Source organism: Spinacia oleracea, chromosome 5 (assembly GCF_020520425.1).
Source record: "Spinacia oleracea cultivar Varoflay chromosome 5, BTI_SOV_V1, whole genome shotgun sequence".
Lineage (NCBI taxonomy): Eukaryota > Viridiplantae > Streptophyta > Magnoliopsida > Caryophyllales > Amaranthaceae > Spinacia > Spinacia oleracea.
In genome coordinates, this window is record NC_079491.1 from 120785401 (window position 1) to 120857489 (window position 72089).

The window sequence follows — 72089 nt, forward strand, 5'->3', positions numbered from 1 at the left end:
CATTTGGAGGCTTTCCAAACCATAATTCGTATGGAGTCTTTTCGACAGCTTTAGACGGAGCTCTATTTATAGTGAGTGCAGCTGTATTTAGTGCATGTCCCCAAAATTCTAATGGAAGTTCGGCCTGACCCATCATTGACCTGACCATGTCTAGCAAGGTTCTGTTCCTCCGTTCTGACACACCGTTCCATTGTGGTGTTCCAGGAGGAGTCAATTCTGATAGAATTCCACATTCTTTCAGATGGTCATCAAATTCATAGCTCAGATATTCACCGCCTCTATCAGACCGCAGTGCCTTGATCTTCTTGCCTAATTGATTCTCTACTTCACTCTGAAATTCCTTGAATTTGTCAAAGGATTCAGACTTATGCTTCATTAGGTAGACATAACCATACCTACTGAAGTCATCAGTGAAAGTGATAAAGTAGCTGAAACCACCTCTAGCATTTGTACTCATTGGTCCACATACATCTGTATGGATCAAACCCAATAGTTCATTTGCTCTTTCTCCAACTTTAGAGAAAGGTTGCTTTGTCATTTTGCCAAGTAAACATGATTCGCATTTACCATAATCCTCTAAGTCAAATGGTTCTAGAATTCCTTCCCTTTGAAGTCTTTCTAAGCGTTTCAAGTTTATATGGCCTAATCGACAATGCCACAGATAGGTGAGATCTGAATCATCCTTTTTGGCCTTTTTGGTATTTATGTTATATACTTGTTTGTCGTGATCTAATAAATAAAGTCCATTGACTAATCTAGCAGATCCATAAAACATCTCTTTAAAATAAAACGAACAACTATTGTCTTTTATTATAAAGGAAAATCCCTTAGCATCTAAGCAAGAAACTGAAATGATGTTTTTAGTAAGACTTGGAACATGGAAACATTCTTCCAGTTCCAAAACTAGCCCGGAGGGCAACGACAAATAGTAAGTTCCTACAGCTAATGCAGCAATCCGTGCTCCATTTCCCACTCGTAGGTCGACTTCACCCTTGCTTAACTTTCTACTTCTTCTTAGTCCCTGTGGATTGGAACATAAGTGTGAGCCACAACCTGTATCTAATACCCAAGAAGTTGAATTAGCAAGTATACAGTCTATAACGAAAATACCTGAAGATGGAACGACTGTTCCGTTCTTCTGATCTTCCTTTAGCTTCAAGCAATCTCTCTTCCAATGCCCCTTCTTCTTGCAGTAGAAGCATTCGGATTCAGAAGTGGGTTGACTGACCTTCCTCTTTGCAGATTTGGCGCCAGTTTGCTTAGTTGGGCTGGCTTTGTTGCCACCTTTCTTAGCATTCCTCTTCTTTCCAGATTTCTTGAACTTGCCCCCACGCACCATAAGCACATCCTGCTTATCACTTTTGAGCGTCTTTTCAGCGGTCTTCAGCATACCGTGAAGCTCAGTGAGCGTTTTGTCCAGACTATTCATACTGTAGTTCAGTTTGAACTGATCATACCCGCTATGAAGAGAATGGAGGATGGTGTCTATAGCCATTTCCTGAGAAAATTGCTGATCCAGCCGACTCATATTCTCAATGAGTCCAATCATTTTGAGAACATGTGGACTTACGGGCTCGCCTTTCTTAAGCTTGGTCTCAAGAATTTGCCTATGAGTCTCGAATCTTTCGACTCGAGCCAGATCTTGGAACATGTTCTTCAACTCACTGATGATTGTGAAAGCATCTGAGTTGATGAACGTTTTCTGCAGATCCGCACTCATGGTGGCGAGCATTAGACATTTCACATCCTTGTTGGCATCAATCCAACGATTGAGGGCTGCCTGAGTGACCCCGTCGCCTGGAGCTTCGGGCATCGCCTCATCTAGGACATACTCCTTTTCTTCCTGCATAAGAACTATTTGCAAGTTCCTTTGCCAGTCAAGGAAGTTTTTCCCGTTCAACTTCTCCTTTTCGAGAATTGATCGAATGTTGAATGAATTGTTGTTTGCCATATTAAAAACTACAATTGAAAAGAATAAACAAATAAATAACCATTCACAGTTTCTCTTAATAAACTTAAATTCTAGCATTCATGCATAATTCAATGTTTATTAAGCATTTTATTCAAGTTATGTGTTCCGGCAGGTGTGAATAAAATGATTCCAAGATCCTAAAATCATTGAAGAACTAAGCACAGTTTGTCGACTTAATCCTAGAACATCTTAGGTAAGCAAAAGCCTTTTGCTAATAGTCTAGAAACTATTCTTGGTTGATAGGTACGTCTAAGAACTTATTAGGTAAACCTATCGAATTTGCCACGACATAAAAGGACTCCTTACTTATATCGTTGAGTTTCACCAAAACTAACATGTACTCACAATTATTTGTGTACCTTGCCCCTTTAGGACCAATAAGTAACACCTCGCTGAGCGAAAACTATTACTAGATTGATGTAAAGGATATCCAAGCAAGTGTATATTTTGGCATGGCACCTTTTAACTCAATTTTTAAGTTTGGAACTTAAGGCTCTTACTATGTTGGTTAGATTTTAAGTGAACTAAAATCCTTAATCATGCAACATAATCAAGCTTTTGATCTCATGCATTTTAAGACATATTTAAAACAATAAATAACTTAAAACATGCATAAGATATTTGTGATCTAGTATGGCCCGACTTCATCTTGAAGCTTTGACTTCAAAGTCCGTCTTGAAAATCTCCGTGGGAGGCACCATTTTCTTCAAATAGGATAAGCTATAACTAATTACAACTATTTGATGGTTCGCAGACCATGTTTGAATTGAAAAATAACTTTGGTACTTTAGACCAATTACATTCAAATTAATGGTACGCAGACCATATTTTCTATCCTATTTGGGCCATACTAGTCACTTCATAACCTGCAAAACAGTACATATACAATATATACCATTCACCCATTCATTATCATGAATGGCCCACATAGCTGGTTAGTAAAACACATTATGCATCACGTAAACATTTGCAGCAATTAATCAAGGGCACCAATAATCTACCAATTATTCAGTCCTTATTAATTCTAATCAAGTTGTTTTAACCTTAAGGATTTGTAGACCTAATCAAGAGTTTATGACTAAAAAGCGCTCCCACTTAAACCAATAAATTCATATGCTTTACCAATTTTAAACATAAAAATGTATTTCTAGTCTAACCGGAAACATACAAATTTAATTAAAATTTAAAGCTCATATCAATTTATAATTGAATCCAAAAATTTAATTCAATTTCAGTCGTATTTAAATTAATTCATGATTTTAATCTTAGTAAAATAATTAGAATAAATAACATTTATTATAATTATAATATTCAAAATTAAAATCCAAGAAAATAATTCAAATTATTAATTTTAAAATTAATTAAAATTACGTGAACTGAAATTTTCAAATTAAACATTCAAAACGATCTAATCGTAACGCAAACACCCTACGCGTTGCACGCCCATGGGCCGTACGCACACAGCCATTGCTGGCCATGTGCGCGCAGCCCATGCGCTCGTCGCATAGCTGCTGCTTCCCTATCGCAAGCCTCCGCACGCACTGATGCTCGCTGCGCGCGCCAGCGCTCATCGCACGCGAGCTATCGCTCGCAGTGCGTGCGCGCGACATCGCTCGCTGGGCGCGCGACATCGCTCGCTGGGCGCGCGAGCCATCGCTCGCTGCGCGCGAGCCATCGCTCGCTGCGCGCGCGACATCGCTCGCTGGGCGCGCGACATCGCTCGCTGCGCGCGCGAGCCATCGCTCGCTGGGGCGCGACATCGCTCGCTGGGCGGGCGACATCGCGCGCTGTGCGCGCGAGTAATGCTGGGCGCAGCGCTCGTGGCACGCGAGCTTGCGCTCGCTGCGCGCGAGGCTGCGCGCCCTTGTGCGAGGCAGCGCGCGTTGTGGCGCAGCTCGCTTGCTGCCCACATGCGACTGCCTTGGCTCGCCCTTCGCCCATGCCCATTCGTTCATTGCTTGTGGCACACGACACAAGGCAGGGCTGCTGCCTTGTGCTCGTGCACTACGCCCTTGCTCATTGCATTCGTGCCGCACGGGCGACGAGCTCCCTTGCTCGTCGTCGCATGCCCGCATTATACAACACCCCTTAAGGGTAACACGAAGCGTCCATTGCTTCGTGCGTGCAAGTTTTATGAACGAATCGCATAAAAATTTAAAATTTATATTTAAAATTAATGACAAATTAATAAATAATATTAATTTCATAATTTTAGGGCGAAAAATCGAAAATTTATTATCCAATTGATTTCCGATTGTTATGGATTCAAGTCTAGGTCATAAAAATTTAAAATTTATCGTAAATTTACAATTTTTATGGTGGTTTTTAATCATAGGTTTCTAATTAAATTACAATTAATTATGAAAATCAAATTAATTCTAAATTATTCTAATTTTCAACAAATTAATCATAATTACAAATTAGATTGCATAATTAACAAGACTAGGCATTCAAACTTGTTAAACATATCCAGTAGGTCAATCAAAAATTCAAGATTTATCAACAAGAATCGCAAATATTTAATTTAACATCTTAAATTTACGAAATTTTGCATTCGAAAAACTAAAACCTTCGAAAAGTCATAGTTAGGCTTCGAATTTGAGAATTCTGGGTTCGGCAGAAAAATATTATTTTTGTCAAAATTTTAGAATGCCTTTTACATGCGGAATTGACACAAAAATCACTCAATTCGGATGAGTAACGAAGAAACTGCCGAAAAACTGCGTACGTATAATTAAATAAACGCAATTTGCAATTAATTAACAATTACGAAAATTAATCACCCCTTTTAATTCTTGCAAATTTGTAATATTTAACCATGTTCATGCAATTTAGATTATGAAAATAATAAGGGGCTCGTGATACCACTGTAGGTTATTATTCATATGACAGTTCATAAATCATGCGGAAAAACCATAAAGCCAGGAAACATATTATTTACACATAATCATTTAGCATAGTTTAGATGCATACTCTTTGTTGCGTGCCTTCCCTAGCTGCGCCCGAACCGAACAAGAACAAGTCTTTAGGACTCCAAGTGTCGTCCCTCCGTAGATAGTCCACAGCACGTCCGGATCCGCCTTAAGATTGACCAACTAGAATCGCCCTTAAGGTTCTAATATTTTCGGTTAGGTAGGCAAGAATATTGGCTGATTTTTTTGCTTAAAAATCTTAGTTTTGAATACTTAAAACTTGTTGTATAAATAATGACCCCTAGGCCTTTATTTATAGAGTTATGGAAAAGGAATCGTAATCCTAGTAGGATACGAATTAATTGAAATTAGAATCCTACATGAATTCTATTTAATTAATTTATCCAATAGGAATAGAAATTTAATCATACACTGACTCTTGTAGATTTAGGAATCACGCATGAGCACAAACTCATACACACACGGCAGCCACAAGGGCTGCCCATGCGCGTGCGAGCAGCAGCCCACGCAGCGCGGCCCACGCATCCGTGGCCTTGGCGCGCGCTGGGCCTGCCTTGCGGTAGGCCTGGGCGCTGCCTTGGCTGCGCGCGTGCTTGCTGGGCGATGGCCCGGCTTCGTGCTGGGCCTTCGTCCGGCAGGCCTCGTCCGATGCTAATTCGTACGATACGCTTCCGATTAAATTTCCAGTTCCGGAATTTATTTCCGATACGAACAATATTTAATATTTCCGATTCCGGAATTAATTTCCGTTTCGAACAAATATTTAATATTTCCGTTTCCGGAATTATTTTCCGATTCCGGTAATATTTCCGATTCTGACAATATTTCCGTTTCCGGCAATATTTCCGATTCTGGTAATATTTCCATTTCCAATAATATTTTCCGATACGTACCATGTTTCCGTTTCCGGCAACATCTACGACTTGGATAATATTCATATTTCCGATACGATCCATATTTCCGTTTCCGGCAATATCATCGTTTCCGGAGTATTCATTTCTTGCCTGTGACGATCTTAGCTCCCACTGAAACCAAGATCCGTCGGTTCCGAATATTCATAGATGGAGTATTTAATGCCATTAAATACTTGATCCGTTTACGTACTATTTGTGTGACCCTACGGGTTCAGTCAAGAGTAAGCTGTGGATTAATATCATTAATTCCACTTGAACTGAAGCAGCCTCTAGCTAGGCATTCAGCTCACTTGATCTCACTGAATTATTAACTTGTTAATTAATACTGAACCGCATTTATTAGACTTAACATAGAATGCATACTTGGACCAAGGGCATTATTTCCTTCAAAAACCGTTTTGAAGATGACTTTGTTTACAATTTGATACTTTGCTTACAGTATGGTGTAATTTACATGTTTGAAGGTGTAATTTACATGCATGAAGTACTGTTTTAGCTTCTCAGTGCACTGATCAGTTCTGTTCTGTGCACTGATCTGCACTGCCCAGATCAGAACTGTGCAGATCAGTGGACAAAACTGATCAGAACTGTGCAGTTATGTGCACTGATCTGCACAGCTCAGATCAGAACTGTGCAGATCAGTGCACAGAACTGGTCAGTTCTGATCAGTTCTGTGCACTGATCTGCACAGCTCAGATCAGAACTGTGCAGATCAGTGCACAAAACTGGTCAGTTCTGATCAGTTCTGTGCATTGATCTGCACAGCTCAGATCAGAACTGTGCAGATCAGTGCACAGAACTGGTCAGTTCTGATCAGTTCTGTGCATTGATCTGCACAGTTCTGATCTGAGCTGTGCAGATCAGTGCGTAGAACTGGTGAGTTAAAAAAAACTAAGATTTGGTTTTAAGTCCAAACCTTGGTCTGATGGCTGATTCTTCTATTGCAAAATGAGGAATAGATGGATATAAGGAAGACAGGGTTGAATAGCTTGGTCTGAAGTTCCTCGAGAACTGGCACCAAGAAGCATAAAACAGAACATCTACACAGTCCTGATTGAGGTTGTACACCAAATGCAGCGCTTTTTGCAATGATGCTTCATCTCCCTTGAAAATTAGAAGTAAGCAAATGCTATTAGATTTAGTTGAAAAGTAACAGAAAGGAAAAAGCTCCACATAAAATAACATAGCTATAGAATCTCCTAATTTGGTTATTAAAGTCCTTTCTTAAGTTAAATATCAAACCACAGTTTGTTTCCATGCAACAGGATGGATAACTGAATGAGCCCCTATGCATGCAACTATGCAAGAGTTAAGCTACAAGCACCTGGCACTACTCATACTCAGCCATAGTCAAAAGCCTTGTAAGTAGAACTAGTTAATATGAGACTGGTCCTCGGCAAAGGAAGAGGCACGGAGGTTTGCTGCGGACTGTGCATACATTTTCAAATTTTGACAGGTGCTCGACGACCTGGCTTGATTAAATTTTTAACCAAGAAACAAAAAAAGACTAAAAAAATCTCTAGGGGGGCAGACTAGTTTTTTTCACACCGTGAACATAATACTTGCAATAAAGAAGTGTTTACAATCTGCGTTATTATCAGATACTGTAGCAGGCTATATCAGGTACACCAGCTGGTTGCATCAGGTACACCAGCTGGTTGAGCTGCTGCGAGCCCAAACCACAGACCGATAAATCCAACCTTGACCGAAAATGCCATAACAACTAGTACAGGCAATGCAACCAAGTAGAAGGTGACAAAGTTTATTGTTGCACCTATTTTAGTCCTTGTTGAACCTGTCAAAGCCCCACAGGCAGCTGTCTATGGACAGTTTCCGATCTCACAAAACCCCAGAATAGGAACTCAACAATAGCAAGAGCAATATTGTAGCATAATAAAAATGGAACTAAAAGAACTTGAAAATCAAAGCAGCAGCAACAACAGTCTCCACTGTCATACATCAGAATATTGTAGATAAGCGTGTACAAAAAACATCACAATATACTATAGTGAATACATCAAGCTATGGTAATTTTAGAGCCTATAAAGCTACAATCCAATATCAACGATTAGTTTACATCATTAATAAACTATCAATATTACAATGAACACATGAGTATATTTTATGCAGACATATTTTCAACAGATTCATATCGATTCGCTCCACTTAAAAGTTCAAACACTTCATTTCATCTGCATACTTTGGATCGAGCTACTCACATAGCTTACATAAACCATCACCATAAAAGAGACCTTCATCATTTAGACACAAAACCCATATCACTAACTTCTATTTTGTAACTGAACTAGAAAAATTTAACCTAACATCTATTTTGTAACTGAACTAGAAAAACCACAAATATCAAACCCTAATTTGTAAATTCATCCAATATTGAAACATTAGCCTAAATTCTCTGCATAATCAACTCATTATGCTCAACTAATTGAAGAGAAACTGAATTTTAAGACCAAGCAAAACAAGAATCAATTATAACCTAACCTTGATATATTGCGGCACTGTGTGAAACAGAGTCAACCGAGATAGGGAAGACGACGGTCGGCGGCGACCGTTATGGAAGAGAAGGCGAGGAAGGTGATGGTGGTGGTGGTGGTGGTGGAGCCGCGCGGTGAGGAGCGGCGACTGTTCTTGCTTTGTTCGAATAAATTGCCCAGTGCGTGTTTGGGGTAAGAGAGGTGTATTTTGTGAATATCTATTGAAGCGAACAACAAGAAGCCCGCCTTTTTTGAATACTACCTATTGAGGCGGGCAAACTAAAGCCCCCTTCAACAGGATCTGTAGAAGCGAATCTAACAAAAGCCCGCCCCAACCACATGCTTAAACTTTTGACCCGCGTTGACTAAGGGGTTATTGAGGCTCACTTATATATGCCCCCCTCAACAAGGGGGCTACAACAGGGGTTTTTTCCACTAGTGTTAGGAATAGGATTCTCTCATAATCTCTATCTCATTTAGGATTTATGTTGGAGTGCAACACCTAATTCTGACAGGTTTCTATCTTTTATGACTTTCCACTTTTAACAACTACCCATTACGGCAGTTACTATTTTTAGCAGGTTTCCATAAATAGCAGGTTTCTATAAATAGCAGGTTTCAGGTGAAATAAAAAAAGGTGATCGAGATTCGTTATTTTATAGGAGATGCGTTGTCAAGTGGAGATTTATGCTTTCATCATCGAACCTTCCCTTTCGGGAATGGGGACAAAAGTAGGTGTCTACAGTTAGCCCCCACTTTGACAGAGTCTTGGAGTAAGACGATGGTCAAAGTATTAGACGGAGTGCGTCGCACAAGCCATGGTGACCTGTTTTGGCGAGGGTCTCACGAGCCCCCGAGTGATAACATTTGACTTAAGGGTCATCACTTGAAGTGTCGACATATCCCTCACGTGTCATTGGATTTGTCAACGGATAGTATAGAAACTTCCTCACTTTGTCATTGGAAGTATCTAAAGAGGTGTAGGAACTCCCTCACTTTGTCATTGGGAGTAGCTACAAATGTTTTCGAAATCAAAGCTATAAAGTGTAATTGGGCCTGGCCAAGCCCAATCACGAGGTAAAAAATATTTTTAAAGATTCTCATTTTCAGGGCTAGCTAAACGAGAACACCCCCTTTTTTTTATGGGACGTAAAACGAAGGAAAATCCAGCACATCGCTCTTTTTTGGAAAAAACGGAAAACCAATCTTTGGAAAAAGGGGAAAGCTCACATCGTTCTTTTTTGGAAAAACGGAAAACCAGAAAAAGTTATCGCTGCAGCGACTAAGGACCTGCGCGGTTAGTGACGCAGACCCCGCCGGCTAAAGATGGCGAGCCTGTCAGCTAAGGGTGGACACCCCGTCCGATAGAAGTGGACGAATCTATTTTTGAAATTTGAAAATAAGGACCTACGTGGTTTGTGACGTAGACCCCGCCGGCTAAAGATGGCGAACCTGTCCGCTAAGGGTGGACACCCCGTCCGATAGGAGTGGACGAATCTATTTTGAAATTTGTTTGTGTTGTTTTGAAAATAAGGACCTACGTGGTTTGCGCCGTAGACCCCGCCGGCTGAAGATGGCGAGCCTGTTTCATTTTGTTTTTGAAGATTCTATTTTTCAAAAACTGAGGACCTGCGCGGCTAGTGACGCAGACCCCACCCGCTGAGGGTGGGCGAGCCCTGTCCGCTGAGGGTGGACGTCCCTGAATTCGTTTTTTCGATTTGGGAACTCGCGTGGTTTGTGACGCGATCTTGCCAACTGAAGATGGGCAAGTTCCTATTTCTTTTGTTCTTTGTGATTTCTTATGAGAATTTCTTTTTATTCATTCTTGTAGGAGCGAATTCTTTCGAGGGATGCTCGGATTTAGTTGTAACCTGAATGTGGGTTGGCAACGTGCTTAGACGGACCATTGTATTGTGGTCATCTTCCTTCATGGTTTTGAGCTAGTGCTTACGGCTCAATTTTGCCACTACCTGGGTCCTTGATTGGGGGACCATGTATAAGTATCAGCGGCGACCTTTGTCTTGAGGTCGTAAACCGGTTCTTTTTCTTTTGAGATTATCCAAACACGGGACTTTGTACAGCGTAGTCTGGGAATATTGTTTTAACTAGCATTCTTTTTTTTAAGATATATTTTTTTCTTTCGAGCCACCAAGCATTCGTGCTTGACGGTCATTTCTTGTCAAAGAGGTTCCTACGCATTTTGTAATGTCTTTGATCGTGTTTGGGATCGTGCTCGTAAGTGCGAGCGATTTTTGTAGTGGTGTGCTACTCTTAACAAAGCCGTGAGGTGCGACTTTCAGTAAAGAAATCGGCAATTTTCGAGTCGAGTGGATACGGCAGGGCCCTATAGAAGTCAGAGCTGTCTTTTGGGCCTGGGCTCATTTTCGGCGCCCAGGCCAGGGCGTCAGAAATAATTAACGCCCAGGTGGGGCGTTGAAAATGTTGTTTGGGCCGGTCTTTTGATGACACAGTTGGCCTCTTGTTTTTTCGTTTATTTCACTTGGAAGTTCTATGTATTTTCTTTTCTTTTCTTTTTTCTTTTTTTTAGAACGTGATGATTTTCCTGAGAAGCCGTAGCCGATTGGTGGGCTACGGTGCTTGTCGCTTTGGGGCGATTATTTTAAGGAACTGTTGCTCTTAAGGCGTACAATTATTGCGATAGTTGGGCGAGTCTATATGGCCCGAGGAACATACCTTGAGGCGTAAGGCTTTGACCGCTCTTGTTGTTGTATATTTTTCCTTTTGAACGCGTTCGTGAATGCTCGATACTTAGAATGATGATATCTATGTGCGAACGAGCGTTCATAGAATGGCCGTTGTGTGCGGTCCATTAGTCAGTTTGCTTGAATCATTTTTTTTTGAGCAATGACTGATTTTGAATAGTTTGCTTAGAAGCTTGATAGGGTTCAGGCCCATTCATGAAGTGGGCTCAAACATCGTGCCCTTTCGATTGTTCAAACATTTGCTTCGAGATTTTTTATGTTGCTATGGTTGTTTCGTAGCTTGGAGCCCCCAAGTATGCATGTTGGGATGCTTCCTTTTGGCGTACGATTTTTGTAGGTTCTTTCGAGAAAGATGCCTTGGGGTTCCGCTCGTGTAGGTGCGAGTTATCCCTTCCGTTGTAGGTAATGTTTTGCTACCTTTAATCCTTAATGGCTATAATGTGGCTTGTATTTTGAATCTGAGCGATAAGTAGTTTTTTGCCTCTTTTACACATGCTCTTTGTCGTGCCTACATTAGTGCAATATGCCTTACTCTCCTTTTTTTAGATTTATACCGTGGGATGGTTGAACTTATAGTGCGACGTAGGCTTGTGTGGCCTAACAGCATGTCTTAGAACATTCCTCCAGGCGTTGGGATATCACTATTATTTTTGTATTGGAGTACTTCATCATGCCTCGTTCAGGTGTTCGAACAAGTGTAGCACCTTCTGCGTGGGTTTGCACGGCTTATTACTTCGTTCGATGCGAGGATTCATAGGTGTTTCTTTCTCTTTTTTTTATATCTGGGCAAAACTTGGCTAGCAGAAAGAGTCAGCGCCCAGGCTGGGGCGTTAAAGATATTGGCGCCCAGCTCTGGGCGCTGAAAATTATCTCTAGGTATATTTTGACAGTTCTTATCCTTGATTTTTTCTTTCGCTTTTGCTTTGGAACGAGGTAGACTGTGTAACAGGCGCTTGTAGGGCGAGCGTTATGTGCAGTAGTTTGATCGGAGTTTTGGTGACTCGCGATTTTCAGTTACCCTTGTTAGTGGGGTGACTTTATATATTCTAAGTAGTGCTTTAGAATTTGGGAGGGGTTGTAGCCATCCTAAGGTTCGTGTTACACGATTAAAGCTTAGGATTGTGCCCCTATGACGTATGTATAGCATTAGCGTCGAGAATTTGCGATAAAATCGTCATTTCGAGCAGTTTTAGAGTGTTTTTCTCAAGCCCCCAACTGTAGCTACGGGATTGGCTTGGTGCTATAATGTTTGGCATAAGTTTTTATGCATTCATGGTGACATGGATCATGAATAGTTTGAACCAGACTCGTTTAGTGCGAGGTAAGTTCGAGTAGTGATTTGCTACTTCTCTTGTAAGTGTCGTATTGTGCGATATTGCCATGGTCAAGGTAGTCACATGTTGAAGTGTGCCTTGACCAAAAGTTAGGTGCCTTTCTTTACCCATAATCATATTTAGAAATCCTTTTGACTCACTTGCAAATCGAGATAAACACATACTTAGCTTAAACCAACGACACTTTATTATGTTCGAAGAAGTCTTTTGAAAATTATTTGAAATCCGAGTCCTACTGTGTACAATCCGAGGTGTCCTAAGTAAGTTTGACTTATAGAAGGGTTCGTACAGGATTACATGAGTGAATCAAAATACTGTTACGATTTTTGGAATGCTGTCTAAGGATTTGCTGGAAGCCAAGGTGCAAGCGTCAAGATATTATTTGTGCCCGTGTGGCACATGCTTTGGGCTTTTAGGGCCATCTTTTCCAGAATTGCGGGAATATAAACCGTTTTCAAATTGACTTAGATTTACTTGGTGTATGTCTGCACAAAAGGTCAAGGTATACTCAGTTCTTTCCCTAGCTCTTTCATTTCAATCTTTAGCCCCCAGTTGCTATTATGTCTTCCCATTCAGATTTCGATTTTAGATGCCCGTGTCATATGTCTGAGTAGGGTGAGCATTTTTAGAGTGTTTTAGGGTGAGCATTTTTAGAGCATTTTTAGGGTGAGCATTTTTTAGAGCATTTTAACCAAGGTTAAGTGCTAAGTCAATGTCTGATTTTTTTCAAAGGGGATTATCAAGCATTTGAATTACCATGAACGGGTGCCCTGGGTTCGAAGGAACAATGGGGCGATGCCGTAGAACAATCCTCTTTTTTGCAAGCTTACCGCCTTTACTACTTGTTGGCGATTATGACTGTGCCTAGTGGTGAAAGAAGGTCTTTAAGCGAACGACTATATCTAGTGGTGAAAGAAGGTCTTTAAGTGAGTTAGTTCGCTTTAGGGAGGGTCAAGTCGAGTATTTTAGAGGTCACGGACACTTGCGCTAGCCACCATTCAATTGAGGCAAAGCGGTCTTTTGAGTCTTGGCTAAGTGGCTAGGAGTGTGAGTGCTCCTTCTGGCAAGGGTACGTGCCCTTTATTATTTTTCGATGTGTGCTCATTAATTTTGGCATCTTGATGACTTGGATTCTTCCTTTGACTTAAATTTTTTCTTTCGACTTGGGTTGCAAGTAATTAAATTTCGATAAGGGACTTTATTTCTTATTCTTGTTATTCTATAGGCTTTAATATTTTTTCAAATTGGTTGGACCGAATCATGGATTGCCTACGTATCCGCCTTAAATAGATTTAATTTGGAATCAGGTCTTGCGTAGTTCTTAGCCTAGAAAATGGTTTCTTAGAATGCCGAATTCGATAAGTATGTTCTGAGATGGAAACATATTATTTGAAACGGTAGAATAAGTGAAGTTTATTACTATTTAAATCTGCTGCCTTGCCGTAAGCCAAAAATTTGTTTTATATATATTTTTTTTGAGTACATGTATTTTTTTGGTGGTACGTATATCTGAATATTGAGTACATGTATTTTTTTGGTGGTACGTATATCTGAATACGTGCTGTACCTCTCCAAGTGTTCGTTATTTTTCCGTGCATGTGCGGATAAAATGACGGTCACTTTTGGACAAAATTCGGCAGGCAGAGAGATTCAGCGCCCGGGCTGGGGCGCTAAAGATTTCGGCGCCCAGCTCTGGGCCCTGAAAATGATTTCTGGGCGGATCTTTTTTGGTGCGCTAAATGCTTCTTTTTTCTTTTTAGACTAACTTTAGAGGCGCTTTGCAAAGTTTCTTTTTTATCATTCACATTTTTTTTATTTTTACGTTAAGCGTAGAATGTACTCTTCATTTGTCTCTTTTTTATTTGTGACTCAAGACGGTTTGAAAGATGGGTTGAATGAGATAGGGTAAGTTGTATAGGTATTAGTCGAGCATGAGGATTACATCAACCAATAGTATGGGGACGGCTCAAGGGTATATCAACAAGATGTATCCAAACAAGTTATATGGTCATTATGCTAATGGTGGTGTAAGAGCAGGTTTGGGCTTTGGAAATAAGGGGTATGACGCACGTGTCAATGGCCGTGCGTGGTTTGCGGTTGACAACAAGTTCAAGAACAAGAGTCGAGGTAATGGTTTCTTGGGTTATGGCAATGAGAGCATGGATGGGTTAAATGAGCTGAACAGGGGCCCCAGAGCGAAGGTGTCTAAGAACACAAGGATTGGAAAGGGTAGACATCGTAAAATTTTATGATTTGGATTGGTTGACTCAATTCTTTTCCTTCGTTTACTTGGGTAAATTTCATACTTTGGGAGGTACGGGCTAAGTATTTCACGGCTTGCTCTCTTCGCTCTCCCTTTTCTCTTTCTATTTTCTCTTTTTGCTTGGGATTTCTCCCCAACATAAATTTTTTATTTGGGCTAAAAGGTAGATGGTTGTGGTCTTTGAGTCATGAGGCAAGACTGAGTGAGCCTCGTTTGGTAGGCCTATAGTGGAACTTTTAATTGTCTTACTTTGCAAGCGTATTTAGTCGTTTCTTAAAATGTGCAAATAGCGTAGATTCAAAATATTATTTTAACCTTATTGAAATTTAACGAAAGAATTACATCGACAATAATTTTTTGCTTCTTTTCAGATTCCAGTTTCTGGGATTTAATTGGAAGTTGTGATTTAGACTCGAACTTTCATTAATCTTTCTGATTATAACCCGTGTATGAATACAAGGAGGTGGCCTAGACTCAAAATAATGACGTGGCGTAAGCCTATAATACTTGACCAAGCAATTTTCAGACTTAGGCTAATTGGACCATAACTTTCGTTGGTTGACACTTTAGATTTTAACCCTTGGGTGTTCATTTGTCATGCGCCATTTGCTTAATGTTGGCAAGGTAGTTAGTTGGTGAGATCGAATTTTTATTTTTTCAAGACTAGAATCATTAGTGCGGCTTCCCTCTTAGTGTGTATTGTTTTGGAGCCGAACATTGTCGTCATAGGAGGCCTAACAACGACACAAAGAGTTATTTATTTTTTTATTTTTTAGTCGCTTTTAGAATCGAGTGCCTTTTCATACGCCCTTGAAGCAATTTTTACGAAAAGTTTTTTTTGCTACGTTTTTTTTTTTTTTTACGTGGGCACCGAGGCTGCTGCGCCTGACCAAAAGGCCAGGCAGCAACTTCAGCGCCCATCGCAGGCGTGAGAAATTCTGGCGCCCAGCCAGGGGCATTGAAAATGCGTCCCTGGCTGGTTCTCGTTCTCTGTTTGCGTATACTTTTGTTTTTGCGACTTTAATTTTGCGTGCTTACCTAATAACGTCCTTTACGCGTTGTGCAGCGTTTGTGGGATTCGTTACAGGCCATCCCGAGCGTCGCTTATTTTTGTGGCGATCGTTTGGGTTTGCGGAACACGTATTTCGGTATAACTCTTTGGCAAATTGGTTTATGAATGTTTGGGCAATTTTTAAGGTCGTTGGTTTTTCTAGGATAGTTTGTCACACGCAATCATATATTTCCCTACACATAACTAACATTCCATCATGAGGCAATAACAATATGTCATGTAGTTTATGATAGGCTTCTATGGGTAGCTATTTGCGCCTGGCTTGGTACCGCTTCTATCGCAGATCCACTACATGCCCCGGTCGGGGTAGTGCTTTCAACAGACGAATTTCGTCCCAGAAGGCCGACCCGCAAGTGCAAGCCAAGGGGGCATGCAGGCGAGAGGGACCTAGTGGGCGAGCGATTGGGTTCGGGACGGGTGTACTACTAGCGAAAGTGCCGAGTGGACAACATTCGAAGCGTATGCACCCCCCGGTTGGCGATGGGTATCCTTAGTCCCAACTCCCGAGATGAAACATCAAGGGAGCCAAGATTCGTTATGCGGTTCTGCCCGTTCACATTAATATGCTGATTTTCAGGTCGTCCCAACTTGATGGGGAAATAAACGCGGGGTAGGATCGTTTCACCCTTCGGCTATTTTGATTACCTACAAGCACGAGTATTTCCTTCACTTTCCCCAGTGGAGTCGCCACTGTGAGGGGGTCGAAAAAGCACGAGGCTAATGCGTGACCTCGTCCCTCGTGGGTGTGATGCTTCTTTTTGTCAAATCAAGTGTAATTGGATTTCCTGTGAGTTTACACCCAATTGACTAGTAATATAGGAGTCGCCATTCAGTTTTTAACGACAATGAGAAAAACTGACAAAACCCGGTTATCGTGACATAAAGGGAGTGCAATTATGTTTGACCACGACGGCCGTAGGTTCCCTTGTGGTCCCTTGTGGTGGGGATCGCTCAACGTTCACCCGCAGGGTAGAGATTGAGGGTTCAGGGGACTGTAACTACCGAGAGGAGTATTCGCTCTTCGATAACTCCAGAGGAAGGATATCCTTACTAGCTCAGCATAAATAATTGAAGGGACATGCGTTAACTATTAAACTAATCTGAGTTGATTTTAGCAATATGCAACATATAGTACTAGATCGAACGCGATTATCTGATTTAGATTGTTTTAAGGGACCTAGCATGATAATCCAATTTCCCAAAAATATCATATTTATTAGGCGTGATCGAACAATCAGATTTAGTTAGTTTAACAGTTCATAAAAGGGCAAGGAAAGCAATTAAATCATAGAAAAGGGACACATTACGACGCACCCTTGAGAGGTGCGTCACGGTTCTCAGAAAACTAACCACTTTGACTTTGCTATTTCTCCTTTTATTTAACGAATCTCAAATTACGGGACATGATACGTTCTGTTCGATTTATGGATCGATTGCGACAGAACGCGTGATCAGTTTTGCTGCGTGAGGCTTAGGCTTAAGGGTTTAGAGTCAATACTCAGAATAATAATTGTGTGTTGTGTCCTTTTCACGTCGAACTTAAGGCCCTATAGAAAAGAGTTCGTGGAAAGATAGAATTGTAGAACTCTAATCCACGAGGAATTAGGAAAAAACACGTACCATGTATTTTCAGCGCCCAGGCCTGGGCACCGAAGATTTCGGCGCCCAGAGCCAGGCGTTGAAAATAGGATCTGGGCTGTTTTTCTTAGTCAGATTCGGATTCCTAGAATCCGGAGTATTTGAGATTTAATTGAGTCTTTTAGTGCGTATTAACCTTGTGACGGGATGCGTCTGGGCCCGTTACGAACTCTAGGCTCGTTAGGATTTTAATTAATACGTGACTCTTATTTTCGAATCATATTAGGAATAGGATTCTCTCATAATCTCTATCTCATTTAGGATTTATGTTGGAGTGCAACACCTAATTCTGACAGGTTTCTATCTTTTATGACTTGCCACTTTTAACAACTACCCATTACGGCACTTACTATTTTTAGCAGGTTTCCATAAATAGCAGGTTTCTATAAATAGCAGGTTTCGGGTGAAATAAAAAGGGGTGATCGAGATTCGTTATTTTATAGGAGATGCGTTGTCAAGTGGAGATTTATGCTATCATCATCAAACCTTCCCTTTCGGGAATGGGGACAAAAGTAGGTGTCTACACACAGTTGGCCTCTTGTTCGTTCGTTTTCTTTTTTTTTCTTTTGAACGCATTCGTAAATGTTCAATACTTAGAAAAGATGATATGTATGTGCGAACGAGCGTTCATAGAATGGCCGTTGTGTGCGGTCCATTAATCAGTTTGTTTGAATCATTTTTTTTTTGAGCAATGACTGATTTTGAATAGTTTGCTTAGAAGCTTGATAGGGTTCAGGCCCATTCATGAAGTGGGCTCAAGCATCGTGCCCTTTTTTATCGTTCAAACATTTGCTTTAAGACCCCTTTTTTATTTTGCTATGGTCGTTTCGTAGCTTGGAGCCCCCAAGTATGCATGTTGGGATGCTTCCTTTTGGTGTACGATTTTTGTAGGTTCTTTCGAGAAATATGCCTTGGGGTTCCGCTCGTGTATGTGTGAGCTATCGGTAATGTTTTGCTACTTTTAATCCTTAATGTAGAAGTCGCGTGGCTTGCATTTTGAATTTGGGCGATAAGTAGTCTTTGCCTCTTTTACACATGCTCTTTGGTCGTGCCCGCATTAGTGCAATATGCCTTACTCTCTTTTTTTAGACTTGTACCGTTGGATGGTTGAACTTATGGTGCGACGTAGGCTTGTGTGGCCTAACAGCGTGTCTTAGAACAATCCTCTAGGTGTTGGGATATCATTATTATTTTTTTGCATTGGAGTACTTCATCACGCCTCGTTCAGGTGCTCGAACAAGTGTAGCACCTTCTGTGTGGCTGTGCACGGCCTATTACTTCGTTCGATGCGAGGATTCATAGATGTTTCTTTCTTGTTTTTGTATCTGGGCCAAATTTGGCAGCCAAGAGAATCAGCGCCCAGGCTGGGGCGTTAAAGATCTCGGCGCCCAGCTCTGGGCGTTGAAAATGATTTTTGGCAGAATTCGACAGTTTTTATCCTTGATTTTTCTTTCGCTTTTGTTTTGGAACGACGTAGACTGTGTAATGGGCGCTTGTAGGGCGAGCGTTATTTGAAGTAGTTTGATCGGAGTTTTGGTGACTCGTGATTTTCAGTTACCCTTGTTAGTGGGGTGACTTTATATATTCTAAGTAGCGCTTAGAATTTGGGAGGGGTTGTAGCCATTCTAAGGTTCGTTTTACACGATTGAAGCTTAGGATTGTGCCCCTATGACGTGTGTATAGCATTAGCGTCGAGAATTTGCGATAAAATCGTCATTTCGAGCATTTTTAGAGTGTTTTTCTCAAGGCCCCAATTGTAGCTACGGGATTGGCTTGGTGCTATAATGCTTGGCATACGTTTTTATGCATTCATGGTGACATGGATCATGAATAGTTTGAACCAGACTCGTTTAGTGCGAGATACGTTCGAATAGTGATTTGCTACTTCTCTTGTAAACGTCGTATTTGTGCGACATTGCCATGGTCAAGGTAGTCACATGTTGAAGTGTGCCTTGACCAAAAGCTAGGTGTCTTTCTTTACCCATAATCATATTTAGAAATCTTTTTGACTCACTTGCAACATCGAGATAAACGCACACTTAGATTAAACCAACGACACTTTATTATGTTCGAAGAAGTCTTTGAAAATTATTTGAAATCCGAGTCCTACTGTGTACAATCCGAGGTGTCCTAAGTAGGTTGACTTATAGAAGGGTTCGTACAGGATTACATAAGTGAATCAAAATATTGTTACGATTTTTGGAATGCTGTCTAAGGATTCGCTGGAAGCCAGGGTGCAGGTGTCAAGATATTACTTGTGCCCGTTTGGCATATGCTTTAGGCTTTTAGGGCCATCTTTTCCAGAATTGCGGGAATATAAACCGTTTTCAAATTGACTTAGATTTACTTGGTGTATGTCCGTAAAAAAGGTCAAGGTACATTTAGTTTTTTCCCTAGCTCTTTCATTTCAATTTTTACCCCCCAGTTGTTGTTATGTCTTCTGTTAGGGGGAAAAATACCCTCTTGGTGACGTGGGCATACATGGCAAGCATTGCTTACGTGGCTGCCAACAAGGCGCAAGGTGGCATTAATCGAACGGCATTCCCAACTGCTGGGCTCAAAACGGCCGTTACAAACCTTTGATGAAGCCGGCCATCATTACGTATTTATTATCTAATTATGGGCAATTATTCCATAAACGTTACATTCTTGTTATGAATACCTATAAAATGGCTTAGTCTTGTCTATTTTACATACATGATTTCCGAGTAATAAACCAACAATTATCCTATGCTATTACATCTTGCTCTCACCATTTTCAATTATCTAGCTCGATCGATTGTTAGCACCTTCATCAAGGCAAGCTCGTCTCTAAGTCGAATTTGCCCAAAACAATTTGGCGCCCACCGTGGGGCTGACAATCAAAAGCAGCTCGATAATACCATTCCAATCACCATAGCTGGAAATGCTAGCTCATCCGACGATATTACTCGTCGCTTCGAAGCCATGGAGCAGCACATCAACATCCTCCAAAAGGAGAACGAAGCGTTGCACTCTCAAGTGAGGTCCACTGCCTCCATCGCCACCGGATCCAGGTTCCAGTACCGACGAGACACCGCCGGGTTAAACCGCCGTTTGGATCTTGACACCGCTCCAGATCACCCCCTCCATGTACCCTTTGGCAAACCTGGGGGTCCTGTTCTCCAGCAGATCCGCGAGTTCGATCCATTACCGAACCAACCCCGTTCTAACCCGAGTTGGCTTCCCCCGCCTCCAACTCAACCATCTTCTGCAGGTATATCGACAGCAGTTGTCACCTCGACGGCCGCCCGGGTAACCCCACCTCAGGTCGGCATGACGACATCCACCATGGTGACGGCCCCCGCCTCCGCTCCGGTGTCTCGTCCGCTGCCTCCCCCAATGGTGACCGCGTCAATGCCCCTGCCTGTTACGCTTCCGGCGCAAGGACCAACGCCAGCGATTCAAATGCCATGGGATCAACTCTTCTCTTAACAAGTCGTCCAACCTGTCGTCAACCTGGTCACCTCGACACCAGGGGCACCTCCCCAGTTGATGACGGCCCCTTTAGCTAACCAGGCGCCGCAAGCAGCGTTTCCCAATGCCAACGCCCAAATGCGCCCCGACTCTTCTCGAAACTATTCTCCATACACTCCTCTTAACAGGTCAGTTGTTCCGGTCAGTCACGGTTTCGTAACTCCTTTCCCTTATATTGCAGGTACCCACGCTACTCAAGGAACGCCCCCTTACATGCAACAAGTGGTGCCACAGTTCACTCCTCACCAACCTCAAGGCGTATACCCACATAGTACCTACTATCAACATCTCCAAGCCAGCCTTCCCGAAACGTTTAGCCCCCTCGTTCCGGTGCTCAACAACATCTGTGAGAACACCAATCACCAACTCCAACAAATAATGACCATGATAAACAAAATTCCTGGTGTACCAACACCAATCAAAGAAGCCAGCCTAGACAGTTATGCTGACTCCCCATATGCTGATCCCATTGATGCAATAGACATCCCGAAACGATTTAGCCCACCCAACATGCCCATGTACGACGGGACGACCGACCCCAGAGAACATATCTTGACCTACAAGCAGCGGATGATGACCATTCCTGTCCCCAAGCACATGAGAGAAGCCAGCCTTTGCAAAGGTTTCGGTTCAACATTGGTTGGGCCCGCCTTGAAGTGGTTGACTAGCCTGCCGAATGGATGCATTACCTCTTTTGCTCACCTCGACAACATGTTCAACCAGCAGTTCGCCAGCAGCAGATGTCTAGAAAAGCAGACAAGCGACTTATACCGAGTAATCCAACGTCCTGACGAACCCCTGAAGGATTATATAGCCCGGTTCATCAGGGAGAAGGTGACTGTTCCTGAATGTGATGTTCCGACAGCCATCGAGGCGTTCAAACAGGGATTATATGGCAAAACCGACCTCTGGAGGGATTTAATCAAATACCTCTGCAAGACGTTTGAAGATGCTCAAGCCAAAGCAATGGCCCAAGTTAGGTTGGAAGAAACTCTCCATTCTCAGAAAGGGGGCAATGACTATTCAAAGACGGAAAGACGGTTGCCCTACCCCAAGAGGACCAACGATCGCCGTGCTCCTTATTCCCGACCTCAGCATGTAGCAGTGGTGGAGGAAGACGACGACTCCGACTGGAAGAACGGCCCAGATCTACCTCCAAAAATTAACGAATATTCTTTCTGTGTTGACACTGTAGGTCTGATGAACCACCTCTCGAAGATGGGGAAAGCAGTGCAATGGCCGCCGAAGTCTAGCAAACCCGAGTCGAAGAAGGATCCCTCCAAATGGTGTGACTTCCATGCCGACATCGGTCACACAACCAACAACTGCGTCGCGTTGAGGAGAGAAGTAGCCTACCTGCTGAAAAATGGTTACCTCAAGGACGTCATGTCAGATAAAGCTCGTGGCGTCATTAGCAAAGACAACTCTAACTCTCCATCTCGACCTCCTCCACCTCCCCCTCATACTAAAACTGTAAATTTCATTGCTGGAGGTTCTGACATTTGTGGTTTAACTTATTCTGCAGCGAAGAGACATGCCCGAGAAAACGAGATAGATAGACCAGTCCGAGCTGTAGCTGCCAAATACCTAACCCCTATATCTTTTGATGAATCTGATGCAGGGGACATCTCGGACAAACATCACGACGGCTTGGTGATATCTATTCCTGTTGGAAACTGCATGATCAAACGAGTCCTTGTCGACAATGGCAGCTCAACTAACGTGATGATGCTCGACGCCCTCAAAGAAATGGGACTCAACCCAAACACAGACGTCGTCAAAAAGTCCACCGTGCTGATAGGATTCAGTGGCGAAGAAAAACCACCTTCGGAGAAGTTACGCTACCCGTTTACGCACAAGGGATCAACCAACAGGTAAAATTTTGTGTTATTGACTGCCCTTCATCTTACAACATTATTTTGGGCAGGCCCTGGATCCACGACATGAAGGCCATCCCTTCGACATATCACCAAACCATCAAGTTCCCGACTCGGTGGGGGGTTCAAGAAATTAAAGGAGACCAGCAAGAGTCCAAGGAATGCTATAAGGCGGCCCTAAAGCCATCGGCAACAAATAAATCCTCATTATAGCAATTACAGTCCAACTCCGAACCAGCAGGCTACGAAGAGCCCAAATCTGAACAACTCGACGAGATCATCTTGGATCCTGCGAAACCAAAACAGGTCGTCTTTATTGGATGCGATGTACCCGACGACATCAGGTCGGAGCTCGTTACATTTCTCAAAGCCAACGCGGATTGCTTCGCATGGTCCCACGAAGATATGCCAGGCATCAGCCCAGACGTCATCACTCACAAACTCAGTGTCGACCCCCGACATAAGCCTGTCAAACAAAAGCGGCGGAAGTTCGCTCCAGAACGCAACCAAATTATCAATGATGAAGTTCAGCAACTACTAGATAAAGGAAAAATCAGGGAGGTGAAATATCCAGACTTGTTGGCCAATGTCGTCGTAGTCAGGAAGAAGAATGGGAAATGGAGAGTGTGCATAGATTTCACCGACATCAACAAAGCATGCCCTAAAGATTCTTTTCCCTTACCCCACATCGACGCCATGGTTGACGCTACTGCGGGACACGAGATGCTCACATTCATGGACGCGTTCAGTGGCTACAACCAGATTTTGATGCACCCAGAAGATCAAGAGAAAACCGCCTTCATCACGGAGCGGGGAACTTATTGTTACAAGGTCATGCCGTTCGGATTAAGGAACGCAGGCGCCACCTATCAGCGCCTAGTCAACAAAATGTCCAGAAAACAACTGGACGACATGCTTGTGAAATCCAAGAAAGCCTCGGATCACATCATGCATCTTCAGCAAGCCTTCGACGTGTTGCGAGAGTACAGTATGAAACTCAACCCCACCAAATGTTCGTTCGGAGTCTCTTTTGGAAAATTCTTAGGTTACATGGTTACTCAAAGAGGTATCGAAGCTAGCGCTGATCAGATCCGCGCAATCATCAACCTACAATCACCTGGAAATCAGAAGGACGTACAAAAATTAGCAGGCCGAGTGGCTCCCCTCACCCGCTTCATCTCCAGGTCGTCCGACAAGTGCAAATTGTTCTACGACATCTTCAGGAAAAATGAGAAGTTCAGCTGGACTGACCGACACGAAGCCGCGTTACAGCAACTCAAGCAATACCTGTCTAACCCCCCGTTATTGTCCAAACCAAAAAAACAATGAAGTACTACAAGTATACCTCGCAATTACGGAGTCGACCATCAGTGCAGTGTTAGTACGGGAAGAAGACGGAAAGTAGCTACCTGTTTATTACGTCAGTAAGTCTTTACTTAGCGCCGAAACAAGGTACTCTCATCTCGAAAAACTTGTCCTTGCTTTAGTCGTTGCTTCTGTTAAATTGCGTCCTTATTTCGAATGTCATCCTATCACTGTTAGAACTAACTATCCCATGAAGTCAATCATGAGGAAACCCGAGTTGTCTGGCAGGATGTCCAAATGGGCTATACAATTAGGTTGTTACGACATCCGGTACGAACCTCGCACAGCCATCAAGTCGCAAGCCCTGGCTGATTTTGTGGCTGACTTCAGCCCGAGCCTCCAACACGAAGTCGATCACGAAGTCAACACACTGACCAACAATGGATCCTCGTCTACATGGACCCTACATACTGACGGCTCCTCCAACATACGGGGGACAGGCCTCGGCATCGTGCTAAAGTCGCCACAAGGGGACACCATAGTACAATCTGTCTGTTGCGAGTTCAAAGCTACCAACAACGAAGCAGAGTACGAAGCTTTGATCTTGGGGTTGTCATTAGCACTCGACATGAATATCCGCCGACTCGAGGTACGTTGCGATTCTTTATTAATTATCAGCCAGATTAACGGTTCTTATGCAGCGAAGGACTCAAAGATGCAGGCCTACTTAGAAATAGCAAAAAGGCTCGTGAACAAATTCGACTCATGTACCTTACAACAAATACCAAGAGACCAAAACACCCAGGCTGACGCCTTAGCCAATCTTGGCTCAAACATTAAACCTAAACTCACCTCCATCCCCGTAGTCCCCTTAATGTATCCAGCCATCACCAAAGATAACCTACCCATCACCGAACAGTCTCAACCTACACAAATTCCCTCATGGCGCGACCCTTACATACACTGGCTTAAACACAACACTACCCCACCTGGAGTCACCCACGAAAAAGCCTTCCGCATGAAAGCCTCCAGATTTATCCTAATCCATGGAGTATTGTTCAGAAAATCGGTTGCAGGACCGTACCTAAGATGCCTTGATCATGACGAGATCGAGTCGACATTGCGCAACATACATGATGGAGAATGTGGAAACCACGCCGGAGGAAGAAGCTTAGCCCACAAAACCCTTACCATGGGATATTTCTGGCCCACCATGAAGAAAGACGCAATCGCCTTTGCTAAGAAGTGCGACTCCTGCTAGCGGTTCGCATCCATCTCTCATCAACCTTGTGAAGTACTCCATCCTATCTTGTACCCTTGGCCCTTCACAAAATGGGGGATGGACATAGTAGGTCCCTTACCACAAGCGTCGGGACAACGCGTCTTCATGTTGGCAATGACCGATTACTTCTCCAAGTGGATCGAAGCAGAAGCTTTCAAGCGAGTTCAAGATTCTGAAGTCATTTCGTTCATCAAACGAAATATCCTTAGTCGGTTCGGTATCCCTTCCAAGATCGTCTGCGACAATGGTTCTCAGTTCATCAGCAACAAAACCAAAGAATTCTGCAGTAGGTATAACATCACCTTGCACACCAAGATATCCTCAAGCAAATGGCCAAGCCGAGTCAAGTAACAAAATTATCATCAACAACCTCAAGAAGCGCCTCGATGACGCCAAAGGAAGATGGGAAGACGAGTTACCTATGATCCTTTGGGCCGACAGGACGACGCCAAAGACGGCGACCAACCATACTCTTTTCTCCTTGGTCTTCGGTTACGAGGCAGTCATCCCTCCTGAAGTCGAACTCCCCACAGCAAGAAGCAGTTTCATGGCACCAGGAATGAACGACTCAATCTTGGCTTACGACATCGATACTGTTGACGAGCTGAGGGAAGCGGCACTGGTCAGGATGGCCTCCTACCAACAAGCCATCGCGAACAGCTACAACAAGAATGTGAGGGTTCGGGTATTCCAGCAGGGAGATTGGGTTCTGCGTAAGGTCTTCCCAAACAAAAAGGATCCTCGACACGGCAATTTGGCCCCGACATGGGAAGGTCCCTACCAGATCGTGAGACGAACAGGACATGGCGCATACGAGTTAGTCGACAGAGACGGCACACCCATCCCAAGAAGTTGGAATGCGACACACCTAAAACTGTACCATTTCTGAACACTCGAATAATTTCTGCTTTCTAGTTTTTCTAACACAAACAGGTACTCTAGCATTTATCGCCATTATGTCGATACCCCCGAGACAAAGTGAGCATGACATATTACGAAGTCGAGAGCATCTCGAACTATATACATTTATAAGTAGCAAGAAGTTAAGTTCCTCTCCTCTATCTTCTTTCCTTTCCTCCTTGTATGTTATCACCATTATTGGCTTAGGCATCGGAGGGCCGTTGGTGGAGCCAACGGCCAACCCTCACGCCATCGTCTCGTTTTGCAGACAACACCGTGGCGACATCATAAGTATACACTTAGGAGGAATAACGAACATAAAGACTCGACTCGACGTCGTCCCGTATTTCTCCTTGAACTCTTTCTTTTTTCTCCTTGTCGTAATTTCCTCTCATTTTTTATGTTGCTCCATACTGACTTAAGCATCGGAGGGCCGTTGGCTCCACCAACGGCCAATCCTCACGCTCTGCTGTGTTGACAGTATGGTGCCCACATGGTTACGAATTCGACAAGGAGAAAACTGATAGGTCATGATACATATGACAAAACATAAATCATGCGGAAAAACCTTAATGCCAGGAAACATATTATTTACACATAATCATTTAGCATAATTTAGGAGCATACACTTTGTAGCGTGCCCTCCCTAACTGCGCCCGAACCGAACAAGAACAAGTCTTTAGGACTCCAAATGTTGTCCCTCCGTAGATGGTCCACAGTACGTCCGGATCCGCCTCAAGTTAGACCAACTAGAATCGCCCTTAAGGTTACTAGGAAATTCGGTTAAGTGTTTGCAAGTGTTTGGCTTATTTTTCTTTCAAAACTTACCCTTATAATACTTCAATTCCATGTGCATAAATTATGACCCTAGGCCTTTATTTATAGAGGTTTGGAAAGGGAATTGGAATCCTAGTAGGATACGATTTAATTAAACTTAGAATCCTACAAGGACTCTAATTAATTAAATAATCCTTTTAGGAATAGGAATTTAGTCATACACCAAATCCTAATAGATTTAGGAATTGTGCATGGACACAAACACACACACGCACGGCAGCCACGAGGGCCGCCCATGCGCGTGCGCTTGGCCCACGCTACGCAGCCACGCCTTGGCGCGCTGGGCTTGCCTTGCGGTGGGCCTGGCGGTGCCATGGGCTGTGCGTGTTGGCGTGCGTCTTGCTTGCTGGGAGATGGTCCGGCTTCGTGCTGGGCCGTCGTCCGGCAGGCCTCGTCCGATGCTAATTCGTACGATACGCTTCCGATTAAATTTCCGGTTACGGAATTCATTTCCGATACGAACAATATTTAATATTTCCGATTCCGGAATTAATTTCCGTTTCGAACAAATATTTAATATTTCCGTTTCCGGAATTATTTTCCGATTCCGATAATATTTCCGATTCTGACAATATTTCCGTTTCCGGCAATATTTCCGATTCCGGCAATATTTCCATTTCCGATAATATTTTCCGATACGTACCATGTTTCCGTTTCTGGCAACATCTACGACTTCGATAATATTTATATTTCCGATACGATCCATATTTCCGTTTCCGGCAATATCATCGTTTCCGGAGTATTCACTTGCTTGTGACGATCTCAGCTCCCACTGAAACCAAGATCCGTCGATTCCGAATATCCATAGATAGAGTATTTAATGCCATTAAATAATTGATCCGTTTACGTACTATTTGTGTGACCCTACGGGTTCAGTCAAGAGTAAGCTGTGGATTAATATCATTAACTCCACTTGAACTGAAGCGGCCTCTAGCTAGGCATTCAGCTCACTTGATCTCACTGAATTATTAACTTGTTAATTAATACTAAACGGATATTATATGCATACTTGGACCAAGGGCATTATTTCCTTCAGTCTCCCACTTGTCCTTAGGGACAAGTGTGCATTACCTAATTCCTTTGTCGCTCGATGCTTGCTCTTGAACATAAGGTAAGAGTTGTCATCCTTATTATGTCCAAAGGTATTTCTCGGTTTCAGAGTTCAACTGATCAAATAAACAAATAATCATAGCCTATGATTCATCCGAGCACGGCCATGCATTTCACAGTTTCTAGCTCTCCGAGTGGCCTTGTACAACTTTTAAGCATCTCATCCCGATTTATGGGAGGACAATCCCAATCTTGCGATCTTGAGATTAGATTTCGTTTGATAGGTGATTACCTGGGCGTTGCCTTTATAGCCTCCTTTTACGGTGCGACGGTTGGTCAACGTCAAAGTAACCAGTTCTCAAACAAGTAATCTCAAATCACTCAGGTATTGAGGATTTAGTGTCTAATAATTTTAATGAAATTTACTTATGACAGATTTTCATCTCTTACAGTAAAGTTTCATAGGTCTGTCCGATACTAGTCTTCTCAAAGTAAGTATCTATGCAAATGATTATGACATTGCCATGTCCACATAGTTCAAGAAACAGAACTACTAGTCATCTTGCATTCTAGTCGTCTAACGTTTTCTATGCGTCCAATTTTATAGAAAACTCCGACCAGGGACCATTTTCAACCTTTGACATTCAAGTTCACTTGATAGACATTTCTTAGTCACAGGACTGGTCCAGACAGTCTATCTTGAATATATCGTCAAATTGAAGGGACTCATCATTTAATACTAAACCAAGATTAAATGGAATATGAAAATACATTTCATATATGATAAATGTTCAACCCCAATGTTTTTACAACCATGGGCCTCAAACCCATCCTTTAAAATAATTCATGGAATTCAAAGCTATGCTTGATTTCCAGTGCTACAATGTGAGTGTTGCCTCTCACTTGTTGCATAGGTTTAGTTATCATGCTTTGCCAATCTTAATATCCTTTTCATCGAATGTTCTTCGAGATATGATGATAAGATCTTTTGAGTATGTTTATTTTGTGATCTAGTCCTTTTTGCTACATTAGTGGTTCTACGCATTTTGCAATGAAGAACCATTAAGTCAACAGACATGTAATCTTCCCAAATTCAATGAAGAACTTATTAATATAAATAACTCTGTTTTATTGCTTCTTAGGCAATAAGTACTTTTACTTCAACTGTATAGGTTGCTAGTGATGCTTTGTTTGGATTTACTTATCCAAGCAGTTCACAGATATGCGGAAGACTTTCCAACTATATCTTGGAACATAGAAATTATTATTTTTAATTTCCCATGCAACAACTCATGGTCTCCAATCCATGTTGCCATTTCAAAACACGATGCTCTTTAGCTCGTCCTTGTCAATGGTTAATTCCAAAGGAATCTTGCTTGATCCTTTGCCAGTGTTTATGCGTGTAGCATCAATATTTATCATATCTTTATTTCCTTGAATCAAGAACTAATCCTATGTACCTTTTCAAGTATCATAAGTTTTTCTTGATCTCAATCTAGGTGATCTTTACTTAGATCAATATAGATTGGTATATGTTCGTCATGCCCAAAGTCATACGATACGTTTTTGGCGATCCTCATATTATATCATACATGATAAATTCTTTTGAAGAATAATTCTCAATTGAATTTATTCATGTAACTTTAGCTCATTCAATTTCAGTAGATACTGAATCCAGCTTAATTCTTTGACTTATAATATAGGTTTAAGAATCTCATTTAGACTCTCTGATGTTTAACTTAGTAAATGCTTATACATAGTTCAAACATCCTTTACTTAGATTTATTCACATTGGTCGAATATCACCAATGGAGTCTTTCGTGTTTGATTTAGTAAATGCCTTTACTTAATCCAAAACATTAATATAAGATCTTTGTAAATAGATCTTAATACCCAGTATGTACTAAGTTTCGCCTTGGTCCATCATTGATGAATAATTTCAAATCTAAGTCATTAGCATTTGAATGTTTATTTCACAATAGAGAGATATGTGTGTGATAGGACCAATTAAGTTTTTATGTACTCCCACTAAACTTCTTATACATCTACAAGAATCATGTCCATTTTATGAAACTAAAATACTTATTAGGTTCACTAAAATACAATTCCCAATTCCCAATTGCTTGCTTAAATCTGTACTTAGATTTCATAAGCTAGCTTTCCTTTTCAAGCATTTATTTGAATCCACAAATCCTATGACATACCATGTACATAGTTTCTTCCAAAATTTGATTGAGGAATACGTTTTGTCATCCAATTGTCATATGTACCAATATGTAATTATTGCTTGATTTATAGACTTGAGAATTAAGATTATGCATAAGGTTTCAACACAATCCATGCCATGAATTTGCTTGCAACCTTTAGCAACTAATCTAGCTTTGTGTGTGAACACAATTTCATGTTTGATGGATTTTATCCTTAAAACAAACTTGCAACCAATAGGTGTGAAACTATTCTTGCAAATCAACAAAATTTCTATTTTGTCATCAAAACATTGAATATGTTTTATGGCCTTTAACCAATTAAACATATAGTCTATATATGGCCTCTAACCATTTTAGGGAATCTATATTTCGTCATAGCTTTCTTACAAGTCACAAACTCATTAATCCTTGTGATAATAGTTTGACTGCAAGTTGTAGGTTTCTTCACTATCTAATAGAAGAATCGCATAGTTTCAGTGACTTGAACTCTATGCCTACTTGGGTATAGAACATCAAACAATAGAATATCAATAGCCACTTAAAAGTCCTTTGAATATTCTGTTCTCCTTGAAACACTTGTAAAGTCTTCTAAGAGATGTCTATTCTTTAAAGCCACTTCTAAAGTCCTCAAAGAATAAGTGTTCGGATTTTCTAGAGAACTTCGAAAAGCCTCTGGAATGTCCGTTTATGTTTTTTGTTCGCCTCGAAGACTTTCGAGGTCTATTTTCTCCCACTTGTCATTTTGGAAACGAATCTCCAAAAGGACATTATTTCGAGCAAACAAATATTATGTTCTCAAAAATTCGTGGTAGAAACAATACCCTTGTGTCTCATTTGAATAAATCACAATGAAACGTATATCTATACTTGGGCCTTAGTTTGTTGAATAACAAACACCATGGCTTGTTTGACGCACTCCGTCTAGTACTTTGACCATTGTCTTACTCCAAGACTCAGTCAAAGTGGGGGCTAACTGTAGACACCTACTTTTGTCCCCATTCCCGAAAGGGAAAGGTTCGATGATGAAAGCATAAATCTCCACTTGACAACGCATCTCCTATAAAATAACGAATCTCAATTCCCCTTTTCATTTCACCCGAAACCTGCTATTTATAGAAACCTTCTATTTATGGAAACCTGCTAAAAATAGTAACTGTCGTAATGGGCAGCTGTTAAAAGTGGAAAGTCATAAAAGATAGAAACCTGTCAGAATTAGGTGTTGCACTCCAACATAAATCCTAAATGAGATAGAAAACTGCGAGAATCCTATTCCTAATATGATTCGGAAATAAGAGTTACGTATTAATTAAAATCCTAACGAGCCTAGAGTTCGTAACGGGCCCAGACGCATTCCGTCATGAAATTGATACGCACTAAAAGACTCGATTAAGTCACAAACACTACGGATTTCAGGAATCCGAATCTGACTAAGAAAACAGCCCAGACCCTATTTTCAACGCCTGGCTCTGGGCGCCGAAATCTTCGGCGCCCAGGCCTGGGCGCTGGAATTACCTGGGTACGTGTTTTTTTCGTAATTCTTTGTGGATTAGAACTCTGCAATTCTATCTTTCCACGAACTCTTCCCTATAAATACAGCACCAAATTCGACGTGAAAAGAACACACACAATTCATATTCTGAGTATTGACTCCAACCCTTAGCCTAAGCCTCACGCTACAAAATTGTTCACGCGTTCTGTCGCAATCGATCCATAAATCGAACAGAACGTATCCTGTCCCATAATTTGAGATTCGTTAAATAAAAAGGAGAAATAGCAAAGTCAAAGTGATTAGTTTTCTAAGAACCGTGACGCACCTCTCAAGGGTGCGTCGTAATGTGTCCCTTTTCGATGATTTAATTGTTTTCCTCGCCCTTTTTATGAACTGTTAAACTAACTAAATCTGATTGTTCTATCACGCCTAACAAATATAATATTTTTGGGAAATTGGATTATCATGCTAGGTCCCTTAATGCTATTTAAATCAGATAATCGCGATCGATCTAGTATTATATGTTGCATATTGCTAAAATCAACTCAGATTAGTTTAATAGTTAACGCATGTACCTTCAATTATTTATGCTGAGCTAGTAAGGATATCCTGCCTCTGGAGTTATCGACGATTGAGTACTCCTCTCGGTAGTTACAGTCCCCCGAACCCTCAATCTCTACCTTGCGGGTGTATGTTGAGAGATCCCCACACCAGGGATCACAAGGGAACCTACGGCCGTCGTGGTCAAACATAATTGCACTCCCTTTATGTCACGATAACCGGGTTTTGTCAGTTTTTCTCATTGTCGTTAAAAACTGAATGGCGACTCCTATATTACTAGTCAATTGGGTGTAAACTCACAGGAAATCCAATTACGCTTGATTGAATAAAAAGAATCGTCACACCCACGAGGGAAGAGGTCACGCATTAGCCTCGTGCTTTTTCGACCCCCTCACAGTGGCGACTCCACTGGGGATAGTGATGGAAATACTCATGCTTGTAGGTAATCAAAATAGCCGAAGAGTGAAACGATCCTACCCCGCGTTTATTTCCCCATCAAGTTGGGACAACCTGAAAATCAGCATATTAATGTGAACGGGCAGAACAGCATAACGAATCTCGGCTCCCTCGGGAGTTGGGACTAAGGATACCTTTTTTCGCCAATAGGGGGGTGCATACGCCGCGCATGTTGCCCACTCGGTACTTGTGCAGGTAGTACACCTATCCTGAACCCAATCGCTCGCTCATTAGGTCCCTCTCGCCTGCATGCCCCCTTGGCTTGCACTTGCGGGTTGGCCTCTTGAGCGAAATTCGTCTGTTGAAGACACTACCTCGACCGGGGCATGTGTTGGATCTACGATAGAAGCGGTACCAAACCAGGCGCAAATAACTACCCATAGAAGCCTATCATAAACTACATATCGCCTCATGATGAATGTTAGTTATGTGTAGCGAAATATGTGATTGTGTGTGACAAACTATCCTAGAAAACCAACGACCTTAAAAATTTCCCAAACATTCACAGACTAATTTGCCAAAGAGTTATACCGAAATACGTGTTCCGCAAACCCGAATGATCGCCACAAAAATAAGCGACGCTCGGGATGGCCTGTAACGAACCCCACAAATGCTGCACAACGCGTAAAGGACGTTATTAGGCAAGCACTCAAATCGAAGTCGCATAAACAGAAGTAGACGCAAACAGAAAACGAGAACCAGCCAGGGACGCATTTTTCAACGCCCCTGGCTGGGCGCCAGAATTTCTCACGCCCCTCGCTGGGCGCCGAAGTTGCTGCTTGGCCTTTTGGTCAGGCGCAGCAGCCTCGGTGCCCGCGCAAAAGGAAAATACGTAGCACAAAAAAATGTTCGTAAAAAGAATTGCTACGAGGGCGTAAGAAAAGCACTCGATTTCAAAAGCGACTTGTAAAAAATTAATAACTCTTTGCGTCGTTGTTAAGCCTCCTACGACGACAATGCTCGGCACTAAAAAACCGAACATGCTAACAATTATGAATGTCACACGGGCAAGTGTTTCGAAAATCCAAAGAATGACCAAAAGAAAAAAAACTAAAAAGTGTACCAACAAAAGAAAGAGTGAAAAACCAATAGAGAGAGTCGAAGTCTAGACTAAGTAATGCTTGAAACTTTGGGAACCTAAACTTTAGCTTATCTTATGCCTAGGACTGGTCCTGCCACTTGGTGCCGATCAGGGAATCAACGGTTAGTGCGTCTCGAAGATACATCGCCAACATCTGGTTTAGTGACTCCAAGCTCCGTCCGTCGTCCCTCATTTCAAGGATCTCCGCTTCCCCAACCTCGATTCGCACCTTCAAACATGTCCATCAAAGATTTGCGAGACCAAATGGTCCAAATGACCCAACTTATGGGCCAATTGAAAATGGAAAATGAAGCTTTAGCAGCTGCGCAAGCCAAAAATGACCTCGATAACGAGAAGAGGATTGAAAAAATGGTCGTACAGCAAACCATGGGGGGAAAATACTTCTCCCTCGATCCTGAACCTTTTCCTGGCAAACTACCAGAAAAGTTCAGTTCATCTGACTTACCAAAGTTCAAGGCCACGGACAACCCCCGTGATCATCTACTGAGCTTTGTGAACGCCATAAACTTGAAAGGCGTGGACAAGTCCATGTATTTACCTGCCTTTCCTTTGTCCTTGGAACCTGTGCCGCTCAAATGGTACTATCACCAGGACCCTAAGCTCTTCCCCACTTGGGAAGACTTTGTCAATGTCTTCATCAAGCAATACTCGTCGAACATGGTTTTCCAAGTCACCATGCGCGAGCTGGAAGTTCTCTTCCAAAAGAAAAATGAGGGTTTCACGACCTACTTTGCTAGATGGAGGGACCAGGCCGCCCAGCTAATCAATAGGCCTCCCGAAACAAAATTGGTCCAAAAATTCATTGATAACCTGGACCCGGCTTACAGACAACACCTTAGGTACCTGGGACTTGACACTTTCAAAAGAGTTTATGATGTGGGAATAAAGATCGAGGACGACCTCGCCAAAACCATACAAAGCAAACCCACATATAAAAACAACACCTATAATCGGGGTAACACATCCCAAGCCCAAGAAGTCCATCCTGTAGAAGAGACTCCCGCCCGAAGAAGCCCAGGAAGATGGGTCCGAGACCAAAAGTTTGCCCCACTCGGGTCGACTTTGGTACAAGCCTTTGAAAGATTAACCAATCAAGGAAAATTGAGACCTATAGGCCCCACCCGTGACCCTCCTGTCAAAAGAAAATATTGGGTCGAAGGTACTTACTGCAAATTCCATCAAGGAAATGGGCATGACACTGAAAACTGCTGGAACCTAAAGAATACCATCCAGGACATGATAGAGGATGAAGGGATACCTCTCCCTAACGTTGGCAAACCCAACAACAACAAAAGCCCACTCGGCTCTTGTCACATCTCTCTCGACCAACCAGAAAATGAGAACTTCGACCCTACGATGTACATTACACCTCAAGGTGTACTACTCGCTGTAGTCCCTATGGATCGAATCGAGAGAGAAGTGTGCGGTGTGTGGGATGATGATGCTGAAGATATCTACCTATCTCAAGTGTCGGGCTAGGACCTCTTTACTAAAACTTGGCCCGGGTATGCTCTCATTGACACCACCACCCAAGAACCCGAAGTCGATAACCTCACCAGATCAGGAAGAATATACCAGCCTGACATTCGCCCACCTCCTATGGACGATATCCCAGTCAGACAAGCTCCTGAGAATGGACGGCACACCACCGTCGCAGAAGTCATTAAAAATCCTCTTTTGAAACAATTGAAAAGAACCAAGGTTGAAATTACCATCTGGGATCTCATGTGTACCTCAAAAGAACATCGCGAAAAGCTTATTCGCTCACTTGACCTCATCTCAGTGCCTACAGATATCACACCTAACTCATTGGTTAACCACGTCACGAGAGATGCCAGAGAAAAGGCCATAGTTTTCACTGACAAGGACTTGCCCAAAGAGGGGGGTGCTCACAATAAAGCCCTTTATCTAGTGGTTGGATGCAAAGGGCAAAACATCCCCCTAGCGCTCGTAGATAACGGTTCGGCGGTTAACGTTTGCCCGTTGCGAACCACCCATTGCCTGGGACTAGGAAGCGATGACTTCCAAACCTCCACACAAGGGGTACGAGCCTATGATAACTCTCGAAGGCCTGTGTTGGGAAAAATCAACCTTACCATACAAACCGGGCATGTGGCACGTGAAGGAAATAATGCCCTTGGTCCAAGTATGCATTCAATGTTAAGTCTAATAAATGCGGTTCAGTATTAATTAACAAGTTAATAATTCAGTGAGATCAAGTGAGCTGAATGCCTAGCTAGAGGCCGCTTCAGTTCAAGTGGAATTAATGATATTAATCCACAGCTTACTCTTGACTGAACCCGTAGGGTCACACAAATAGTACGTAAACGGATCAAGTATTTAATGGCATTAAATACTCCATCTATGGATATTCGGAATCGACGGATCTTGGTTTCAGTGGGAGCTGAGATCGTCACAGGCAAGAAAAGAATACTCCGGAAACGATGATATCGCCGGAAACGGAAATATGGATCGTATCGGAAATATAAATATTATCCAAGTCGTAGGTGTTGCCGGAAACGGAAACATGGTACGTATCGGAAAATATTATCGGAAATAGAAATATTGCCGGAAACGGAAATATTGTCTGAATCGGAAATATTATCGGAATCGGAAAATAATTCCGGAAACGGAAATATTAAATATTTGTTCGAAACGGAAATTAAATTTCGGAATCGGAAATGTTAAATATTGTTCGTATCGGAAATGAATTCCGGAATCGGAAAATTAATCGGAAGCGCGTCGTACGAATTAGCATCGGACGAGCTTGCTAGACGAAGGCCCAGCACGAAGCCAGGCCCACGTCCAGCAAGGGAAACGCGCGCCACAACACGCCAGCCCAAGGCTGCGGCAGTCATGGGCTGCGTTGCTCGGGCTGTGCGCGCGCGCGCATGGGGCCCCTCGTGGGCTGCTGTGCGTGCGTGTGTGTTTGTGTTCACATACGAAACCTAAAACGTACAGGATTCGTTTAATGATTAAATTCCTAATCCTATTTGATAAATCAATTAAATAAGAGTTTCACTAGGATTCTAATTTAATTAATTCGTATCCTAGTAGGATTCCAATTCTCTTTCCATACCCCTATAAATATGTGGCCTGGGTTCACAATTTATAACGAGTTTTCAAGTATTCAAAGTGAGTTTTTGAGAGAAAAATTCAGTCACATATCTTGCCTATAAAGTGCCGAAAATAATAGTACCTTAAGGGCGATTCTAGTTGGTCAATCTTAAGGCGGATCCGGACGTGCTGTGGACTATCTACGGAGGGACGACACTTGGAGTCCTAAAGACTTGTTCTTGTTCGGTTCGGGCGCAGCTAGGGAAGGCACGCAACAAAGAGTATGCATCTAAACTATGCTAAATGATTATGTGTAAATAATATGTTTTCCTGGCTTTATGGTTTTTCCGCATGATTTATGAATTGTCATATGTATCATAACCTAACAGTGGTATCACGAGCCTCTTATTATTTTCATAATCTAAATTGCATGATCATGGTTAAATATTACAAATTTGCAAGAATTAAAAGGGGTGATTAATTTTCGTAATTGTTAATTAATTGCAAATTGCGTTTATTTAATTATACGTACGCAGTTTTTCGGCAGTTTCTTCGTTACTCATCCAAATCGAGTGATTTTTGTGTCAATTCCGCATGTAAAAGGCATTCTAAAATTTTGACAAAAACAAGTTTTTTCTGCCGAACCCAGAATTCTCAAATTCGAAGCCTAACTATGACTTTTCGAATGTTTTAGTTTTTCGAATGCAAAATTTCGTAAATTTAAGATGTTAAATTAAATATTTGCAATTCTTGTTGGTAAATCTTGAATTTTTGATTGACCTACTGTATATGTTTAACAAGTTTGAATGCCTAGCCTTGTTAATTATGCAATCTAATTTGTAATTATGATTAATTTGTTGAAAATTAGAATAATTTAGAATTAATTTGATTTTCATAATTAATTATAATTTAATTAGATACCTATGATTAAAAACCACCATAAAAATTGTAAATTTATGATAAATTTTAAATTTTTTATGACCTAGACTTGAATCCATGTTAATCGGAAATCAATTGAATAATAAATTTTCGATTTTTCGCCCTAAAATTATGAAATTAATATTAATTTATTAATTTGTCATTAATTTTAAATATAAATTTTTTAAATTTTATGCGATTCGTTCATATAACTTGCACGCACAAAGCAATGGACGCTACGTGTTACCCTTAAGGGGTGTTGTATAGTGCGGGCATGTGACGACGAGCAAGGGAGCTCGTCGCCCATGCGGCACGAATGCAATGAGCAAGGGCATGGTGCACGAGCACAAGGCAGCAACCCTGCCTTGTGTCGTGGGCTATGAGCAATGGACGAATGGGAATGGGCGAAGGCAAGGCACGGCAGTCGCGTGTGGGCAGCAAGCGAGCTGCGCCACAACGCGCACTGCCTCGCGCAAGCACGCGCAGCCTCGCTCGCAGCGAGCACAAGCTCGCGTGCTACGAGTGCTGCGCCCAGCGTCGATGCCTCGCGCAGCGAGCGCTGGCTCGCATCAAGCGAGCGCTGGCGAGCGCGCACAGCGAGCCCTGGCTCGCATGCCGCAAGCGCTGGCGAGCGAATGCAGCGAGCGATGGCTCGCGTGCATCGAGCGCTGGCGCGCGCGCAGCGATCACCAGCTCGCGCGATGGCTTGCGAAGGGTAGAAGCAGCAGCTATGCGACGCAGCGCATGGGCTGCGCGCACATGGCCAGCGATGGCTATGTGCGTGTGGCCCATGGGCGTGCGATGCGTAGGGTGTTTGCGTTGCGATTAGATCGTTTTGAATGTTTAATTTGAAATTTTCAGTTTACGTAATTTTAATTAATTTTAAAATTTATAATTTAAATTATTTTCTTGGATTTTAATTTTGAATATTGTAATTATAATAAATTTTATTTATTCTAATTATTTTACTAAAATTAAAATCATGAATTAATTTAAATACGACTGAAATTATAAATTTATATGAGCTTTAAATTTTAAATTAAATTTGTATGTTTCCGGTTAGACTAGAAATGCATTTTTATGTTTAAAATTAGTAAAGCATATGAATTTATTGGTTTGAGTGGGAGCCCTTTTTAGTCATAAAATCTTGATTAGGTCTACAAATCCTTAAGGTTAAAACAACTTGATTAGAATTAATAAGGACTGAATAATTGGTAGATTATTGGTGCCCTTGATTAATTGCTGCAAATGTTTACGTGATGCATAATGTGTTTTACTAACCAGCTATGTGGGCCATTCATGATAATGAATGGGTGAATGGTATATATTGTATATGTACTGTTTTGCAGGTTATGAAGTGACTAGTATGGCCCAAATAGGATAGAAAATATGGTCTGCGTACCATTAATTTGAATGTAATTGGTCTAAAGTACCAAAGTTGTTTTTCAATTCAAATATGGTCTGCGTACCATCAAATAGTTGTAATTAGTTTTAATTATAGCTTATCCTATTTGAAGAAAATGGTGCCTCCCACGGAGATTTTCAAGACGGACTTTGAAGTTAAAGCTTCAAGATGAAGTCGGGCCATACTAGAACACATTTATCTTATGCATGTTTTAAGTTATTTATTGCTTTTAAATATGTCTTAAAATGCATGAGATCAAAAGCTTGATTATGTTGCATGATTAAGGATTTTAGTTCACTTAAAATCTAACCAACATAGTAAGAGCCTTAAGTTCCAAACTTAAAATTGAGTTATAAGGTGCCATGCCAAAATATACACTTGCTTGGATATCCTTTACATCAATCTAGTAATAGTTTTCGCTCAGCGAGGTGTTACTTATTGGTCCTAAAGGGGCAAGGTACACAAATAATTGTGAGTACATGTTAGTTTTGGTGAAACTCAACGATATAAGTAAGGAGTCCTTTTATGTCGTGGCAAAATCGATAAGTTTACCTAATAAGTTCTTAGACGTACCTATCAACCAAGAATAGTTTCTAGACTATTAGCAAAAGGCTTTTGCTTACCTAAGATGTTTTAGGATTAAGTCGACAAACTGTGCTTAGTTCTTCAATGATTTTAGGATCTTGGAATCATTTTATTCACACCTGCCGGAACACATAACTTGAATAAAATGCTTAATAAACATTGAATTATGCATGTATGCTAGAATTTAAGTTTATTAAGAGAAACTGTGAATGGTTATTTATTTGTTTATTCTTTTCAATTGTAGTTTTTAATATGGCAAACAACAATCAAAACATCATCATAGGTTCTGAGCTTATGGTCAAGCTGAACCTGGCAAATTTTCTTGAATGCGAAGCTAAGCTAGTTGAAATAGTGAAACTCAATGGACTTGAGTATGTACTGTCACATCCCATGCCAAGCTACTATGCCAGAGACATGACCCCTGAGAGATTTTACGCCTGGGATGCGGATCTCAAAAAGGTTATGAGTCTCATGCTGAACAATATCCCTGATGATTGGGCTAGAAGGTTTGTAGCCTATGAACCTTTTACGCTCATCAAGAATCTGAGGGATATCTGTCGTGGAAGCACGGAGGACAGGGACCTGAACGTCCATGAGTTGATTGAATCAATGTCTGGTCTAAAGGTTAGTTCTCCCAACAGGTGTTATAGGATGGAGGTCCAAGAAACACATGTTCAGCTCCTTCGCACTAAACAGAGGGTAGGCGTCCCACTGAGGTTCCATGTGGATCTTATGCGTTCATACTTTGATCGCCTAAGTCTACTAGGAACACCAATAAGCGAAAGGATGGCAGTCTCTATCTTGCTCAATTCACTACACAGTGGGTTTGGTCGCTTCAAGCAACTATACCTAAGTGAACCAAGAGAAGAAACAGTTGCAGAATTTGTTCACCTTGTCAGAAAGGCTGAAATAATACTGGACTGTGAAGCCAAAGATTTACTCAAGGCTAGAAGGAGACCGTTCAAGAAAGGTGGAAAGTCCAAGGGCAATGCTAAATCAAAGCAGGACAAATCCACATCAAGCTGTCTTTATTGTGATGGAATAGGCCATTACAAAAGAGAATGTCCAAAGCTAAAGGAAGATCAGAAGAACGGAACAGTCGTTCCATCTTCAGGTCTTTTCGTTATAGACTGTATACTTGCTAATTCAACTTCTTGGGTATTAGATACAGGTTGTGGCTCACACTTATGTTCCAATCCACAGGGACTAAGAAGAAGTAGAAAGTTAAGCAAGGGTGAAGTCGACCTACGAGTGGGAAATGGAGCACGGATTGCTGCATTAGCTGTAGGAACTTACTATTTGTCGTTGCCCTCCGGGCTAGTTTTGGAACTGGAAGAATGTTTCCATGTTCCAAGTCTTACTAAAAACATCATTTCAGTTTCTTGCTTAGATGCTAAGGGATTTTCCTTTTTAATAAAAGACAATAGTTGTTCGTTTTATTTTAAAGAGATGTTTTATGGATCTGCTAGATTAGTCAATGGACTTTATTTATTAGATCACGACAAACAAGTATATAACATAAATACCAAAAAGGCCAAAAAGGATGATTCAGATCTCACCTATCTGTGGCATTGTCGATTAGGCCATATAAACTTGAAACGCTTAGAAAGACTTCAAAAGGAAGGAATTCTAGAACCATTTGACTTAGAGGATTATGGTAAATGCGAATCATGTTTACTTGGCAAAATGACAAAGCAACCTTTCTCTAAAGTTGGAGAAAGAGCAAATGAACTATTGGGTTTAATCCATACAGATGTATGTGGACCAATGAGTACAAATGCTAGAGGTGGTTTCAGCTACTTTATCACTTTCACTGATGACTTCAGTAGATATGGTTATGTCTACCTAATGAAGCATAAGTCTGAATCCTTTGACAAATTCAAGGAATTTCAGAGTGAAGTAGAGAATCAATTAGGCAAGAAGATTAAGGCACTGCGGTCTGATAGAGGCGGTGAATATCTGAGCTATGAATTTGATGACCATCTGAAAGAATGTGGAATTCTATCAGAGTTGACTCCTCCAGGAACACCACAATGGAACGGTGTGTCGGAACGGAGGAACAGAACCTTGCTAGACATGGTCAGGTCAATGATGGGCCAGGCCAAACTTCCATTAGAAATTTGGGGACATGCACTAAATACAGCTGCACTCACTATAAATAGAGCTCCGTCTAAAGCTGTCGAAAAGACTCCATATGAGTTATGGTTTGGAAAGCCTCCAAATGTGTCTTTTCTTAAGATTTGGGGATGTGAAGTATACGTCAAACGATTAATTTCAGACAAACTTCATCCAAAATCTGACAAATGTATCCTTGTGGGCTATCCAAAGGAAACAAAGGGGTATTACTTCTAAAATACATCTGAGAACAAGGTGTTTGTTGCTCGAGATGGTGTCTTTTTGGAGAAAGATCACATTTCCAAAATGACAAGTGGGAGAAAAGTAGACCTCGAAGAAATTCAAGTCGAACAACAAACTCTAGAGAATGCTCAAGATGACATTCAGGATGAAACTCAGAGATCTTTAGAAGAATCTGGTGAGAATCATGGTCAAACTAGAAATGTTACCCCGCGTAGATCGCAAAGATATAGATCTCAACCGGAAAGGTACTTAGGTATTTTGACGAACGAGAGCTATGACGTTCTATTACTTGAAAGTGATGAACCTGCGACTTACAAACAAGCTATGACGAGCCCTAGCTCCAAGCAATGGCAAGAAGCCATGCAATCTGAATTAGACTCCATGTCTGAAAACCAAGTATGGGATTTGGTCGATTTGCCAGATGGCTACCAAGCCATTGGAAGCAAATGGGTTTTCAAACTAAAAAAGGACAAGGATGGGAAACTTGAAGTTTTCAAAGCTAGATTGGTTGCAAAAGGTTACAGGCAAGTCCACGGTGTGGATTACGATGAAACCTTTTCACCAGTTGCAATGCTAAAGTCTATTCGGATAATGTTAGCAATCGCTGCATATTACGATTACGAAATATGGCAGATGGATGTCAAAACTTCTTTCTTATACGGCGTTTTACCAGAAACTGTGTTTATGACACAGCCTGAAGGTTTTGAGGATCCAAAGAATGCTAAAAAGGTATGCAAGCTAAAGAAGTCAATCTACGGATTGAAGCAGGCATCCAGGAGCTGGAATATACGTTTTGATGAAGCAGTTAGTGACTTTGGTTTCATCAAGAACGCAGACGAATCTTGTGTATACAAGAAGGTCAGTGGGAGCAAAATTGCTTTCCTAGTATTATATGTCGACGACATATTACTTATCGGAAATGACATTCCTATGTTGAACTCTGTCAAGATTTGGCTTGGGAAATGTTTTTCGATGAAAGATCTAGGAGAAGCACAGTACATATTGGGCATCAAGATTTACAGAGATAGATCTAAAAAGATGATTGGACTTAGTCAAAGCACTTATATCAATAAGGTGCTTGATAGGTTCAAGATGGCGGACTCCAAGCGAGGCTACCTACCCATGTCTCATGGAATGACTCTAAGCAAGACTCAGTGCCCAAAAACACTTGATGAGCGTAGACGAATGAATGGGATTCCATATGCATCATTGATTGGTTTAATAATGTATGCTATGATATGTACACGCCCGGATGTTGCGTACGCACTCAGTGCTACGAGCAGATACCAGTCAGACCTAGGAGAGGCGCATTGGACTGCTGCCAAGAATATTCTGAAGTACCTGAAAAGGCACAAAGATGACTTCCTGGTCTATGGTGGAGATGATGAATTAATTGTTAAAGGCTATACGGACGCAAGTTTCCAAACCGACAAAGATGATTTCAGATCACAGTCTGGTTTTGTCTTCTGCCTCAACGGAGGAGCAGTAAGCTGGAAAAGTGCTAAGCAAAGCACCATTGCGGATTCTACAACTGAAGCGGAGTGCATTGCTGCACATGAAGCAGCAAAGGAAGCTATATGGCTAAGGAAGTTCATAGGTGAACTTGGTGTAGTCCCCTCCATTAAAGGACCAATAGCCCTGTATTGTGATAATAACGGAGCTATTGCACAGGCAAAGGAGCCTAGACACCACCAAAGAGTCAAGCATGTACTTCGTAGATTTCACCTTCTACGAGAGTTCGTTGAAAGAAAAGAAGTCGAGATAAGCAAAATTGGAACTGATGACAACATATCAGATCCATTGACTAAACCTCTGCCGCAGGCGAAGCACAACTCGCACACTGCAGCAATGGGAATCAAGCATATTGGAGAATGGCTTTGATGTCTCTGTTTAATGTTTTAAAGTTTTAGAGTTTAAATCTTTGTAAAACATTATTGGTTAATCATTCACAAAAAATGAAAAGAATTCATTTTTCCATTTAATTTGTGGTTTATTAAATGATGAGTCCCTTCAATTTGACGATATATTCAAGATAGACTGTCAGGACCAGTCCTGTGACTAAGAAATGTCTATCAAGTGAATTTGAATGTCAAAGGTTGAAAATGGTCCCTAGTCGGAGTTTTCTATAAAATTGGACGCATAGAAAATGTTAGACGACTAGAATGCAAGATGACTAGTAGTTCTGTTTCTTGAACTATGTGGACATGGCAATGTCATAATCATTTGCATAGATACTTACTTTGGGAAGACTAGTATCGGACAAGACTTATGAAACTTTTTGTAAGAGATGAAAATCTGTCATAAGTAAATTTCATTAAAATTATTAGACACTAAATCCTCAATACCTGAGTGATTTGAGATTACTTGTTTGAGAACTGGTTGCTTTGACGTAGACCAACTGTCGCACCGTAAAAGGAGGCTATAAAGGCAACGCTCAGGTAATCACCTATCAAACGAAGTCTAATCTCAAGATCGCAAGATTGGGATTGTCCTCCCATAAATCGGGATGAGATGCTTAAAAGTTGTACAAGGCCACTCGGAGAGCTTGAAACTGTAAAATGCATGGTCGTGCTCGGATGAATCATAGGCTATGATTATCTGTTTATTTGATCAGTTGAACTCTGAAACCGAGGAACACCTCTGGACATAATAAGGATGACAACTCTTACCTTATGTTCAAGAGCAAGCATCGAGCGACAAAGGAATTAGGAAATGCACACTTGTCCCTAAGGACAAGTGGGAGACTGAAGGAAATAATGCCCTTGGTCCAAGTATGCATTCAATGTTAAGTCTAATAAATGCGGTTCAGTATTAATTAACAAGTTAATAATTCAGTGAGATCAAGTGAGCTGAATGCCTAGCTAGAGGCCGCTTCAGTTCAAGTGGAATTAATGATATTAATCCACAGCTTACTCTTGACTGAACCCGTAGGGTCACACAAATAGTACGTAAACGGATCAAGTATTTAAGGGCATTAAATACTCCATCTATGGATATTCGGAATCGACGGATCTTGGTTTCAGTGGGAGCTGAGATCGTCACAGGCAAGAAAAGAATACTCCGGAAACGATGATATCGCCGGAAACGGAAATATGGATCGTATCGGAAATATAAATATTATCCAAGTCGTAGATGTTGCCGGAAACGGAAACATGGTACGTATCGGAAAATATTATCGGAAATAGAAATATTGCCGGAATCGGAAATATTGCCGGAAACGGAAATATTGTCTGAATCGGAAATATGATCGGAATCGGAAAATAATTCCGGAAACGGAAATATTAAATATTTGTTCGAAACGGAAATTAAATTCCGGAATCGGAAATGTTAAATATTGTTCGTATCGGAAATGAATTCCGGAATCGGAAAATTAATCGGAAGCGCGTCGTACGAATTAGCATCGGACGAGCTTGCTAGACGAACGCCCAGCACGAAGCCAGGCCCACGTCCAGCAAGGGAAACGCGCGCCACAACACGCCAGCCCAAGGCTGCGCCAGGCCCACCGCAAGGCAGGCCCAGCGCGCGCCCAAGGCTGCGGCAGTCGTGGGCTGCGTTGCTCGGGCTGCGCGCGCGCGCGCATGGGGCCCCTCGTGGGCTGCTGTGCGTGCGTGTGTGTTTGTGTTCACATACGAAACCTAAAACGTACAGGATTCGTTTAATGATTAAATTCCTAATCCTATTTGATAAATTAATTAAATAAGAGTTTCACTAGGATTCTAATTTAATTAATTCGTATCCTAGTAGGATTCCAATTCTCTTTCCATACCCCTATAAATATGTGGCCTGGGTTCACAATTTATAACGAGTTTTCAAGTATTCAAAGTGAGTTTTTGAGAGAAAAAATCAATCACATATCTTGCCTAAAAGTGCCGAAAATTATTAGTACCTTAAGGGCGATTCTAGTTGGTCAATCTTAAGGCGGATCCGGACGTGCTGTGGACTATCTACGGAGGGACAACACTTGGAGTCCTAAAGACTTGTTCTTGTTCGGTTCGGGCGCAGCAAGGGAAGGCACACAACAAAGAGTATGCATCTAAACTATGCTATATGATTATGTGTAAATAATATGTATTCCTGGCTAAATGGTTTTTCCGCATGATTTATGAATTGTCATATGTATCATAACCTAACAGCACGCACCACGGAGTTTCAAATAATTGACATCAAGCCCACTTTCAACCTCCTATTGGGGCGACCTTGGATCCATGACTTAGGAGGTGTGGCTTCTACCCTGCACCAAATGGTTAAACTTAACCATAACGGGGTAATACTAGAAATCCGCGCCCCTCCTCTCGACATCAGCTGTACTATGGTTGGAACGGCCGAAACTGCAGACGACCTTTATGGGTTTCAAATGGAAGAAACAATCCAGTTCATTGAAGACTATGATCCAGCATTCCTAGACCCGCATGCATCCCGGGTCATCCCTAGAATGCTGCTAGCTCAAGGTTATTTCCCTGGAACCCCATTGGGCATAAGGAAGAAGGAATGCACATTCCATCCTTTACCCAACAAATCTACTCCCTTTGGCTTAGGCTATGAACCAACGGAGGAAGATATTGCTGACCGCCTGTCTAGGCTACGCCTTAACAAGGCCAAACAAACCACCCTCCTTTCCCCATAACAAAGAACCCTTAACGGGATGTTCGTTCGGAAAGGAGAAGGACACCCATACTGTGATTTCCCTGAACCCTTCGTTCAGGATGGCTTGCTAAAACAAGGATTTGAAATCTTCCATGACCGCCACACCTTGGATGAGGCAACCCACCTCACCAAGACTAAAACAGCTGAAATATTGGACAACCAGGATCTATGGACATTGTTTAACGAATCGAGGCCTATGGAGGACGAGACTGTGATGACTACCCTAGCTTTACAAGATGAAGGTTTCGATCCAGCCCGGTTAATCTCTCCTGCATCAACACTAGAAGAGATCGAGAACGGATGGGTGAAGACATATCAGTGGGTCAATGCAAAAGGAATAGAATTCAAGATGAGTACCGGTGAAGGACCGAAGTTTTATGAGACTAAACCCCAGGCTTGAGCCACGTAGAGCACCATTAGTAAAAAGCGCCTAGTAGATCTTTAGATTGGTAGAAAAAATAATAGAGACTTTAGATGGTCCTAAGGCCCCTTAGAATATAGGTCAGTTTCATTTCAGTGTGTTTTCCTTACTTTCCGAATCAATAAAGGCGTAATATTTCTCCTAATTTTTTTTATTCTAACACTAAATAAATACCAAATGTATTTGCAAAATACAAAAATAAAGAGGCGGCCCACTCTAGGCCCAACAAACAAAGCCCACTCGGTTTTTGAAATAGTGCCATGGGAACCAATTCCCGAAACCCACAAAATAAACCGCACCATCCCATTCATATCCCCAAAACATGAAAGTCACCCAGTGTCATCATAAAAATCAATCCATGCAACCCAAAGAAATCAAAAGGAAATCAAATTCAAACAATACAAAGGTTGCTCAAGAAAAAAAAAAACTCATAAAAAATAGACACCGCCCCCCGCATCAACACGCACCTCAACCCACTCAAAAGCCTACACAAAGATCTTCATAACTTTCGCACCCTAACTCCATTTTCAAAACTGTTTCGAGTCACAAATAGAAACAATTAATCCGGACAAAAATGCATTTCACGCTAACAGTCAAAAAAGCCTCCAAAATAGCCTCAAATTGACTTTAAATACGAGCAAAAATCAAGACACAAAAAAAAATGCAAGAACATGTGAAGCAAAGCGTCAAAAACGACCGCCAGAAATCATTTTCAGCGCCCAGGGCTGGGCGCCGAAATTTCTGACGCCCCAGCCTGGGCGTTGAAACTCTCTGCATGCCAAAGATTTTCTTTTCAGAAGTGCTCGTCATTTTATCCGCACACAACGGAAAAATAACGAACACTTGGGGGGTACAGTACGTATCCAAATAGGCTTACCAAAAATATAGCCATACAAATTAGTCGAATTTCATTTTTACGCGACTTATGGAAAAAAATGGCAGATGAAAATAATGATAATACTTCACTCATTTGACCGATTAAGTAATATGCTTCCACCTCAGGGCATATCTACCGAAATCCGGGATACTAGAACTTATTCTAAAAGCTAGAACTACGCGCGACCTGATTCTGACAAGATACGTAGGCAATCCTTACCAAGGATTCGGTCCAATAAAAAAAACACATATTCTTTGTGCAAAAAGTGTTAGACATATAAAAACATAAAAAAAGAGGAGAAACAAAAATAAATGAAAATGAAAAATAAAAATACGCCTTTATTTAAAAAAAAATAAGAAGGAAAACAAAAGTGCTAAGAATAAAAACAAACACAACTGAAATAAATAAAGGGCACCTACACCCTAGCAAGAACTACACTACTCTAGTTCTTCCGGATCATCAAATAAAGTCTTGTAGAGGGCAATGTTCGCAGGATCCACCCCCACAGTCTTCTGCGCTGCCCCAATATCAATCTCCATAAGAACCGGCTCCTGGACACTAACTTCCAAAGATCCCAAGGCTTCAGAAACATTCTCAGTTATAGCCCGCTCAGCCTCAAGGGCACAGATAATGGTGGGAGAAGGATTATTATCATCAACTAGACTAGCCACTGTTTCTACAGGCGGCTGAGCCTTCCTAACCCATACATTGTTCCGGCGACGATCTCCGCGAGAGCTTGCATTTCTTTTAACAACAGCAGGCCCCTTCATGTTAGGCATCTTTTTAGGCCTGAAACTTGAACGGGGAGGAACTTCCTTTCGCTTTCGATCAGGACGAGCCTTCACGGTCTTAATACTATAGGTACGAGGTTTGGCAGAATCAGGACCCTCATACTTAACACGAATACGAGGTATCAAAAGCTCAGCCGGCTCCCCATTTCGAGCCTCGGTCCTCACATCTTTATCATCGGAGCTCATCCACAACTTGTAGTTTTCAGAAAGACCCACAAAGCCATTTGTAGCTACGGCCCAACGCGGGAGACCATCATAATACTTAGCCCACGCTAGGACCCGTGCTTGTGAAAAGGCCGCTACCTTAGGTGGTACCGTATCAGAAAAGGGGATAGTCTTCCTTAAACCATATTGACGCATGACTCGGTAAGGGAAAATATAAATGGGACGAGATAGCCCCAACAAAGAAACATAAACCGATACATCAGAACCCCCTGTCATAGTAGTCAAACCCCACCATGGTACAACCCACTTAATAGAACAAATGCCATAAGTAAAAAAGGAGGTCCATTCGGGCTCGTCCTGGCCTTGGTGCAAGTATTTTTGGTTACCCAAGGCTATAGGGCGATAATGTTTAGGATCGGCAGGAGCTTCCAAAAGTCTAAGCCGTTCCACGAGCCAAATCTGCAAAAAGCGGGCACGATCAAAAAATAATAAAAGAAAACGGTTCCTGGTGCGCAGTTTCAACGCCCAGGACCAGGCGCCGAAAATTCCAGCGCCCAGCCCTGGGCGCTGAAACTCATTGTGTACGCAAAAAAAAACGTGTATACGTGCGCAAGGAAAAATCGATTACCTGCAGTAATAGGGGGCTTCCCTTAAAATATTCAGATTTGGCATCCTTCTTCAGCTCATCCGCACTCAGCAAAGTCTCGGCAACAACCAACGGCATAATAGAATAGCAACTTTCCATCTGGCTAATCAAGGGGATCAACCTTATGTCACCGAACGCGCCATTGTTATTCGACAGCAAATAGTGATTCAACAAGCAAAATACAAGGGCTCGAATATTCAATTTATGTTCGGTCATATTCTTACTAGGCCTAAAGTGATGTTTTACAAGTTTTGCCAAGTTAACCTCGTCACCTACAACAATTTCAACAAACATGTTATCATCTAGTCCTAGGAAAGCCCCTATGGATGTTTTACCCTCTTCAATAGTGCTAGGGGTAACAGGAGTAGCATTAGTAGGATAACCAAGGATCGCAGCAAATTCATCTGGCAAAGGACATATTTCGTTGCCCCGAAAGGCAAAAACATGATGATCGGAGTCCCAAAAGCTTAGGGCAGCATGCAGAAAGTTATAATCAATATTAATTTGTTATAAGCCTAAAAGTGCCTCTAAGTGGTATTCTTTTAACAAAGCCTTTTCTGTGGGAGAAAGGGCCCGTAGCCAACGCCTAACAGTCCGTTGGAGTGAGAAAGTAGGGATCGACATGGCAAAAGCAATGAGTAATTAAAACACAGCAAAAAGGGAGAAAGAAATTGAGAGGTGGTGGAAAATAGGGACGTATCTAGCCCCTATATATAGCTGAACGCACCCAGTGACATCCTGATCCTATTCGGAAACGTGTTAGGAAATCTGAAAGCCAAATATCACCAGGAAAAGACTTCCAGCGCCCATGGCTGGGCGCCGAAATGTTTAACGCCTGGCCTTGGGCGCTGGAAATGCAGCCCAAGACCCGGATTTCACAAAACGCGGAACAGGAAAGGACTTAAAACCGTGTTGCTAAACACGAGGCTCTATTGCAAGTAGGATCAAGCCCAAAGCACCTTTAGCTCCCGAATAAGAAAAATATAAACATTTAAACTTGGTCGAAACTTAGACTTGTCTCGAAAATGCTTATGTACACTTTTCAAATCAAAATAAATATCATGGTCATTCTTCGAAACACCAAAAATGTGTGTCGTTAAGTCGTTGGTTTTCCAAATAAAAAATGTTTGTCTGTCAAAGGATTAATCCGAGCCAAGCTAAAACCGGATGTCGCCTGAAAACTGAAGTCGCACTCCACGGCTTCGCTAAAGTAGCACACTACTATAAAAGGTCGCTCGCACATACGAGCATGACCCCAAACATGATTACAAGATACGAGAAACGACCGACGAGCCCCAGTGCTTGGGGGGCTCGCGAAAAAATATACTCCAACAAGGAGCGCACAATCAAAATCACATTCCCGGACTACGCCATACACCATCTCATGTTTAGATATCTCAAAAAAAAAAAGCAGGTTCGACCTCAGAGAAGGGTCGTCATTGACACTTATGCATGGTCCTCTGATCAAAGACCAAGTAGTGGCAAATATCGAGCCGTAAAGACTAGCTCAAAACCACGAAAGCAGACGGTCGCAAGACAAAAGTCCGTCTAAACCCGTTGTCAACCCACGTTCAGGTTACAACTAAATCCGAGTATCCCTCGAAAGAATTCGCTCTTGCAAGAATAAATAAAAGAAATTCTCAAAAAAAGAAATCACAATGAACAAAAAATAGAGACTTGCCCACCTCAATCAGGCAAGATCGCGCCGCGAACCAGGCAAGTTCCAAATCAAGGAAAAAACGAATTCAGGGATGTCCACCCTTAGCGGACAGGGCTCGCCCACCTTCAGCGGGCGGGGTCTGCATCACTAGCCGCGCAGGTCCTCAGTTTTCCAAAAAATGAAATTTTCAAAAGTCAAAAATGAAACAGGCTCGCCATCTTCAGCCGGCGGGGTCTACGGCGCAAACCACGTAGGTCCTTATTTTCAAAAGATAAATAAACACAAACAAATTTCAAAACAGATTTGTCCACTTCTATCGGACGGGGTGTCCACCCTTAGCGGACAGGATCGCCATCTTTAGCCGGCGGGGTCTGCGTCACTAACCGCGCAGGTCCTTAGTCGCCGCAGCGATAACTTTCTTTGGTTTTCCGTTTTTCCCAAAAACGGTGTGAGTAGCCTTTGGTTTTCCGTCTTTCCCAAAAACGATATGAGTAGCTTTTGGTTTTCCGTTTTTCCCAAAAACGATGTGAGTAGCTTTTGGTTTTCCGTTTTTTCCAAAAAAAGCGATGTGAGTAGTTTTCCCTTTTTTCCAAAATTTAAAAGATTGGTTTTCCGTTTTTTCCAAAAAGAACGATGTGCTGGATTTTCCTTCGTTTTACGTCCCATACAAACAAGGGGTTTTCTCGTTTAGCTAACCTGAAAATGAGAATCTTTAAAAAAAAAACATTTTTACCTCGTGATTGGGCTTGGCCAGGCCCAATTACACTTTATAGCTTTGATTTCGAAAACATTTGTAGCTACTCCCAATGACAAAGTGAGGGAGTTTCTACGCCTCTTTAGATACTTCCTATGACAAAGTGAGGGAGTATTCTATACTATCCGTTGACAAATCCCAATGACACGTGAGGGATATGTCGACATTTCAAGTGATTACCCTTAAGTCAAATGTTATCACTCGGGGGCTCGCGAGACCCTCGAAAAATAGGTCACATACACCATGGCTTGTGTGACGCACTCTGTCTAGTACTTTGACCATCGTCTTACTCCAAGACTCAGTCAAAGTGGGGGCTAACTGTAGACACCTACTTTTGTCCCCATTCCCGAAAGGGAAAGGTTCGATGATGAAAGCATAAATCTCCACTTGACAACGCATCTCCTATAAAATAACGAATCTCAATTCCCCTTTTCATTTCACCCGAAACCTGCTATTTATGGAAACCTGCTATTTATGGAAACCTGCTAAAAATAGTAACTGCTGTAATGGGCAGCTGTTAAAAGTGGCAAGTCATAAAAGATAGAAACCTGTCAGAATTAGGTGTTGCACTCCAACATAAACCCTAAATGAGATAGAAAACTGCGAGAATCCTATTCCTAATATGATTCGGAAATAAGAGTTACGTATTAATTAAAATCCTAACGAGCCTAGAGTTCGTAACGGGCCCAGACGCATTAATTAAAATCTTAACGATCCTAGAGTTACGTATTAATTAAAATCCTAAAGTGGTTAGTTTCTGAGAACCGTGACGCACCTCTCAAGGGTGCGTCGTAATGTGTCCCTTTTCGATGATTTAATTGTTTTCCTCGCCCTTTTTATGAACTGTTAAACTAACTAAATTTGATTGTTCTATCACGCCTAACAAATATAATATTTTTGGGAAATTGGATTATCATGCTAGGTCCCTTAATGCTATTTAAATCAGATAATCGCGATCGATCTAGTATTATATGTTGCTTATTGCTAAAATCAACTCAGATTAGTTTAATAATTAACGCATGTCCCTTCAATTATTTACGCTGAGCTAGTAAGGATATCCTGCCTCTGGAGTTATCGACGAGCGAGTACTCCTCTCGGTAGTTACAGTCCCCCGAACCCTCAATCTCTACCTTGCGGGTGTATGTTGAGAGATCCCCACACCAGGAAATCCAATTACGCTTGATTGAATAAAAAGAATCGTCACACCCACGAGGGACGAGGTCACGCATTAGCCTCGTGATTTTTCGACCCCCTCACAGCTAAAAGAAACGTACATTTTAAATTGCACATTTTCTCTCATTTTCGTGAATCGTTCTTGGATTCACTACCAATCGAGGAAATTTACTGTTAAGTTTCTAAAAGGATTTACTGCAGTGCAAGATATTTAATTATAAACAATAATTAAAACATACATTGAAGCATGCAAAGTCTAAACATTTATCATGAGTAATAACTTGAAAATTAAAGCAATCATGCAATTTAAACAAGTCATTAGCATTTTATTCGAATTTATTGTTCCGGCTGGTGTGAATAAAATGATTCCAAGATCCTAAAACCATTGAAGAATTAAGCACAGTTTGTCGACTCAATCCTAAAACATTTTAGGTAAGCAAAAACCTTTTGCTAATAGTCTAGAAACTGTTCTTGGTTGATAGATACGTCTAAGAACTTATTAGGTAAACCTATCGATTTTGCCACGACATAAAAGGACTCCTTACTTATATCGTTGAGTTTCCCCAAAACTAACATGTACTCACAATTATTTGTGTACCTTACCCCTTTAGTACCGACAAGTACCACTTCGCTATGGCGGAAAACTATTACTAAGATCGATGTAAAGGATATCCAAGTAAGTGTTATTTTGGCATGGCACCTTTTAACTCAATTTTTAACTTTGGAACTTAAGGCTCTTACTATGTTGGTTAGATTTTAAGTGAACTAAAATCCTTAATCATGCAACATAATCAAGCTTTGATCTCATGCATATTTAAGACATATTTAAAGCAATAAATAACATAAAGCATGCATAAGATAAATGTGATCTAGTATGGCCCGACTTCATCTTGAAGCTTCAACTTCAAAGTCCGTCTTGAAAATGGAAACTTCGTCTTGAATTTCACCGTGGGAGGCGCCATTTTCTCCAAACAGGATAAGCTATAATTAAACTAATTACAACTATTTGATGGTACGCAGACCATAGAATTGAAAAACAATTTTGGTACTTTAGACCAATTACATTCAAATTAATGGTACGCAGACCATATTTTCTATCCTATTTGGGCCATACTAGTCACTTCATAACCTGCAAAACAGTACATATACAATATATACCATTCACCCATTCATACCGAACACACAAAACATTGTTTAAAAAAGCCATTGTTTAACAAACACAAATTTTAAATTTTTTAAGGAGGGGGGACAGAACTACTCCTGATGATCTGCTGGGCCTGCATTCTCCCCTTGTTCGCCATCGCCTAGTGCCGCCATCGTCTCGACATCGGGGCTGGTTGCAGTTGCACCCTCCTCGACGTCTTCTTCATCGCTAACGACACCAGGGGGGATATAGTCCTCGGGGAATGCAGTGTTGAACTGAGCAATGTCTTCGTCAGGAGTCCAGTTCACATGTTTGCCCGCCTTAAATTCCTCCATCATCTCGTCCTTCATTTTCCAAGTGTAGTAACCAGCACACTCGTAAATCCTCGCCTTGACTTTGGAGAGAGACGTCTTCAGCTCGTCGACCTCAGCAACCAGCGACTCCTTCTCAGCATTCAACTGTGCGACCTCAGCAGCCCCCTTCTCTTGACTCACCTGCAGCGCCTCAGCCCTTGCTGTCGCCTCCTTGGCCACACCGCCAAGGCGACCAGCCTCCTGCTTTGCCTTCTTCATGTCATTCTTCAGTTTTACTATTTAATCTTCTAACATGATGACATGATGACGTGTGGCTAGAGCAGATTGCAGGGCATGTGCGAAAACGAATTATTTAAAGTTTCTAAAAAGACGAGATGAGGATGGCAGAGGCGAAGAAATTTACAAGAAAAAGCAAACACATACCCTCTATGCATCCGAGACGCTCTCGACAGTTGCAGCTACTGGGGATAAAGACTCCTGGCGCTCCTGGCTCGACGGCATCCAGAGACGATCGACTTCTGGCCAAAGATGAACCCGTGGTGCATCTGCCGACCCATAGTCGTCAGGGAACTCCACCGCAAGCTTCCTCTTCCGAGATGGAGGCGGCAGCTTTTTCTCAGCAGGCAGAAGCGAGCTGGTCTCCTCCTTCACCGTGGTGTCAGTTGAAGCCTTTGGCAGCCTCGGTGGTGACAACACAGTGATGGGTTTGGCTCGAGACACACTTCCCAGTGACTCCAGCCTCTTCCTCAGTAATGCATCCGCAGATGGGGCCTTGCCAGAGCGTGTCGACGGGCCAGTACCTGTTGATAGCATTTATTTGACGACTCAGTCTCGTCACAGCAGTTGTAATTTTCATTTTGTGTTGAAAAGGGCGACAATCCAAACAAAATGTAAACTAACCCTAACCCATATTTACCTGTTGATGTCGACATGTTCGCAGGTTCATAAACTTCTTCTTCTTGAGAAGGCTCCTCGCGTTCGAACTTGAGGCCGATGAAAGCTCTGTCCTTTAGAGGGACCCCCAACAGCACAGCAGTCTTTTCTATGGCTTCGGCACCAACACCAACTGTGTCGAAGGATGCACCTACAAAAACACAGAAGTGAGACAAAGTCCAATCAACAAGCCCAAAAAACACCAAAAACAAACAAAATACCTCTAGCCATCCACTCCCCCGTCAAGAAGTCGGAGTCGGGCCCTAAACTAGCCAACTCCACACAAAAAAAACCAACCCATCCACCCGCGGTCGTTCGACTTGTCCGCACCAAGAAGAGCCTCCCTGTCATCCTTGACATGCAGCAAGTACCTACCAGCCCCGTAATTCTGGACCTTGTAGGTGTACACAAGGTCCTCAACCCGGAACTCCATGTCTAGTTTGCCGGCCAAGTGGTCGACCAAGTGCATCACCCTCCAGACCTGCGGCATCAGTTACGCCGGCGGCACCGCTAGTGCCCTTAGAACTTCTCGCACCAGTGGCGAGAAGGGATAAGTATACCCAATTCTGAAGGGATACTCGTAGAAGCACACCCAGCCGTCCGATACCCAATCGGCCCGTTCGTCGGGCTGCGGCAAACGAATTACCGCCGATGGAGGAAAACCACACTCCTCCCTGAGCGCCTCCACATCCTGCTTCCCCCAAGTGGACGGCCGAGCATTCTTTTTGTCCAGAATGTGGGTAGGGCTGAAAATCGGCCCCTCAGTCAGATCGCACTCCACCACCACTCTCTTGTTCTTCGCACGGGTGGATTTCGTCCCCATTCGTTGCGACATGAAAGGAATCGAAGAAAGATAGAAGAAGAGAAGAAGAAGAAGAAGGAAGCCGAGCAGTTACCTGGAAAAAGGAGAGAGAAAGAGCGCCGATCGTTTTTTCTGGGAAAGAGAAGAGAGAGATTGCAGAAGTGATTGCGGATGGTTGGAAGCGCAGTCCTATTTATTGGTGCAGATGGACGGTTGGCGTCTCCAAGGCAAAAGTCATCATGATCTTGACGCCGTCAGTGTTGGGGAGGTTAAGAGGCGGTTTCCGTTTTTTCCTTCCGTGAAACCCATTTCTCCTTTTTTTGAACTTCCCTGAATAAATTCAAAATGGGTTTGGGGACAATTGTTAGGGGGGAAAATACCCTCTTGGTGACGTGGGCTTACATGGCAAGCATTGCTTACGTGGCTGCCAACAAGGTGCAAGGTGGCATTAATCGAACGGCATTCCCAACTGCTGGGCTCAAAACGGCCGTTACAAACCTTTGATGAAGCCGGCCTTCATTACGTATTTATTATCTAATTATGGGCAATTATTCCATAAACGTTACATTCTTGTTATGAATGCCTATAAAATGGCTTAGTCTTGTCTATTTTACATACATGATTTCTGAGTAATAAACCAACAATTATCCTATGCTATTACATCTTGCTCTCACCATTTTCAATTATCTAGCTCGATCGATTGATAGCACCTTCATCAAGGCAAGCTCGTCTCTAAGTCGAATTTGCCCAAAACATCTTCCCATTAATGATGCTTTCAGATTTCGATTTTAGATGCCCGTGTCATATGTCTGAGTAGGGTGAGCCTTGGTTAAGTGCCAAGTCCTATTGACAATGTCTGATTTTTTTTCAAAGGGGATTCGCAAGCATTTGAATTACCATGAACGGGTGCCCTGAGTTCGAAGGAACGATGGGTCGACGCCGTAGAACAATCCTCTTTATTGCAAGCTTACTGCCTTTACTACTTGTTGGCGATTATGACTGTGTCTAGTGGTGAAAGAAGGTCTTTAAGTGAGTTAGTTCGCTTTAGGGAGGGTCAAGTCGAGTACTTTAGAGGTCATGGACGCTTGCGCTAGCCCCCATTCAATTGAGGCAAAGCGATCTTTTGAGTCTTGGCTAAGTGCCTAGGAGTGTGAGTGCTCCTTCTGGCAAGGGTACGTGCCCTTATTATTTTTCGATGTGTGCTCGTTCTGGCATCTTGATGACTTGGATTCTTCCTTTGACTTAAATTTTTCTTTCGACTTGGGTTGCAAGTAATTAAATTTCAATAAGGGACTCTATTATTTATTCTTGTTATTCTATAGGCTTTAATATTTTTGCAAATTGGTTGGACCGAATCATGGATTGCCTACGTATCCGCCTTAAATATATTTAACTTGGAATCAGGTCTTGCGTAGTTCTTAGCCAGGAAATGGTTTCTTAGAATGTCGAATTTAACAAGTACGTTCGAGTGGAATCGTAATGTTTGAAATAGGGTGAAATAAGTGAAGTTTATTATTATTTTAATCTGCCGCTTTGCCGTAAGCCAAAATTTTGTTTTATTTTTTAAGTACATGTATTTGCACAAAAACCTTTTCATGTGTTTTTTTTGTACGTATATCTGAATACGTGTTGTACCCCTCCAAGTGTTCGTTATTTTTCCGTGCATGTGCGGATAAAATGACGAGCACTTCTGGACAAAATTTGGAAAGCAGAGAGAATCAGCGCCCAGGCTGGGGCGTTAAAGATTTCGACGCCTAGCTCTGGGAGATGAAAATGAATTATAGGCGGATCTTTTTTGGTGCGCTAAATGCTCTTTTTATTTTTAGACGAACTTTTAAAGGCGCTTTGCAAAGTTTGCTTTTTTATTATTTACATTTTTTTTTTAACGTTAAGCGTAGAATGTACTTTTCATTTGTCTCTTTTTTTATTTGTGACTCAAGACGGCTTGAAAGAAGGGTTGAATGAGATAGGATAAGTTGTATAGGTATTAGTCAAGCACGAGGATTACATCAACCAAGGCCAATGAATAGCATGGGGACGGCTCAAGGGTATATCAACAGGATGTATTCAAACGAGTTATAGGGTCATTATGCTAATGGTGATGTAAGAGCAGGTTTTGGAAATAATGGGTATGACGCACGTGTCAATGGCCGTACGTGGTTTGCAGTTGATAACAAGTTCAAGGACAAGAGTCGAGGTAATGGTTTCTCGGGTTATGGCAATGAGAACATGGATGGGTTAAATGAGCTGAACAGGGGCCCCAGAGCGAAGGCGTCTAAGAACATAAGGTTTGGAAAGGGTAGACATCGTAGAATTTTATGATTTGGATTGGTTGACTCAATTCTTTTCCTTCGTTTTACTTGGGTAGATTTCGTACTTTGGGAGGTACGGGCTAAGTATTTCATGGCTCGCTCTTTTCGCTCTCCCTTTTCTCTTTCTTTTTAAGTATTTCATGGCTTGCTCTTTTCGCTCTCCCTTTTCTCTTTCTATTTTTTCTTTTTGCTTGGGATTTCTCCCCAACATAAATCCTTCAAATTTTTTTATTTGGGTTAAGAGGTAGATGGTTGTGGTCTTTGAGTCACGAGGCGAGACTGAGTGAGCCTCGTTTGGTAGGCCTATAGTGGACCTTTAATTTTAGCGGGCCTAGGGTGGACCTTTAATTTTAGCAGGCCTAGGGTGGACCTTTAAATTGTCTTACTTTGCAAGCGTATTTAGTCGTTTCTTAAAATGTGCAAATAGCGTAGATTCAAAATGTTGCTTCTACTTATTGAAATTTAACGAAAGAATTACATCGAAAATAATTTTTTTTGGTTCTTTTCAGATTCCAATTTTCGGGATTTAATTGGAAGTTGTGATTTAGACTCGAACTCTCATTAATTTTTCTGATTGTAACCCGTGTATGAATACAAGGAGGTGGCCTAGACTCAAAATAATGACGTGGCGTAAGCCTATAATACTTGACCAAGCAACTCTCAGACATAGGCTAATTGGACCATAACTTTTGTTGGTTGACACTTTAGATTTTAACCCTTGGGTGTTCATTTGTCATGCGCCATTTTGCTTAATGTTGGCAAGGTAGTTAGTTGGGGAGATCGAATTTTTATTTTTGCAAGACTAGAATCATTAGGGAGGCTTCTCTCTTAGTGTGTATTGCTTTACCCCAATGGTAGCCTTGTGGTATGCCGATTTGGGTATTTTCATGGTTCGTCATGTTGCATTCATGGAAAATCTTTTAGTCCGTACTTAGGAGTATTTAAAGGAGCGAGTGGCTCGAGAGGACTATGATAGTCGTGACCCAATGTGATCATAAGCCTTGAGGCCATTAATTTTTGCTAATGGTATTGACACCTTAGGTTCACTTTGGGGGTTGTGCGACTATGGGGGAATGATTTTCAGAATGTGACTGTTTCCATTTTGCAAATACTATAATATATTCTTTTTATTGGTGAGAGAGAGTATTGAGGCCGTAGATTCTTAGCAAGGGATGACAATTACATATGGGTGCTTATTGATTTAAATGTTAGGAAGGGAGACTCAATATGGTTTAACCTTTTAACTTGCAGAACGACACCAAGCATTAGGACCGATTCTATGGATAAGACAACTAAGACTTAGGATTTAGATTGTACTTTGGCATAGCCTAGTCTAGACTCGGATTTATTTTTTATTCGAACATTATTTTTCCTTGAAGACTCTATTTGAACATTATTTTTTGAATACTTTGCCCATGTGACATTCAAGGTTATTTCAATTAGCGTGCTCGGTTTTGGAGCCAAACATTATCGTCGTAGGAGGCCTAACAACGACACAAAGAGTTTTTTTTTTTTTTTATAAGTTGCTTTTGGAATCGAGTGCTTTTTCATACGCCCTCGTAGCAATTTTTTTTTCACGAAAAGTTTTTTTTTTTTTTGCTACGTATTTTCTTCATGCGTGGGCACCGAGGCTGTTGTGCCACCAAAAGGCCAGGCAGCAACTTCAGCGCCCAGCGTAGGGCGTGAGAAATTTCGGCGCCCATCCAGGGGCGTTGAAAATGCGTCCCTGGCTGGTTCTCGTTTTCCGTTTGCGTCTACTTTTTGTTTATGCGACTTCGATTTTGCGTGCTTGCCTAATAACGTCCTTTACGCGTTGTGCAGCGTTTATGGGATTCGTTACAGGCCATCCCTAGCGTCGCTTATTTTTGTGGCGATCGTTCGGGTTTGCAGAACACGTATTTTGGTATAACTCTTTGGCCAATTGGTTTATGAATGTTTGGGCAACTTTTAAGGTCGTTGGTTTTCTATCATTATTTGTTACACATAATCACAAAATTCGCTACACATAACTAACATTACATCATGAGGCAAAATAATAATATGTCATGTAGTTTATGATAGGCTTCTATGGGTAGTATTTGCGCCGGCTTGGTATTGCTTCTATCGCAGATCCAACACATGCCCCGGTCGAGGTAGTGCCTTCAACAGACGAATTTCGCCCAAGAGGCCAATCACGATGTAAGCCAAGGGGGCATACACCAATGAGAGGGACCTAGTGGGCGAGGGATTGGGTTTGCGACGGGTGTACTACTAGCGAAAGTGCCGAGTGGACATCATTCGAAGCGTATGCACCCCCCGGTTGGCGATGGGTATCCTTAGTCCCAACTCCCGAGATGAAACATCCAAGGGAGCCAAGATTCGTTATGCGGTTCTGCCCGTTCACATTAATATGTTGATTTTCAGGTCGTCCCAACTTGATGGGGAAATAAACGCGGGGTAGGATCGTTTCACCCTTCGGCTATTTTGATTACCTACGAGCACGAGTATTTCCTTCACTATCCCCAGCGGAGTCGCCACTGTGAGGGGGTCGAAAAAGCGCGAGGCTAATGCGTGACCTCGTCCCTCGTGGGTGTGACGCTTCTTTTTTGTCAAATCAAGTGTAATTGGATTTCCTGTGAGTTTACACCCAATTGACTAGTAATATAGGAGTCGCCATTAAGTTTTTAACGACAATGAGAAAAACTGACAAAACCCGGTTATCGTGACATAAAGGGAGTGCAATTATGTTTGATCACGACGGCTGTAGGTTCCCTTGTGATCCCTGGTGTGGGGATCTCTCAACATACACCCGCAAGGTAGAGATTGAGGGTTCGGGGGACTGTAACTACCGAGAGGAGTACTCGCTCTTCGATAACTCCAGAGGCAGGATATCCTTACTAGCTCAGCATAAATAATTGAAGGGACATGCATTAACTATTAAACTAATCTGAGTTGATTTTAACAATATGCAACATATAATACTAGATCGAGCGCGATTATCTGATTTAGATTGTATTAATCTAGGGACCTAGCATGATAATCCAATTTCCCAAAAATTTTATCTTTATTAGGCGTGATAGAACAATCAGATTTAATTAGTTTAACAGTTCATAAAAAGGGCGAGGAAAGCAATTAAACCATGGAAAAGGGACACATTCCGACGCACCCTTGAGAGGTGCGTCACGGTTCTCAGAAAACTAACCACTTTGACTTTGCTATTTCTCCTTTTATTTAACGAATCTCAAATTACGGGACAGGATACGTTTTGTTCGATTTTTGGATCGATTGCGACAGAATGCGTGATTAATTTCGCAGCGTGAGGTATGGCTTAGGGGTTTAGAGTCAATACTCAGAATAATGATTGTGTGTTGTGTTTTTCACGTCGAACTTGAGGCCCTATTTATAGAAAAGAGTTCGTGGAAAGATAGAATTGTAGAACTCTAATCCACGAGGAATTAGGAAAGAACACGTCCCAGGTAATTTCAGCGCCCAGGGCTGGGCGCCGAAGATTTCGGCGCCCAGAGCCAGGCGTTGAAAATAGGGTCTGGGCCGTTTCTTTGTCAGATTCGTACTTTTAGAATCCGGAGTGTATGAGACTTTAATCAAGTCTTTTAGTGCGTATTAATTTTATGACGGAATGCGTCTGGGCCCGTTACGAACTCTAGGCTCGTTAGGATTTTAATTAATACGTAACTCTTATTTTCGAATCATATTAGGAATAAGATTCTTCTTGTAATTTCTATCTCATTTAGGATTTATGTTGGAGTGCAACACCTAATTCTGACAGGTTTCTATCTTTTATGACTTGCCACTTTTAACAACTACCCATTACGGCAGTTACTATTTTTAGCAGGTTTCCATAAATAGCAGGTTTCTATAAATAGCAGGTTTCGAGTGAAATGAAAAGGGGAATTGAGATTCGTTATTTTATAGGAGATGCGTTGTCAAGTGGAGATTTATGTTCTCATCATCGAACCTTCCCTTTCGGGAATGGGGACAAAAGTAGGTGTCTACAACCCCCCAGCCACTGGCCAAGAAAGCCAAGCTGGAAGGGACTCGAAACTCCTAAAGGCAAGCCTCTCCCTCGTCCATGGAACGCCGACAACCTTAGAAGGTTTTATGTTCAATCTCCTAAGCATTTCTCCCTTTCTCAAAAGTACTTAGCTTTATAGCTCACAGCCATAGTTAACAATGATAAAAGTGGGGATAAGATACATGTAAGTCCGCCATAGGCTAAATAACATTCCATCATTGTAAACGAATTTTCAGTGTTTCAAGGCAATAGTAAAGAGCTTGGCGGATATTACTTATGAATTTTTTTGTCTTTTTAGAATGTTGAAAAGTAGAAGCCAAACATTGGCCAAGCAAGTTCAACATACATCAAAAGGAAAAGACAAGCCAAGTTCAAACATATGAACTCACTCTTATACATCAATAGGAAAAGACAAGCCAAGTTCAAACATATCTAAGTCATTTTCAAGAATGTCGCATCATCGTTCGCCCAAGCATGGGGGCCATTAGTCCTTTTAATTTGGAGAACAGAAGCCCATTCCCATACTTAGCAAAATAATCTAAGTCATTTTCCATAATGGTGCTTCATCGTTCGCCCAAGCATGGGGCTCATTAGCTCCTTTGGAGAACAACAGCCCATTCCCATACATACTTAGCAAAAATATCTAAGTCATTTTCAAGAATGGCGCATCTGAAGGAAATAATGCCCTTGGTCCAAGTATGCATTCTATGATAAGTCTAATAAATGCGGTTCAGTATTAATTAACAAGTTAATAATTCAGTGAGATCAAGTGAGCTGAATGCCTAGCTAGAGGCCGCTTCAGTTCAAGTGGAATTAATGATATTAATCCACAGCTTACTCTTGACTGAACCCGTAGGGTCACACAAATAGTACGTAAACGGATCAAGTATTTAATGGCATTAAATACTCCATCTATGAATATTCGGAATCGACGGATCTTGGTTTCAGTGGGAGCTGAGATCGTCACAGGCAAGAAATGAATACTCCGGAAACGATGATATTGCCGGAAACGGAAATATGGATCGTATCGGAAATATAAATATTATCCAAGTCGTAGATGTTGCCGGAAACGGAAACATGGTACGTATCGGAAAATATTATCGGAAATGGAAATATTGCCAGAATCGGAAATATTGCCGGAAACGGAAATATTGTCAGAATCGGAAATATTATCGGAATCGAAAAATAATTCCGGAAACGGAAATATTAAATATTTGTTCGAAACGAAAATTAATTCCGGAATCGGAAATATTAAATATTGTTCGTATCGGAAATGAATTCCGGAATCGGAAATTTAATCGGAAGCGTATCGTACGAATAAGCATCGGACGAGGCCTGCCGGACGAGGGCCCAGCACGAAGCCAGGCCATCGCCCAGCAAGCCAAGCGCGCCACACGAACAGCCAAGGCCACGCCAGGCCCAGCGCAAGGCCAGGCCCAGCAGGCCGTGGCAGCGCGCACGAGCTACGTGGGCTTGTAGCTCGCGTAGGCCTCGCTGCGTGGGCTGCTGCTCGCACGCACGCGCATGGGCGGCCCATCGTGGCTGCCGTGTGTGTGTGCGTAAGTGTTTGTGTTCATGCACGATTCCTAAAACGTGCAGAGTTCGGTTAATGATTAAATTCCTAATTCTATTTGATAAATTAATTAATTAGAGTTCTTGTAGGATTCTAGGTTTAATTAATTTGTATCTGAATAGGATTCCAATTCCCTTTCCATACCCCTATAAATATGTGGCCTGGGTTCACAATTTACAACGAGTTTAAAAAGTATTCGAAGTGAGTTTTTGAGAGAAAAATTCAATCACACATCTTGCTCAAAAGTGCCGAAAATTCTAGTACCTTAAGGGCGATTCTAGTTGGTCAATCTTAAGGCGGATCCGGACGTGCTGTGGACTATCTACGGAGGGACGACACTTGGAGTCCTAAAGACTTGTTCTTGCTCGGTTCGGGCGCAGCTAGGGAGGGCACGCAACAAAGAGTATGCATCTAAATTATGCTATATGATTATGTGTAAATAATATGTAATCCTGGGTTAATGGTTGTTTCCGCATGATTTATGTAATATCATATGTATCATAACCTAACAGTGGTATCACGAGCCCCTTATTATTTTCATAATCTAATTTGCATGAACATGGTTAAATATTACAAATTTGCAAGAATGAAAAAGGGTGATTAATTTTCGTAATTGTTAATTAATTGCAAATTGCGTTTATTTAATTATACGTACGTAGTTTTTCGGCAGTTTCTTCGTTACTCATCCAAATCGAGTGATTTTTGTGTCAATTTCGCATGTAAAAGGCATTCTAAAATTTTGACAAAACTAGTATTTTTCTGCCGAACCCAGAATTCTCAAATTCGAAGCCTAACTATGACTTTTCGAAGGTTTTAGTTTTTCGAATGCAAAATTTCGTAAATTTAAGATGTTAAATTAAATATTTGCGATTCTTGTTGATAAATCTTGAATTTTTGATTGACCTACTGTATATGTTTAACAAGTTTGAATGCCTAGCCTTGTTAATTATGCAATCTAATTTGTAATTATGATTAATTTGTTGAAAATTAGAATAATTTAGAATTAATTTGATTTTCATAATTAATTATAATTTAATTAGAAACCTATGATTAAAAACCACCATAAAAATTGTAAATTTATGATAAATTTTAAATTTTTATGACCTAGACTTGAATCCATGTTAATCGGAAATCAATTGAATAATAAATTTTCGATTTTTCGCCCTAAAATTATGAAATTAATATTATTTATTAATTTGTCATTAATTTTAAATATAAATTTTAAATTTTTATGCGATTCGTTCATATAACTTGCACGCACAAAGCAATGGACGCTTCGTGTTACCCTTAAGGGGTGTTGTATAGTGCGGGCATGCGACGACGAGCAAGGGAGCTCGTCGCCCGTGCGGCACGAATGCAATGAGCAAGGGCGTGGTGCACGAGCACAAGGCAGCAGCCCTGCCTTGTATCGTGGGCCACGAGCTATGAACCAATGGGCATGGGCGAAAGGCAAGCCAAGACAGTCGCGTGTGGGCAGCAAGCGAGCTGCGCCATAACGCGCACTGCCTCGCGCAAGAGCGCGCAGCCTCGCGCGCAGCGAGCGCAAGCTCGCGTGCCACGAGCGCTGCGCCCAGCGTTGCTCGCGCGCACAGCGAGCGATGTCGCGCGCCCAGCGAGCGATGGCTCGCGCGCACAACGAGCAATGGCGAGCGCGCACTGCGAGCGATGGCTCGCGTGCGATGAGCGCTGGCGCGCGCACAGCGAGCACCACAGCGTGCGATGGCTTGCGATGGAGATGCAGCAGCTATGCGACGAGCGCATGGGCTGCGCGCACATGGCCAGCAATGGCTGTGTGCGTGCGGCCCATGGGCGTGCAATGCGTAGGGTGTTTGCGTTGCGATTAGATCGTTTTGAATGTTTAATTTGAAATTTTTCAGTTTACGTAATTTTAATTAATTTTAAAATTAATAATTTAAATTATTTTCTAGGATTTTAATTTTGAATATTGTAATTATAATAAATTTTATTTATTCTAATTATTTTACTAAAATTAAAATCATGAATTAATTTAAATACGACTGAAATTAAATTAAACTTTTTGGATTCAATTATAAATTTATATGAGCTTTAAATTTTAATTAAAATTGTATGTTTCCGGTTAGACTAGAAATACATTTTTATGTTTAAAATTAGTAAAGCATATGAATTTATTGGTTTAAGTGGGAGCGCTTTTTAGTCATAAACTCTTGATTAGGTCTACAAATCCTTAAGGTTAAAACAACTTGATTAGAATTAATAAGGACTGAATAATTGGTAGATTATTGGTGCCCTTGATTAATTGCTGCAAATATTTACCTGATGCATAATGTGTTTTACTAACCAGCTAAGTGGGCCATTCATGATAATGAATGGGTGAATGGTATATATTGTATATGTACTGTTTTGCAGGTTATGAAGTGACTAGTATGGCCCAAATAGGATAGAAAATATGGTCTGCGTACCATTAATTTGAATGTAATTGGTCTAAAGTACCAAAGTTATTTTTCAATTCAAATATGGTCTGCGAACCATCAAATAGTTGTAATTAGTTATAGCTTATCCTATTTAAAGAAAATGGTGCCTCCCACGGAGATTTTCAAGACGGACTTTGAAGTCAAAGCTTCAAGATGAAGTCGGGCCATACTAGATCACATTTATCTTATGCATGTTTAAGTTATTTATTGCTTTTGAATATGTCTTAAAATGCATAAGATCAAAAGCTTGATTATGTTGCATGATTAAGGATTTTAGTTCACTTAAAATCTAACCAACATAGTAAGAGCCTTAAGTTCCAAACTTAAAAATTGAGTTAAAAGGTGCCATGCCAAAATATACACTTGCTTGGATATCCTTTACATCAATCTAGTAATAGTTTTCGCTCAGCGAGGTGTTACTTATTGGTCCTAAAGGGGCAAGGTACACAAATAATTGTGAGTACATGTTAGTTTTGGTGAAACTCAACGATATAAGTAAGGAGTCCTTTTATGTCGTGGCAAAATCGATAGGTTTACCTAATAAGTTCTTAGACGTACCTATCAACCAAGAATAGTTTCTAGACTATTAGCAAAAGGCTTTTGCTTACCTAAGATGTTTTAGGATTAAGTCGACAAACTGTGCTTAGTTCTTCAATGATTTTAGGATCTTGGAATCATTTTATTCACACCTGCCGGAACAATAAAATCGAATAAAATGCTAATAACTTGTTTGAATTGCATGGTTGCTTTAATTTCAAGTTATTATTCATGATAAATGTTTAGACTTTGCATGCTTCAATGTATGTTTTAATTATTGTTTATAATTAAATATCTTGCACTGCAGTAAATCCTTTTAGAAAGGTAACAGTAAATTTCCTCGATTGGTAGTGAATCCAAGAACGATTCACGGAAATGAGAGAAAGTGAGCAATTTAAAATGTACGTTTCTTTTAGCGACTTTTATGGTTGTTTTCGAATATCAAAATCGAATGGCAAACCAATTGGTGCTTGTGAATTCAAAATACAATGTAGTTTTGAGATCATAAAGCATTGAGTTTAAACGCTCAGCCTTACCAATGGTTAACAACCTAATATCTTTGTCCATTTATTTCTCGAATGAGTCTAGTCCCTAGACATTCGAATAGATCGATACTTAGAGAACTTTAGAAGCTTCTGGTAAGATCATCTAGTTGAAACAAAATATTCAACATAAATTAAAATGGTAAAGAACCTTGTTGGTGACATTGGACATGTCTAACAAAGTATAAAAGTCAACACTAAAGAATTCAATTCTTAAGACTATAAGAAAGGGTACAAGAAATAGGAAAACAAAGGAACATATGAAAGGAATTTACGATTCCGTTTCTACCTATAAGTTTATGTTTAAAGAGAAGTGACCTAGCAATCAAACTTCCTTGGTATCATATACCGCTTGAGGTTCTTACATCGGTGATAACTCAAACAATGGAAGCTAGGATACACTAATGACCTACAAGTGGGAAATGAAGCATGGCAATGCTACATTAGTTGTAGGGTCATCTAGTTTGTTTTAAGTCCTTTCAAAGGCTGGAACTTAATGGCTATTTTGTTCCATAATCAACATACCTAAATTTCTGTTTTCAAACACAGAAAGACTCACATTCAGAAGAACAAAAACAATGTTTGTTTGTTTATTTGAATGAAATGGTCATTTAAGGGTTGAGTCAATATGCTTGATTAAAACAAACAACTCTTTAAAGAACTTTACTAGGTTCAAATCAACCCCTTGATTTGAGTTCCACTAATCTTTGGCATTGTTGCTTAGACCATATCAATAAGTAAACATTCAAAAGTTCTATTTTGATGGAATTTTGAAAGTTGATTGATTTCTAGATCATTCAAGACAAATAGTCTTACTTGTTGAAAGTAACAAAAGATATGAACTATTGTTAGAACGCCTAGACAATAGAGTTCAAAGCTAAAGAAAGGTTTTATGACTTTATTATTTCACACAGATTTGAGTGAATATAGGTTTATTTACTCAATGTGATATAAGTTTGAATCTGTTTGGCTAGTTCAAAGATTCAGAAGTATAAATCCCACTTGGTAAGAAATCATAAAGATCTAGGTTAGATCATGTTGATGATTACTTAAATCAAGAATGATCATCAATAATTGTGTAGTAAAATTCACAATCTAGCTCCATAAGATATGGCATATCTAAGTTGGAATGATCGAAGTCGATTAGTACTTGATTCGATCAATGATGGATCATAAAGACTTTTCCTTTAATTTCTAAAACAAAATGCTCAACTACCACCAAACTAAACTAAATTCGTCAAAGCTATAGAAAAGAAATTTCAGAATATCTTTTCGATAATATATATCTAGAGAGTTGCTAAACTCAGTGGGAGCTTAGTGTTTGTTATTCAACAAACTAAGGCCCAAGTATAGATATATGTTTCATTGTGATTTATTCAAATAAGACACAAGGGTATTGTTTCTACCACGAATTTTTGAGAACATAATGTTTGTTTGCTCGAAATGATGTCCTTTTGGAGATTCGTTTCCAAAATGACAAGTGAGAGAAAATAGACCTCGAAAGTCTTCGAGGCGAACAACAAACATAAACGGACATTCCGGAGGCTTTTCGAAGTGCTTCAGAAAATCCGAACTTATCCTTTAAAGACTTTAGAAGTGGCTTTAAAGAATAGACATCTCTTAGAAGACTTTACAAGTGCTTCAAGGAGAACAGAATATTCAAAGGACTTTCAAGTGGCAATTGATATTCTATTGTTTGATGTTCTATACCCAAGTAGGCATAGAGTTCAAGTCACTGAAACTATGAGATTCTTCTATTAAATAGTGAAGAATCATGGAGTTCAGGTCACTGAAGCTATGCGATTCTTCTATTAGATAGTGAAGAAACCTACAACTTGCAGTCAAACTATTATCATATAGATTAATGAGTTTGTGACTTGTAAGAAAGCTATGACGAAACCCAGATTCCCTAAAATGGTTAGAGGCCATATATAGACTCAAATTTTTTAAATGGTTAGAGGCCATAAAACATACTCAATGTTTTGATGACAAAATTGAAATTTTGTTGATTTGCAAGAATAGTTTCACACCTATTGGTTGCAAGTTTGTTTTAAGGATAAAAACCATCAAACATGGAATTGTGTTCACACACAAAGCTAGATTAGTTGCTAAAGGTTACAAGAAAATTCATGGCATGGATTGTGTTGAAACCTCATGCATAATCGTGATGCTCAAGTCTATAACTCAAGCAATGATTGCATATTGGTACATATGACAATTGGATGACAAAACGTATTCCTCAATCAAATGTTGGAAGAAAACTATGTACATGGCATGTCATAAGGATTTGTGGATCCAAATAAATGCTTGAAAAGGAATGCTAACTTATGAAATCTAAGTACAGATTTAAGCAAGCAATTGGGAATTGGAACTGTATTTTAGTGAAGCTAATAAGCATTTTAGTTTCATAAAATATACATGATTCTTATAGATATATAAGAAGTTTAGTGGGAGTACGTAAAACTTATTTGGTCCTATGTGTATCACACATATCTCTCTATTGTGAAATAACATTCAAATGCTAATGACTTAGGTTTGAAATTATTCATCAATGTTGGACCAAGGCGAAACTTAGTGCATACTGGGTATTAAGATCTATTTACAAAGATCTTATATTAATGTTTTAGATTAAGTAATGGCATTTACTAAATCAAACACGAATGACTCCATTGGAGATATTCGACCCATGTGAATAAATCTAAGTAAAGAATGTTTGAACTATGTATAAGCATTTACTAAGTTAAACATCCAAGGATCTAAGTAAGATTCTTAACCTATATTATATGTCAAAGAATTTAGCTGGATTTAGTATCTACTGAAACTAGATGAGCTAAAGTTACATGAATAGAATTCAATTGGGAATTATTCTGCAAAAGAATTTATCATGTATGATATAATATGAGGATCGCCAAAAATGTATCGTATGACTTTAGCCATGACGAACATATACCAATCTCTATTGATCTAAGTAAAGATCAACTAGATTGAGATCAAGAATACTTATGGTACTTGAAAAGGTACATAGGAATAGTTCTTGATTCAAGGAAATAAAGATATGCTAAATATTGATGCTACACGCATAAACACTGGCAAAGGATCAAGCAAGACCCTTTGGAGTTAACCATTGATAAGGACGAGCTATAGAGCATCGTGTTTTGAAATGGCAACATGGATTGGAGACCATGAGTTGTTGCGTGGGAAATTAAAATAATAATTTCTATGTTCTAAGATATAGTTGGAGAGTCTTCCACATATCTATGAACTGCTTGGATAGGTAAATCCAAACAAAGCATCACTAGCAACCTATACAGTTGAAGTAAAAGTAATTATTGCCTAAGAAGCAATAAAACAGGGTTGTTTAAAGTTCTTCACTGAACTTGGGTAGATCACCTATCTGCTGGCTTGATGGTTCTTCATTGAAAAATGCGTAGAACCACTCTTGAAGCAAGAAAAACGTCTGCTAACTTGATGGTTCTTCATTGCAAAATGAGTAAAACCACCATCGAAGTAAGAAAGACTATATCACATAATAAACAAACTCGAAAAGATCTTATCATCATATCTCGAAGAACATTCGATGAAAAGGATATTAAGATTGGCAAAGCATGATAACTAAACCTATGCAACAAGTGAGAAGCAACACTCACGTTGTAGCACTGGAAATCAAGCATAGCTTTGAATTCCATGAATTATTTTAGAAGATGGGTTTGAGGCCCATGGTTATAAAACATTGGGGTTGAACATTTATCATATATGAAATGTATTTTCATATTCCATTTAATCTTGGTTTAGTATTAAATGATGAGTCCCTTCAAATTTGACGATATATTCAAGATAGACTGTCAGGACCAGTCCTGTGACTAAGAAATGTCTATCAAGTGAACTTGAATGTCAAAAGGTTGAAAATGGTCCCTAGTCGGAGTTTTCTATAAAATTGGACGCATAGAAAACGTTAGACGATTAGAATGCAAGATGACTAGTAGTTCTGTTTCTTGAACTATGTGGACATGGCAATGTCATAATCATTTGCATAGATACTTACTTTGGGAAGACTAGTATCGGACAAGACCTATGAAACTTTACTGTAAGAGATGAAAATCTGTCATAAGTA

The 72089-nt window shown here is 41.1% G+C and overlaps 1 protein-coding gene across 1 annotated transcript; it reads right to left on the bottom strand.

The window, feature by feature from the left end:
- Nucleotides 1–22929: 22929 nt before the first annotated feature.
- On the bottom strand, nucleotides 22930–49998 carry LOC130461824 (uncharacterized). The gene is made up of 3 exons (XM_056830052.1): nucleotides 49752–49998; nucleotides 49416–49582; nucleotides 22930–23179 (listed from the first exon to the last, which is right to left on the bottom strand). Exons 1-3 carry the CDS (start codon nucleotides 49983–49985, stop codon nucleotides 22930–22932), a joined length of 651 nt encoding a protein of 216 aa, XP_056686030.1. The 5' UTR covers nucleotides 49986–49998.
- Nucleotides 49999–72089: the final 22091 nt, after the last annotated feature.

Excerpts from the sequence above, each read along its gene's own strand:
- LOC130461824 (XM_056830052.1), bottom strand. The coding sequence starts at position 49,985 with ATGACCGAACATAAATTGAATATTCGAGCCCTTGTATTTTGCTTGTTG. Across the intron at positions 49,583-49,751 it reads GAAGCCCCCTATTACTGCAG|ATTTGGCTCGTGGAACGGCT; the intron begins GTAATCGATTTT and ends CGCTTTTTGCAG. Across the intron at positions 23,180-49,415 it reads ATTAAGTGGGTTGTACCATG|GCTTATGTCGGGGGTCGACA; the intron begins GTGGGGTTTGAC and ends TTTGTTTGACAG.